At 56.1% G+C, this 69,975-nt stretch overlaps 1 protein-coding gene and 1 long non-coding RNA gene across 3 annotated transcripts; one reads left to right on the top strand and one right to left on the bottom strand.

Moving 5' to 3' along the window:
• The first annotated feature begins 8,660 nt into the window (after positions 1 to 8,660).
• Positions 8,661 to 32,165, top strand: LOC116590236. The gene is made up of 4 exons (XM_032341829.1): positions 8,661 to 8,887; positions 10,035 to 10,141; positions 14,323 to 14,578; positions 31,681 to 32,165. Exons 1-4 carry the CDS (start codon positions 8,661 to 8,663, stop codon positions 31,865 to 31,867), a joined length of 777 nt encoding a protein of 258 aa, XP_032197720.1. The 3' UTR covers positions 31,868 to 32,165.
• Positions 16,762 to 21,151, bottom strand: LOC116591910. 2 transcript variants are annotated; one of them, XR_004286241.1, is made up of 3 exons: positions 20,703 to 21,151; positions 19,514 to 19,793; positions 16,762 to 19,307 (listed from the first exon to the last, which is right to left on the bottom strand). It is a non-coding gene; the product is annotated as an uncharacterized LOC116591910 (long non-coding RNA). The 2 variants fall into 2 exon arrangements; XR_004286240.1 differs by having other exon boundaries at positions 16,762 to 19,793.
• Positions 32,166 to 69,975: the final 37,810 nt, after the last annotated feature.

A 69,975-nucleotide genomic window follows, 5' to 3' on the forward strand; every position in this document is an offset into this window, starting at 1 on the left:
CTCAGGTCTCTGTCTCCACGGCCTTGTACCCTCGATCACCGCCCCCCGCTCAGACGTGCTCATCTCTGCTCAAGATGCTTCCTTGAGCCCCGAGCTCGTGCCCAGTCCCGCGCCGGGCTCACCCCCTCCTGTCTCAGGGTGCCCACCCTACCTGCATTTCCTCTCCTCTGCTCCTTGGCACCAGGCACTGTGCCCGACCAGGTTCACGCAATTCGACTGTCCTACTAGGGATGAATGCTTCGTGGGCAGGAACCTGGCTGTTCAGCTTGGGAACCCCCAGGGCCTGCTACAGGGTGTGAGGCAGGGCAGGCCCTTAAAACGGGATGGACTGAGAGGTGCTTGATCTATACACCAAAGCAACGCCCTTGGGTCTGTCACAGGTAGTGCTCGCTGGCTTTCCAGAGAAGTCTGCTTAAAGGAAATGCTGTGCTTTTCCAAGCTATTCACGGACAGGAGGAATGTGCAGGTCTCCCATCCAGAACTACAGGCTGCCTGGGGCTCATCTGACCACTTCGCCACACTCCCCAGATTCCTCCCGTCTGGCCGCACCGTTGTCTTCTCGGCGGTTCCTCACCTCGTGCAGATTTGCTGCGGGTGGCAGAGAAGGTGCCTCTGGGGTCCCCGGCACCCGGTGGCGGCCACCTGCCCGCCCGCCGCGTGGCGGCTGCCCCGAACCCTCGGGGTCGATGCTGGGGGAGCCGATCCTGAGGCCTCCTCCCGTGTGCCGCTCCGAGGGACGCAGCCATGTGTTCTCAGCCCAGACATTCTGATGTGGGTTTCTGTGTGGGAGAGAAAAAGATGCACACACTCCCCGAGTCTAGGATTTGTGGCTTGTGTTATCTCACAACTTCACATTTGGAAGAGGTATTTTAATTTCTTATGAGTTGTGAAAATAATTATGTAATTCTGCCACCTTCTTAAAACTAAGATATTTCAAACTGACTCCATGTAGTCTGGGGCTGACACCCTTAAGAGGACTTGGCTTTTTTTTTTTTTTTTCCCTTGGAGTTTTCAGCCAATTTGTGCCAAACAAACTCTTGAGTTGTTAAAACAGTTCGTGATGGAGAACCATCTTGCATACAGAAGTAAAGGAAAATCCTTCTTCCCTCCCAAAATTAACTGTCAACAATGAGTTCTGAAATACAAATGCCGTTTGCGGTCTCGGCAAAGCCCACTTTCCGGTCTGTTTTCGGGCTCTGGCGGTCTCCAGTGCTGCCGGATTCCTCCATCATCCTGTCTGGCTCTTCTTTGTCCCTCCCTGGGTCTCCCTGATTTGTCCTCGGTTATTTAGGAACCTAGGGAAAGGTTCGAGAAGATTGCACCAGCAAACGCAACTATGAAGTTCTCAACGATGTATCTTAAATGACTGCCCAAAAGTCATTTCTCTATCCAAGTCTTCCAACTCTAGCATTACTCCTGCCGACCATGAAGCCATTCGGTCATGGATATTTCTGAGCATCTGCACCTGCCCAGACCTCGTCTGGGGCTCTAGGGACCCTGAGCAAACAGGCAGATGAAATCACAGACCCACGCGTGACCGGACGAAGTGCATACTCCCACATCACCCCGGCCGGCCACGTGACACTCACACTGCAAGGTGATCCTTTTGTTAAGTACAGACCAGAGACTGTCAGTAGTTAGAACGTGTTTATCATTTCTTCCAGGGCATAAGTTTTTTTTTTTTCTCATATGTATTTCATATTCCTAGCTGGAGGAATATCAAAAAAATCTGAATATCACCATCTGGAAGTTATGCCATGGGCTCCAGTGGGCAGGATTAGAGCTGGGTTTCTCTTCTTCCTCTGAAAGTGTGTTTCTTCTGCTTTGAAATGAGCACAGACGCGTTGGATCCCCTGATGAGACCGACCCAGGCTCTACACAGCCCCGAGTCTCCACCCTCCGTCCTCGCGGGCTCCTGGGCTTCTCCGGTGCCGAGGAAGGGGGGTGGGGTCCCTTCAAGGACATCTGATCGTCCGTGACTCACTCACCCCATAAATCGAATGTGCTGACAGACGTGAATGCCAGCGACGCGGCGCCCCGCCGCTCACCGAGCCGGCTGCTGCTCTACCTGGGTCCCGGGTTGTGCAACGGAGCCCTCGGGAGCCATTCCAGTTTCGAAAGCGTGCGGTCACCACTGACTGTGCCACCCGGCGTCACTTCCCTCCACCAGCACCCCCTCGCTGGTGTGTAATGGTTACTCTGAAACGACTGGTATGCTTCAGGAACAGAGGCTGTTTTTTGAAAACACTCACTTTTTATGCCTCTAGTCTATCACTGTTACGTTTTTAAGTCTCGTCGTGTCGTCCCAGAATGCTCTTGTCCTCTCCTCCTGTGGTTCTCTCCTTTGCCAGACCAGCCCAGCAGCTTCTGAAAGAAGCCTCCCCACCTGGCCCATGAGACACGTGTGAGACCCAGACTTATTTTTTTAAATTAAAATTGTGGGGCGCCAGGGTGGCTCAGTTGGTTGGACGCGTGCCTTCGGCTCAGGTCATGATCCTGGAGTCTGGGGATCGAGTCCCGCATCGGGCTCCCGGTTCCCCAGGGCGTCTGCTTCTCCATCTGACCTTCTCCCCTATTATGCTCACTCTCTCTCTCTCTCTCTCTCTCTCTTAAATAAATAATCTTTTTAAAAAATTAAATTAAATTAAAATTGAATTTAAAAAATTTTTTTATTCTTATAGACATAGCTAGAAAAATGTGGCTATGGCCCCTGTCAGAGAGATTACTGCCTGTCCTCTCTTCTGTGAACTTCATGGTTTCCGGTCTCTCACTGGATGACTGGTCTTCCCTCCATTTTGAGTTTGCTTTGGTGCGTGGTGTAAGAAAACAGCCCAGTCGCATTCCTCTGCTTACAGCTGTCCAGTTCTCCCAGCACCATTTCTCTATTTTTTTAAAGATTTTATCCATTTATACGACAGAGGTCACAAGTAGGCAGAGAGGCATTTCTTAAAGAGACGCATCCTTTCCCCTCTGTAGATTGCTGCCTTCTTTGTCATAGATTACAGCCACTGTGGGAAAAAGGATGGAGCTTCCTCAAGAAATCAAAATCAGAAATACGGGACGATCCAGTAATTGCACTACTGGGTATTTATCCAGAGAAAATGAAAACCCTATTTGAAAAGATATACGCAACCCTGTGTTTACTGTAGCATTATTTATGGCAGTCGAGCTATGGAAGCAGCCCAAGTGTCCATCCGCAGGCAAATCCGCTACGCGTGCGGAGAGCACAGCATGACGCACACGACCTGGTCCAGTCGCTATGCTGGACACCGGAAACTAAGGGAATGTTGCGTGTCAACTAGGCTCAAATTCAGACGTTTAAAAATCCTAAATAAAATCCAATTGCCTTTTTAGCTCTCCCCTGTTAACTATTAGTTAACAGTTTGCATTGTGTGTAGAGTCCATATTCATAACATTAGCTCTTTCTTAGATTTTCACAGGACAGATTTGGTTCGGAGACATGCTCTGACGAGCGTGCATGGCGGGTGTCTGACCGGAGGACCCTCCCTAAATCCGGGGCCACCGCCTCTGTAGACGTCTCTTTCAAGTCTATTTCGAGTTAGAAAGCCTGCCCTGGTGAATTCCGTCCAGTCGCTCTACCCTACGCCCAACTGGTGTTTATCACTAGGTGGTCCGGAGCACAAAGGAAGGTCTCCCAGATTCCTCTCATGTGGAGAAACAGAGTTGCACGCCCCTAGGCCTGATCTGGGGTGAGGCATCCCGCCTCCCCAAGCAGCGGTTCCCTCCCCCAGGTGACAGATGTGCTAAGAGCACCCAGCCCGCCGGCGGGACAGTGGGAATAAATGAGTCTTCGGGAGAAGCCCACAGAGCAGCGGGCACAGGCAGCCATTGACTAAGATGTTTGCTCCTTAATCCCTTTGGCCTAAGGACAATGTAACTGAAGACGTTTACAGGACCGCAGAGGGCTGGAGCCTGAGGTTCCCTTCGGGAGGAAGAAATCTATAAACCATTGCAGTGAAGCATTTTATAATAATGCATTATACGACCGGTACTCAGAACTTTGACCCAGAACGCTATCTTTCCATAAACAAGACTCACATGGAGACTTGGTCTATACACAACAAACCAGCTTTATGCTCAGAGGAGATCAAATAACAGATCGCTAACAATGTTGTTTTTCTGTTTGTTTTATTTTAAAGATTTTACTTATTTGACAGAGAAAGAGAGAGCACGAGCGGAGTGGGCAGCAGACAGTGGGAGAGGGAGAAGCAGGCTCCCTGCTGAGCAGGGAGTCCAACGCGGGGCTCAACCCCAGGACCCCAGTAGGCAGCTGAGCCATCCAGGCGCCCCACTAGCAATGTTTTGTACAAACTGGTTTACGTTCCTGGACCTAATCCTGAATATTTTTTACAAGCTACCTTAACTATGTCATCAGGAAGGTTTTTGGTGGACAGCTTTGAACCTAACTTTGCACTCTGAGGGTAATTAATAGTATAGGAGTGTTGCATATTGTATACACACTTTGTAACTATTAGGTATAAGATACTCTAATACTGGGCCTATTCTGGGCTCAGGAAACAAAGCCCCTTGACATTTATGACACAATCTAGCTTGGTTATTCAGACTGAACTGGGTAGGGAGTCATCTGGATTTCATTTTCCCACACTCTTACCGTAGGTTGGAAGGGTCTCTACGCGGGACAATTCACACTCTAAGTTGGCCTCCTCTTCCCTCTGACCCAAGGAGAACAGCGAGGTGGGAAAAGCTCTCCATGGAAAAGAGCGTGCCCAGGAAAACAGATCCGTGCACGGCAGGACTGGATGAACCACACAGGCTCCCGTGACCACTGACTCCTGTCAGACGTTCTACTGTGGTTCCTGCCTTCAACGTTTATAAAAGCAAACTGCCCCAGAAAGCAACTGGCTCTTTCTCAGCTGGGGATGTGCTCTTACCACACCGAGTGACACTGATCACACACCCAGCCAGGACTGGGGAGAGCAGGCTCCCGCAGTGAATCTGGGTGACATTAGCTAGTCTTCACACAACAGAAAGAAGATGAGGCTCTGGAAGCTTCTGAGGCTTGCCCAAGGCCCTGGGCCGAGCCAGATAGGTACAAGGTCATCTATGGGCCCTTCCCTCAGACCTTGCTCATGCCTCCCTCTGCAAGGGACCAGCCTTCCCTGTATGCCTAGGGAACTGGCCAGGTCTGGGGCCCTGGCTGTTCCTTTCCAGGTCCCCAGTGGTGCCAAGGAGCCTCTGAGGCCCCCATTTCCTGAGCTCTCCCTCAGCAGCAGCCACGATCTGCAACCCAGTAGAGAGCCACACACTCAGGCTCGTGTTCTCATTTCGGGGGCCGTGTTCACAGTCATTTCCTAGCTCGAGTTAGCTCTAGGGAGGTGAGGCCTGTAACAGCCCTGCTGCTGTGCCCCAGCAGCCTACAGGATGTGCAAAGTGCACACACAGACGTACACACACACACTAATCACCTAGTGACATCTGGGAGCAACGAGTGCTTCCGTCCCTTCACGACTCGGACACTGAGAACCTACCTAATCGCATTCACAGGAAACAGGCTAATACCGTTAACATGGCACCAGAGAAAAGTACAAATCACTTGCAAGACCAGGATCCAGCGACCTTAGTTTTTCTGATCTTGTTTTTGGAAAAGCCTGTCTTCTCCTTTACAGACCGATTACATCACCACACACTGTGCTGAGCGTCAGGCACCGTGCGCGGAGGCCTTCCCGCGTTATCAGGTGAGTCCTTACAGGAGATAGCCGACGACAACACAGACGCCCACATCTGCAGCAGATGAGGGGACGCAGAAGTACGTGACAAGGGACCCGCACATCACAGCGCGGAGCCGAAGCCCGCGGCCAGACCAAGGCAGTGGCCTCCGCTGCTTTGTTCCTCTCCCGCTCTCACTGAGCAGAGGGTCCGAGAGCTCCGCGGTCTGTTATGTGACTCACCTTCTCCGCAGGGCCCAAGGGTAGAAGCGAGTGCGAACTTTCCCTGAAGAAGGAGCTTTCTTCCCAGTCCGTCCTGATCATAGGGACCTGCACAAAAAATATAGATAGTGATTGATGGACATAATACAGTTTCCTTAAAAAGGATTCCAGACAATAGAGAAACGACTGCCCATCCTTTATAGATTCAGTACTGGTTGAGCTGAGGCTACTATCGGTCCAGGGGAGTGCGGGGCCCTGGGAGGAAGAAGAAAGAGTATGGGGGGTGGGGCCCTCCCTTGACCCCAGAGATCAGAGTCGAGTTCTGATCTTATCTTTTATCTGCTCAAAGTCAGAGTTCCAGAAAGCTCTGCTTTTCCCGACATGAGCTCGGTTCCGCACCAGAAGCTCACTTCTCAAACACGGCGGAAGGAGGGGTAATAGGAACACTGTGTGTTAACAACCCTGGAACCAAAATTTTTTAAAATAAACAAAGTCTTAAAACTCCATGTTAAAAAGAAAGATGGAGGGAGGGAGTATTTCGGGAGAGGGAGAGGACCCTTGGGCTGTTGCCTCCCGGCCAGCGAGGAGCCGGTGGTGACACGTGCCATGTGGCCGTCCGGTTTGCTCCCGGGAACGAGCAGGAGCCGACTGAGCCGGGAGCAGATGCGGCGGCTTCACGTGGAGCTGGTAATATTGCTTCAGCTTTACTATTTTTAAGATGCCATAAGACTGCTTTGTCTTTTTTCTTAAAAAAAAAAAAAAAATTACAGATTAACTTAAAACCGGTGGGGTAGACAGCTCTCCTTTTCTTTCAGGAGGAGAATTGTGGAATCGCTTAAAAATCACAGCCTGGTTCCTCACACATCATGGCTGCTGACTTCGGTATTTGTCTCGGATCGTGATGAGCTTTGTGCTGAATACTGATTTGAGGTGTGGTTCACCACGCTGCTGACTTAAATTGTCCTTCCCACAACTTAATCTGAGAAGCCTGACGGTGGTGACAATCACAAGGACTGCTTTCCTTGGGTAAAACTCTGCTATCTGCAATTTACTCTGACAGGCTCCACAATTTTAAGTGCAATTAAATCCTAAGAATTTGCCCAGAAGAAAAAATTCTATCACATTAAAAAAAAAAAAAAATTTAAGAGAAGGTTAAAAAAAAGAGAGAGAGAAAAGAGAAAAAACAGTTGAATTGAACAACTAATTTCTAACTGGTTGCTCTTTTATTTTAAAAAGAATAGAAAAATGTATTTGGCTGAGCCCAGAAATCGGGTTTGGTGCGGGGCAGCTCTCTCGGCCTGAGGACGAGGCCCGCAGGGGCTCACAGCTTGCTGCCCCGCTGTTTGGCCACTCTCCTACCCACAGCCCCAGAGTGAAAGTCGGGGAAAGTGGAAAACTTGCAGAAAACCACCTTCAGAAGCTGCTGTCCCCTGACCACCCCTCAGCAGCAGCGGCCAGCTCCGAAGCAGGTGGGACCTGCCGGCCTCCCTCCGGGCTGTTCATGTCCTCGCCCCTCCCCCGTCACCACAGAGACGGGACCCAAAGGAACAGCAGCAGCCAACCAGGCCCCCCTGCCCTCTGACCCGTCCTGGGGCCGGCAGGCGGGGAAGTCTTCCTTCGCCACCGTCTAGGGGATAGGCTCAGAGGCAGAACTCTCTGACTGCTTGCCTTTGGGGAAATTCCAGCTGCACTTCTAATCTGCAGCCAGGGTCACTGGTGTCCTGGAAAAGGACCTGTGTCCCAACCCGTTCTTGGCATTCCACACTCGAAATCTTGATTCAACAGGAAGCTAATCTGACACCGAAACAGCTACCCAGGTTACGTTTGGGAAATCAGATTGTTCTTTAAGAGATGTCAAATTATACCTAATGTTGGGGAACATTTCATATAAAATATGCATTGAATTCAGTAGAACATCTTTGAGGGGACGCCTTCGAGCTTCCTGACTCTTGTCATCGAGGAGCACGGAACTCAACGGCCCCAGCCACCTGGCCCACCGCCCCCTCCACCACCACCCCACCCTCTCCCCAACCCCAACTAAGGGTTACTGGACCCCAGAGAGACCGGCTGTTTGGCTGCCTTCCCTCCTCCTGGCATGCCCCACCATAGCCCGGACCACCCCCGCAGGGCACCCCCCCACCCCACCCCTCAGAGACGTCTACCACTGACAACACCTCAGAGACGTCTACCCCTGACAACACTCCAACGACCTTGCCACTCCATCTTTCCCTACCAGGCCCTGAACTCCGTGAAAATGGAGACAACCTCATGCATTCCCCAGCACCTCCCAGTATGCCTGGCACATGGCAGGGTTCCCAGCGATGTCCGCTGGAGGCTCCTTTCCTTTGGAGCTGCTGAAACAGCAGGCGCTCAGAAGCCTCCTTGGGATCACGCTGCCCTTGCTGACCGTCTTCCCCAGCTGGTGGTAAACCCGGCGAGAGCAGAGGCCATGTACCCCGGTGTCTGGCCAGTGCTTTGCACCTGTGAGATGCTCAGTAACTGTTCACTGAATATATGAATTAAAGATAATACTAATACAGAGACCCCGAAAGTACGATTGGAAACCTTCAAGCATCCCGGCGTAAGAGAATATTACGAAATTGTCCATCACAGGTGCCTATTAAAGTTTACGGAACTTGACGTTGAACTTGCTGCAACACAGCATGGTGTTGGACCGATCATGCCGTTGGGCAAGAGATCACCCCACTGATGCGTCATGGAGAAACAGGGATGAAGAGCTGATGTCTCACAATGGAGAGGGCACCCCGGAGTCCCTGCCACGCCCCTGCTTGGGCTGTTTGTGGCGACCCTCTCCTGGGCGACCCTCTCCTGGGCGACCCTCTCCTGGACGACCCTCTCCTGGGCGACCCTCTCCTGGACGACCCTCTCCTGGACGACCCTCTCCTGGGCGACCCTCTCCTGGGCGACCCTCTCCTGGGCGACCCTCTCCTGGGCGACCCTCTCCTGCTCATCACTCAGTGCTGTCCTCTACCCTCTGTCAAGGCCAACTTACCCCGTACGACTCAGCTCAGCCTCTGCCTCCCAAGGACGTCTTGCTGGGCCCCTCCTCGCCCCCTAAACACACCTGCACTGATGCACCTGACACAACACCGCTCCCCGACCCCTGTCACCACCACCCCAAGGCCCTTCCTGGGCCTTGGGCCAGGAGGGGCCGAGTCGATTTCTTCTTCATCTTCAGGGCAGTGTCTGAGCAGGCGTACTCTGGGCAGAGTCAGATTTACTGCCCCGTCCCTGCAAGCTGCCTGGGACCCCGGCTCCCTTTTCCCCAGCCTGTACTTTCACCTGCTTCCCTTCATTTTAATCCCACGAAATGAAGCCGATCCTCCCCACATAAGTCGTGCAAACACCCTGAGGTCTCCGGGGTAGGGGAGGAAGAACCGCCATGAGAAATGCTAAGTGGAACCTCCGAGAGAAGGCTCCCCTTGGGGCAGGCGTGGCCTCGGTCTCCCCAGCAGCTGAGGTTCACCTCCCTGTGGTCAGGCCTCTCCCTTCGGTGCGTCAGGTGTGGGGACAGGGACAGGCAGAGAACCCCACCACCTCAGCCACCGTGCTGAGGGACACCTGCTACTTTTGGCAGCTCCAGAATAAACACCACAGTGAGCCCTTGCAGGACTGTCTCCTAAGAGCTGCCAGACACTCCTTCCATGCCCTCCCAGTCTTGTTAGGCACAGGGGACCCTGGCCCTCAATGCCCCTTCCCCCTTTATTAGCATTAATATGGAACCCCAAAGGCGTGCATTACTAAAACCCAGCCACTCTGCTTTGAGCACTAGATGGACCCCTGAAGAGTCTGTGCAAAAAAGAACACCGGTGTGGTGGGCCTCGGTCCCGCGACCGACACGACCTCCAGAAGTGCATTCCTATAGGTCACAGGCTTGTATCCAACGCAGCCTACGATGAACAAAGCATTCTTATCCTTCCTGAGCGCACACGGCCCCTGTGCACTGACTGCATTTGCTTGTAGGGTCCCTAGAAAAAACTCAGCCTCACTAACAGCTCACAACCCTTCCTAGGAAATGAGCAAGTGCTAATTGAAACAGATACCACATTCCCACTTAAATGGGAATGCTCACGATTTCTGCGTGGAAACGGTCCTGTCCCTTAGAGTGGTGGATGTTCATTATCAGCCCGAAAGCGGGCCCCACGAACTCACCAGGTCAGCGCTGGACGGGACGGTGCTGGTTACCAAACCCAACCCTCCAGCCCTGCCGGGTAAGGGGTGAAACGCAGCCATCAGGGGTCAACTGCTGTCCCTGCCACCATGTCCAGCCCTCACGTAGGGCAGGACATGGAAGTAGCCTTGGGTGTCAGCACCAGGAGCTCTTAACACACTAAAGCAAGGTCCTTAGTCCATTTTTTTCTGAAATGTCTGAAAATAGGTAGGCGTTCCTGAAACAATGCTGAAGAGCCACCTACGATTAAAAGTGACCGATGGGAGGGGGTTGTGAAGGTTCTTCGAACTGGTGCCTCTTTTTTTTGCTTAAAGGAAGAGGGGAGGGAAGCAGTCCTATATTCCAGATCCATACTCCCTTACACATACATCGTCCAAAACTCCAAAGAACCCTGAAAACCAAAGTTCTTTCATATGCTTAGCATACTACCCTGACACGGGGCCACTTGGGTCCCCATTCTGTCTCACTTGGGGTGAATACTTGTATGATCGCTGTGGAAACACCCATGTCTTTGACAAGGGAGTGCTTCCTGGCTGCAGAACTCCATCCTACCCAGTAAATACGGTACCCTAGATTCCCTTTCTAACATGAGGGGGGGAAAAAAATTCAAGTTCTGGAAAACACCCAGAGCCAAATATTTCGCGGACCAGTGTTGTCAAAGTCTGACATGAGGGGGGAAAGCAGCACCTAAACTGGAGAAAATAAGGAGGTCAGGGGTCTCAAGGAGCTTGGGGTTACAAGCGGAAGCCTTGACCCAAAGCTGTCCCTCACAAACGCCCAAACACATAGCACCTATATCCGGGTCACTGGCTCAAACCTCAACGCTAATTCAACATTAATTGAATTTTTCCCCCCTCATGTTAGAAAGGGAATCTAGGGTATCGTATTTACTGGGTAGGATGGAGTTCTGCAGCCAGGAAGCACTCCCTTGTCAAAGACATGGGTGTTTCCACAGCGCTCATACAAGTATTCGCCCCAAGTGAGACAGAATGGGGACCCAAGTGGCCTCGTGTCAGGGTAGTATGCTAACCATAAGTTAGCATACTTAACCATACAGAACCATAAGTCTGAAGTAGGTATTTCTGGTTTCTCTTTTTTTTTCCCCAGAAGGACATCAAAACCAGAACATCAAAATACCGTCCCAAACTAACACGAGCAGGATCAGTGTTCAACACAGCAAGAAGGTCGGAGGACTTCAGGGCTGGGAGGTGCTTCACCCAACCACCCACTTGGTAATGCTCTTCCGCAGGAGGGAAGCTCTTCGGGTCTTCAAAACAGTTGGAAAATCACGTCCTGTGCATGTCTTGACCTGGCAGCCCTCCAGACTCAACCGTCTGTTGTGCATACACACCCGTTTCTTGTTCGGATGATTCTGCCGGTGCTCACAAGGACAAGCTGAGAATCAGACCCTCCACAACAGAGTCCGGGTTCTCCACTGAAGATCAGGACTCTGGGGGTGGCCCCTGCCGAAGCAGGACGCTTGTCCAAACGCGCGTCCACCTGCTTTGGGGAACTTGATCTTTCTCATGGATGACACCTTTCTTGTGGATGGGTTGTTAACACATTTTCACAGGAACTGGAATGCTAACTCTTCCTCCTTCAAATTCCCGAGGGCACTGCTTCTCACCTCTTTCTCCACCACCCCACACTGCTGATCTTTGTTCCCTGAAGAGTCTCCCAAGTGCACTTGTTCCCGTTGTTTCTGTCTTGTTACTTTCAGTGAGCGCTATGACCAGAGTGGGACTTTTTCCTCCTCTGCAGAGCCAGCCCACCACCAGGGTGCCAGTGGGAGGCAGCGGAGGTGGCCCTCCAGAAGGTGCTAGAGGGTCCTGTCCACCCCCCCCCCCACAACACCTCAGGGCCACGGACCTTTGCCAAGACGTGACAGCACTTTGAGACTTTCTGAGCCTGTTTCTCAGGAATCTGCTCCTTTTCTTGGGCAAATCAAGGATATCCAAAGCAGACTGAACTGTTTGGATTTCTGCATTTGCTTTTGGTTTTTCCCCCCGCACTTTCTCCTGCAGTCCAACTGAGTCATCCACATTTTTTAAACAATTTAAGACTCCATTTAATTGAAATAGTTTTATGTTGGTTTGAAAAAGTCGAGTGACAGGTCCTGTGAATTCGATGGAAAAGCATGTCAGCTTCTCCTGGAACCTTCGGTGGACAGGAGCATTTGTCACTGTTTTTTTTCTCTTCTCTGCTTGCTGAAATGTGATTCTGATTTATAAATCGACACCCGATTGACAGATGGATGGCCTACTTTCTGGGCGCTGGCTGCTGACAGAGCCCCAAGACATGTGTAAAGTGATACCTGCTCTCAAGGGGTCTTCATTGTTTTCTTCTCAACTAGAAACATTCCCAAAGCCAAGCTACAATATGAGAAAAATGAAAGACAGATGGTGTCATCAGGCCCTCTGTGAGAACCCGGTGGTGGAGATGGTTCCCCGGGAGCCCGATGAGGGCCAGGCCCACATGGGTCCAAGAGACGATGAGGAGGGAATGGGGTCTGACAGGTGCAGTTGGACAGGTGGAGGAAGGTGCAAGGTGTTTTACGGAAGCAGAAGGTGGGAAGGAAATCTAGAGGCAAGAGAGAAAGAGTCAGTGAAGAAACCAATGTGGCTAAGGCAGAAGACTGTAAAGCTAAGGCTGGAAGTGTCTGAGGCTGGGATCTGCAGGTCCTGAAGCCCACTGTCTGTCCTTTCCTGCTAGACGGTATGGACTGGCTGGAGGTATGGTATGTGCACAGAACAAGAGGTCAGAGGCCCAGTCACTGGCAACCACAGGGCCAGGAAGGGCAAAGAAATGAGAGAAAAGCAGGGCAGATTTGAGAAAATTTTCCAAATCATTGATGACTAATACAAACTACTCAAAAAATATGCATTCAATTTTCACATGCATTTTTAATTACTCCCTTATGGATTTTGTACACAGCCCACTTCCCCTATAACCCATGCTCATTTCATTACCATTAGTTATGAGCCTATCACCTATTTTCCTTTCCTAAAACCATTCCAGAAACCACCAGGTAGGAACAAACTTCTATTTAATAAAATGAACATCTGTGATGACACACCAGGAGCAAAATCCTAATTGTTCTAAAACTGGCACTTTGCTTTGACAACCAACTACCTATTTTTTTTTACCAAAAAAAAAAAAAAAAAAGAAAGAAAGAAAGAAAGAAAATGCTTTATTCCTTTAAAACACCTGCTTTCTTTCCTTTTTGACTTCTAAAGGAAGAGATTAATTTTTATTGGCAAGAAGAGAAGTCACTCTCCAACAAAGGAAAAGCTGTGCTCTACAGAAGAGTTGCCCTCTACATTAAATAACACACAAGAATATCAACCCCAAACCACAAATCAAAGTGGGGCCAACCCCGTTTTCCCACATTAAAGCCCGCAGTCTGATAACCTCACTCCTTTGGAATTAGGCTGCAATTCTCCTCCTCGAGGAGGGTGGCCCGCACCGCGGCGTTTCTGGATGGCCAGATTTCCATTAGAATCGCCTTCCCCCATTCACTCCCTTCTCCACGCCCTCCACCCCAGCGCAGTTACCCAGGGGGTTATAATTTGGCACTAAAATTCAATTAAGCTGAAACTTTGGTCATATGTGGCCTTTTTCTCAGCAACGCGCGATTCCTCCCACCCGTCTTCCGAACGTTAGCCGATCGATTTTTAAAGCGGAGGGAGGTAAAAAGTTGACCGAGACCGAGCTCTCCTTCCTAACCACCGGCCGGGACTCCCCAGACGCCAGGACCCGTAGCGCGGGGTCAGTGCACCAAAGCGCTAGTTCGTGGGCCCCGCGGCCAGCGCCTCGCGCTCCGCAGCCGGGACACCCGCGCGCCCCTGTGGGAGTGCGGCTTGCAGGGGCTCCCGGTGCGAGCCGGCCAAAGTCTGTCGGAGCATTGAGACCCCATTGAGGACTGTGGGAGTTTGGGCGGCTTAATGGGATTGTGTTCGGCGCTTCAGGCGCTCCTTTAAGACTCCATGGCACCAACGAAACTCCAATAAAAGGGCCTCTCTAATTGCTCTCTGACTTTCTATGAAACTTTCTAAGCTGCGCTGACATCCTCGAATACAACTATGGAATTCAACAGGGGAGACCAAGGGGGTGTGCGCAGAGCAAGCGGTTCTCAGCCAGGCGTGTGTGGGGTGGGGGGTGACTTGGGGGAGGGGAGATGGGGCGAGTGTGAAGTCTGCTCCGGGGAAAGAAAAATATGAGTGTTCTCCTTTGTGTGCGGACAAACAGCCGAGCGCGGGAGGTCGGGGCCGGGGTCACGCGGCTCCGGGCTGCAGCTGCTGCCGTGGGGCGGGGGTCCCGGGCGGGCCCCCCGGGCGTCGCGGCCGGCGGCGGCATCAGCATTCCGGAGGCGCGGGCGGCCGCTGTCCTCGCACGACCCCGGCCCGTCCAGAGCGCGCCCCGCTCCGACCCTCGGGGCGCCCGCGCGCGGGGAGCGCGGGCCGGGCGCCGGAGCAAGGTAAGCACAGCGCCCCGGCGCCCCTCGCCCCTCGACAGAGCGCACAGGAGGCCCAGGCCGGCCCCGCTGCCCCAGCCCCGCGGTCCCCTCGCTCCTGGGGCCCGACGCCCAGCCGGGGACCCCCGGCAGCCCCGCCACCGCGGCGCCGGGCCTGGCCTGGGCCTGGGCTTGGCCTGCAGGGCCCTCTGCGCCTCAATCCGGGCCGGAGAGGACGGAGCCGCCACGGGGCTGACTCGCCCCTCTCGGGAGGGGGCCCCACGAGAGCACAGGTGACCTGCCCACGCCGCCCGCGGCGTGGGCCACCCTCCCTCCGAACCGCTCCGTGGGCGGCGGCCTTACCAGGGTCCCGGCCCCGGGCGCTGGTGTCCCGGGGGCCCTGCGCGAGCCCCCGCCGCCCCCTCGGGCTCTCCCGTGCGCAGGCGCGGGCCGCGGGGGCCAGGCTTCGGCCAGCGTGGGCGCGCGGGCGTGGGCCCGGCCTCGGATGCTGCCCTGCGTGCCCACGCGGTCACCCGAGGGCGAAGGCACGTTGGGGGCTGGGGGCAGCGATGGCGGCGTCGGCGAGGCCCAGGCGCCGGCAATCAAAGGCTGGGGATGGCGCCCGCCGCGTTGCCCACGGCCAGGCCTGGGGCATGAAAGGATCTTTATCCTCGAGTGACACGGCGGCGGTTTCCTCCTGCCTCCCCCTCCTGCGGCCCTAATTGGGGCCGGCTGCTAATGTGATTAAAGGCCAGTTAAATGTTTCTCGGGGCAGATGGTGGGAAGAGGCCGAGACCCCTGCCCCCTCCCCGGGGTCACGCCAGGCCCGTGGTCAGGGGGCCGGTGGTGGTGCCAGTCCCAGGGCAGCCTGGCCGGGCGCCCGCCGATTGTTCACCCCAAGGCAGGGAGGCCGCGGGCGGGCTCCTGGGGCTTTATGTAAGCTGGTGGGCTTGGGGCCCGGCCGGATTTGGGGATTCTTTTCGCACAGTTTCCATTTTCTGGCCTTTGGAACAGCGCCCTAGGCCCTTGGGGCCCTCCCCCTCCGGTGCCCGGCGCCTGCTGGGCCCAGCCTCTGTATTAGGCCTGGGGGCGCAGGGCGCTGGGGGTCCGGCAAGCTCCGAGCGGTTCGGCTTAGGGTCTCCCCACTGAGGACAGTGACTCAGGATGGTGGTGCTGCGGGGGCCAGGCAGAGCCCTCCACCCGCCGCGCCCCAGGCCTCGGCGACAATCGGGTTCCCACGTTGGCGGCGGCGTGGGTGGTCTCGCCCTCCCGGGAGGGCTGGGCGTCGTGGCTGCCCGGGGCGCAGGGCCTGGGAGCCAGTGTGTGCGCTGCGCTGCGCTGCCCGCCGCGCCCGCTTCCGAGGGCGCCCAGAGGCCCTGGGGACCCCTCCCCAAGCCTGCCTGACCGGGCGGACGGAGGCTGTGCTCGGGGGCGGGGGTGGGGGTGCGACAGACAGCTCCGGTGCGCCCCGCGCGGAGGCCAGGCTAGTGCCGGGGCGGCGGAGTCAGATCTCCGAGCCCCGGCCCCACGGCCCGCGCCCCGCCCGTGGCCCTGTACCCCCGGGGGCCCGGCCATGCGTTCCCGCGGGCTCATTGCTCTGGAGTCCCCCGGCGGCCGAGAGCGCGGCCCGGCTGAGTCCCCGCGCCTCGGAAGTGGCAAATCTGGAACCAGTTAGGGCGGGGGAGGCAGATAAAAGCCGAATGGAAGCCTGCGGAAGAGTGAGCTCAGGACGGTCCGCCAGGTGGTCCTGGCCGTGCGCTCGGGCGGCGTCGGCGCGGGGAGCGGGGGGCCGGGCGGAGCAGGTGGGACGCGGCCCGACCCACGCCGCAGGCCGCGCACCCTCTTCCGGCCCCCCAGGGCTCTCCCCGCAGCCTCGGTGCGCCGCAGAGAGGGAAGATGGGGGCCGAATGCAAGGCCGCGCGGGGCCGGGACGGCGGGAGGGCGCCCAGGGCTGCGCGCGGAGCAAGGGGAAGGCCGCCGCCGCCGCCCCCGCCGCGCTGCCCTCCGACAGCCCCGCGCGACGACGCAGCCTTGAAAACTACCGTTAACCAAGCAGGCGTGCTTCCGTGGAAATTTTACATATCGGTCGTTTACTTTTTTTCCAATATTTCTGGAATAGTCTACAGAACTATCTCACATCCAACAAATGTCAGACTGAACAGATCAGAAAATATGAAAAAAAGAATGACATTTCAGTTGAGGCGGAGTGAAAGCAAACGGTATTTTTTAATAATATTTTTGCCGGAGTGTATTGTGGATCTAAAATTTTGTCACGTTCAAAATATATTATTTTTTTATACTTACAATATACATTTTGTACATTTTTTTAACCCAAAGAAGTAAAGCATTGAAAAAGCCAAAGCCGAGAAACCAAGGAGAGCCCCGCAGAGAAAATGGTGAGGAACCAAAGCCTTTCTCCCGCTCTCCTATTTTTTTTTTCTTTTCCTCCCTAATAGCCTGAAGGAAAATAGAGTCAAAATAAAACAATTTCATATTAAACTAACACATGGATGGGATCCATTCCTTCCCAGATGGTCTGAGGGACCTGGCTGTTTTAGTGGGCTCAGAAAATGCTAGATTCAAGGTGATTTTCTTTCCTTCAGCTGCTCAGAGAATTGTAAACAGCATCAGCTTCATGATTTGCTTTAATCTGCCTATTGAACACAGATAAAATTAGAATCGTCTTCCACTTGACATAAACGTGGCGCAGGAAAAGTCATCAATTTTTTTTTTAACCAAAGGAATATCTGTTTTTGTTTTGTACAAAACGGTACTATTTAACTAGTCTGTAACAGACTGAGTGACCTTGCGTTTGTTTAAAACGGCAAATGTTCTAATGTCAGTAACCCCAATGACTGTAAAAAAAAAAAAAAAAATACAAAAAAAAAACAGTTTTTTAGGCTCATCTTCCATTTGCTCTTCTCCAATGATCTTCTGTCAATGAGCAAGTAGCAGAGAGTAAAACAAACAATTTGTGTGTTTCTGGTAAATAATTTTTTGAGTCTCAAAAAATCAGAAATAACGTCAACTGCCGCTTTTTAGGAATAACCTTTAAACTGAACACGAGTGGGGATCATACGGTTTTGTTGACACTGGGAAACTGGCCGCCCTCTGAGGGGGCAATGCCGCTGGACGGGAACGGCTTGTTGTGAAGCGAGGCTCTAGGTACACGGGGACAGTCTGCAGACACAGCTCAGCCCTTATAGTTCTGACACGGGTGATGTCACAAGCCAGACAGGTCCCCTCTGCACCTGCAGTGGGGGAGGGGCCCCGGACTGTGCAAGCCGGACCCACACCTGTCCCACCGTGTCGTGGTCCCATCTGGAGGACCCTCTCCATTTTACAACCTTTTCTCTCCTTTAAACACTCCGTGCTGACCCGCTCAGTGACATGACCGGGACCCCTTTGTCATTTTCACACGCATAGCCAAAAGGAACCAAAGTCTGGAGCAAAACTTAGGATCAGAGAAGCCCCCAGGCTTCTTTGTCACAGGGGCAGCCCATAGTCTGAAGAGCGGGCCATCTAGGGGACATCTTTGTTTGCATCCCACAAAGGCGACAGAGCGTCCAACCTCAGGCTCGATTACGTAGCTGGATTTAGGGGTGTGTGAGAGTGTTTGGGGTTTTTTGTTTGTTTGCTTCCATCTTTGTTTGGTTCTGTCTCCCTGGGAAAACTACAGTCCCTTTCGTAGCACTTGGGTCCACCCGCACGGCCGACGGGAAATCCAGCCAGGACAGAAAAGGGACGAGGCCTCTGCCTGGATGCCAGTTTGTTTTGTGCCTGTTTATTACGACTGACCGTTTCAAGGTGTCTCGAATTGCCCAAACCAGAGGCCCATTCCCAGGAGGGGAACGAAGGCTTCACTGCCACGAAGAGGCCCCTGCAAAGTTGGTCTGAGAATCACCCCAGCCTTCCCCATGGGAGTGGGTCCCTGACGCTCTCCAAGGGGCAAAACAGCCAACTCACGTGTTTTGAACATCCAGAACACTCTGTGATGTTTAGAAAAGTAGACAGCTGGCCTCTGGCCTTGGAGACCTTAAATCGACATGGCCATGTTGGACGAAAGAAGTCAGTGTGAGTGCCTTGGGGGAAGGGAGGGGAAGAAGGATGCCCGGCACGGTAGGGAGGGTCCTTCTGGAAACCCCAGGCTTTGTGCCCCATATGTGGGGCTCTGTGCTAGGACCATCTGGAGGCAGCCCAGCAGATCCAGGAGGGCCAGCCACACACTCCAGCCAGAGTTAGTTCCCGATTGGAAAACAAATCTGATAACCCCAAAAGCCTTCCTCCAGGGGCCCGTTGCTGGCAGGAGAGAGCTCAGGCGGCTTCCCCTGACAGGCCTCCCAGCCCAGCCGGGCATTTCTTGGCCCCTGCCAGTGTCATTACCCTGACATCCCTCTGCTCCCCGAGACACTCTCCTCGGCCACCAACACTGGCTCAGGGACTGGAAGGGCTCTCACGCTGCCAGCTCCCCATAACCACATGGGGTTCTGTGCCTCTCAGAACAGGCCAGCCTGGGCCTTGCTTTGGGGACCTCCTGAGCACCCTGGCCTACAGGTGAGGAAGCCCGTGGGATCGCAGTCAAATCTCAACACCCCGACCTCTCGGACCCCACACAGCGGTGCCGCCACCTTGCTGAGCCAGCCCCATTGGTGTGCGGGTGGGGGCACAGAGCGGAAACCCTCCAGCACATCCTGGCTCCTGTCCTGTGCCCAGCACTGGTGTTCTTGTTCGGAGAACAAAGGCCCGGAGGCCCCTGCAGAACAGAGAAAGGCTGAAAGCAGTGGCTTTCAAAGCTGGCTGACCGTGGCCAGGGTAAGAAATATATTGTGTGTCTCGACCCAGGGCACACAGAATGGCTACATGTAAAATAAGCAGTGAACTTTTTACACACGTCTAACGAAATATTTTCACCCAAGAACACTTCTCTCTCCGTGCATCGTGAACCCTGATATTTGTTACCCTGTTTCGAGTCTTCTCAGTGATGGCGGTCACCTGCTGAAACGATCCCGTGGCCCTGGAGGGTTGCAGCTCAGTTTCCACAGAGCTGAGGCTGTGTGGGCTACAGGAGCTTGGGACTCACTCCGGGGGCACCCTCCGTCCCCACCTGCCAGCTTTGCGTCCCCTAGACCAGCCCTGGAGTCAGACCATCTTGCAGGGATTCCTAGAGCTGTGCCGCTGGAGAAATCACTTCCCCCGTTGAGTTTCTTTCTCTTAGAATGGGGGTGACAGCGCCCACCTCCTAGGGTCACAGGGAGGTTCAAATGAGATCAGGCGCGAAATGAGGGCTGGACTCCAAGTGCCCAAGCACCTGTCCCTGTCGTTCCTCTGCCTCTCTGGTTCTGCCCAGGATGCCAGAACCCGGCTGCCTGCCTCCCAGCGGGGTTCTCCCCCTACCGGCTCTGCGCCACCTCCTCCTGGGTTCCCACTGCAGGGTTCCGTCCAGCTCAGCCTCCCCTGAGCCCCGATTAAGCGCTGCTGGCCTGATGGAACACCGGTGCCGTGCCGCACACCTGTGGACGGCCAGCTCTCCGCCGGGAGCTGCAGCGCCTTCCCCAACCGACCCGAAGTGCGCCCTGGGACACGGGGGCTGCTCCTTGCCTCGAGTTGCAGATCAAGTACTGGGGGCCCAGAGGGGTCCCCGCAGTTAGTAAGGGCAGAGCTGGGGTTAGGCCAGCTCTCCTGGTCTTGGAATATTGTCCCACCCCGCCCCATGCACAGACCCTGGGTCCACACCCCGCGTCCTCCCGGGGCCAGGCAGAGAGGACTCCTGCTTCACGCTCTCTCCCCAGCCGCCCATGGGAGATGGGCTCCTGCCCTGGGGCTGGGGGAGGGGGTTCTCCCTGGGGAAGGGACAAGGAGCTCCTCCAAGCCACACGGGGAAGATTTCCCTGGCCTACCTTCCCCTTCTCAGCCCGGAGACCGCGGACTTCATTGTCCTTTGAGCGCCCCCCTCGGAGGCGGAACCACCGTCTTCCTGCCCCCCTCACCAGGCTCACGCACTGCTTCAGCGACGAAGTCATGCACATGGGACCAGGATGGCTGCCCTGTGTCCTCTGCACGTGGGTACACATGTACGCAAGTATGCTTGAACTCACAGGCCCACACGTGCGCACAAGTCTGCGCGTGTGCATTTTGGTTGGCGAATCACCTGTAACTGCTCCAGCCCGCCTCTGATCAGTAAAGAAGCATCAGGAAATAGACGGCTAACTCGCTCTCGAAGGAGGCAATAGAATTTGGGGGAAGCATGGAAACTGGGGGAAGGCCGCTTCCCTCAAGTTTTTTCAGGCTTTATGAGTCTCCGATGGTGCTGAAGGGGGACGTCGCAGGGCGCCGAACCTCTGTGTCCCCCGGCCACGGACGGAGGCGTCCTGTGGGCCCGGCCCTGCTGCAGACACCCGGGTCCCTGCCCGAGGAGCCGGCATTCTAGCGGGAGATGGCCGGGCAGGGCAGGGGAGGCACCCTGGATGGACCGTGTCTGGGAGCAGGCAGTGGCCGTGGAGGAAGGCGCCAGCAGCGGTCTGGAGGAATGTTCTGGGACCTGTGCACCCAGAGGCCAGATCCAGGACCAGGTCCAGAACACGCGAGCAGGAAGGAGCTGGTCACGGCAGCAGGAGGCACGTGGCAGAAGAAATGAAAAGGAAGAAGGAATGTTGGGGTCTCTCTGGCCCTCCAGCCCTGGACATCCCACCTTCGCCCCCCTCTCCCCCGCCTCCGAGCCCAGCGGGGCTGCAGGGCCCCTCCCCCAACACCCCAGCCTGCCCCGCCTCTCAGGGCTGCAGCAAGGTCGGGCAGCCCAGACTCAGGACGGCTCTGTGGCTCAGCCAGCCCCCATGTGGCTTCTGCAGTCTGTCCTTCTGGATCCATTTTCCCTTGTAAGGATTTTCCCTTTGACTTGTTTTGTTCCTCTGACAGGTTTTTATCTCTGAAGTTGCTCCTGCATGAGCTCTTCTGGCCTTTTTCCTCCCTCTCGGGCCTTTCCGGGGTTGGGGGAGCGGGGGCTCAGGGCAGTGCACACCCCTGCCACCGCGTCCTAGTGGCCTTCACCACCCGTCTGCCCACACCGGCGGAGCCCCAGAGTGCCGGAGGGACAACCACAGCACTGGCAGGGCTCCCGCTCCAGGCTTCTTTGAACCACAATGTGGGGAGGCTCCTGCACCCCCACTCCCCACGCATAGACACACATGTGCACACACACACACACACGTGCACACACACACATGTGCGCACACACACCCCTGTGGTCCCATGAGGAAAACCGTCCCCATCCAGGAGTGAGCTGCCCAACACCGATGCCTTCTGAGGCTTGTCCTGACCCTGGGGCCGGGGCCCGGGTGTTTTCCCGGAATCCGTGCACCTGGAAAGCAGGTGCCAGAGACGCGGCCTCTGCTGTCCTCACCCACCCCCTCCCGCCAGCGACCGGCTCAGCGGTGGGGCTCACCTCCAGCATCCATCTGCGCTGCCATCTGCCCACCGCTTCCGCTGGACAGCTCTTCATGGTGTGCACAAGCATTCTAGAAAATGCTCTAAGCTGCACAGGCCCCCGGGGCCCCGGGCCATTAGAGATGACAGAGCCGGCCTTGCAAGGCCTGGGCAGGCAATGAGGGGAGCAGTTTCCTCTGAGGCGTGAGGACCTCGCCCTCCCAGCCTCCCGCTGGCCTGCTTGGCTCTCACAGGGGCCCTGCCCACCTCGTGCTTCCCTCTTGCTTCCCGTCCCCCGCCGGCTGGACTTTGGATGTATTTTCTTTCCCTTGCTGCCAGCCTGTCACGTTGGTCGCTGCCCTTCCCCCAGTACCTCCAGCAATGTACTTTCCTCTGAGCTTTCCCGCCGGCATAAACCTCCAAAGTATTTGCTTTGGTGTGTAGTAATATTCATACTCTTAGGGGGACAAAAACCCCAAAACAAAAGGATGCCTGATGGCGGCAGGTGCCCAGGTGAAGTGGGGATCCTGTGAGCCCGGCTGCCTTGCCTGGAGCTTGCTAAACTACAACTCCAAGCAAGATACTGAGAAGCGGCCCCCAAACTTTACTTCAGAGCACACCTGACTCGGAGTCTGATAAAGTCATGGAACTGTAAAAGGAGGAAATTCTTCGAAGGGCATCTAGCCAGGCCTCTTATGACCATAGCAGCTCAGAGAGGGAAAGGACTGGCCCAAGGTCACACAGCCAGTTGATAAGTGTGGTAAGACGGGGCTGGGAGGGCTCTCGGCTCCTGCTCTGACCGTTAACATGGTGAGCAGCGGCCCAGCTGTCATGAAGGTGTGATTCACACACCAGTCTGGGCACCAAGCTCGGCACACCAGTCTGGGCCAAGCATTCACTGCGTGTGGGCACCACCATGCTTCTGCCTCACCACACTCACCTGAAGAACCCACCCCTCCCCCATCCCAGGGGCACAGTCTGCACCAAGCAAGGAAGCCTTCCAGGCCACGCTCTCTGGTCAGAGCTCCGTGCTCCAGCCCAGCCCCCGCCATCAGAGTCTTTTAAGAATTTCAACTAAGGACAGTTGCTGAATCAGCCTGAGCTGGGCCTGAGGACATGAGATCCCACCGATGCAGAGTGTGACATCTCCGTGTAGTAAATCATAGGTTTTCAGGAGCATCCCCAGCACCCCCTCTAGGCCCCTGCCCCTCCCCAGGGGCCTTGTTGGCCCTCCCTCAGCCCACAATGAAGCGAGGCCCCGGTGCTCCAGGGGCAGGATGAGACCAGGGCTGGGGAACAGAGGGGGACATGATGAAGGCCGCCTGGGCTCCAGAGGGTGGGATAAGGGGTCCCACATCCTTGAGAAGGGGAGCGGACATCTCAGCAGCACCGGGGAGAGACGGATGCTGAATGCTGAGGTGTCCCAGGCTGAAGGCCCCATCCCCAGCACCACCCCTGCAGCCCAGACAACACGGCCTGTGGCCCCACCCAGCTCCAGATCCTTCTGGACACCTGTGTTCATCTCCAAGCGCTCCCAGAATGGATGACGGGGAGTTGGGCGACTTTAACACAATAGACAGTCTGCCGTGTTTCTGGAGGCCATGAGTCTGGGACAAGGGCATCTGTGGGGCTGTACTTCCTCTGAAGTCTTCGGGGATCTGTCCCCGAAGGCAAGGATCTGTCCTTGCCTCTTTCTCACGAGGTGACCACCATGCCATTGATGGTTTAGAGCCCATTGACGGGTTTAGGGCCTGTATGATCTCAACTGATCACATCTGCAAAGACCCGATGTCCAAATTAGGTTATGCTCTGAGGTTTCGGAAGAACGTGAATTTCCTGGGGGAGGAGATGACGTGATTCAACCCGACACACCCCCATGCTCTCTAAAGAAGGAAGGCCCCATGTACCTTGAGGGGTCATTGGGTGTGAAGACAGCCTGGGGATTCCATGACAGGCCCGGCCTGTCTCTGTCGCATCAAACCAGGGCAGTGATGGTGCCAGGAGAGCCAGGGTTCGAGGGGAAACTGAAGGCCTGTGGGAAAAGGGCAAGAGCGTGGAGCAGAGGGGAGCCCCAGAAAGAGAAGCCGCCAGCCCATCTTCCTGTCCCCGCTGTGTGTGGCCTCCCTTTCCTGGTGCTGGCTTGCACAGCGCAGTAGACATCTGTGGTTCTGTTGGCCCCAAAACCCAGGCTTTTCCTTCCCCACTGTGGTCCTTAGAGTTCGGGCGGGGCTGGGCCAGCGGGGCTCCTAGCGGGGCTCCTAGTGGGGTACATGAGCCGCGCCTGGCCCAACGGCCCACGCCGTCCCTCTGCACCCCATGGTTGTCCACTCGGGACACCAGGGCAGGGGTGGACCAAATCAGGGCTCTGAAGGGGCGCTGAGATTGCCAAACGGCAGAATGACCCTTGGAGTCACCTTGCCACCTCCCACCGCACAGGGATGGGAGGCTGGATAGACACCGAGTGCAAAAGAACAGACACAGGCCCTGACATCATGCGAGCCATTGAACGCTGGACTCCCTGATCGCAAGAACCAGGCATTTCCCCTGAAGCCAGCCGGAGGGGAGTTTCTATGCTAGTGGCCACACCTGTGCCCGCTGCCAGCTCTGGCCACCTGCAGGGACCAAGTTTCACAGAAGGCATGTCTGACTCAGTACCAGGAGTGCACACAAGACCCTGCTCACACTCAGTCCCCAGGAGGGTCACGGATGTGCGCCAGGGCCGAGGTCAGAGACCAGGTCTCAAGCACAGATGGCCAAGACCACGTCCACGCTCTAGACCCTGAGCCACCAGACCTGTCCCACCATGGCAGTGGAAGGAAGCGCCCGGCGATGCGCAGCGTCCAGGGCCGTCTAAGCTCCTCGATCCCTGAACTCTAAGGCCCCCAGGCCCTGTACGTGCAGCCTCCCTTGTAAGACGACGGCCAGGAGAGTTCTGGAAAGTAAGGGTGGAGTTTGGGGCCCATGTGAGAGAGAAGACTACCTCTGCAAGTGCACAGATTTCAGGAAGGGAGGAAGCCTGTGGTGGGCAGGAGGCAGAATTGCTGGTCCAAGTCCAGCCTCTGGGGGTGAGGGGTGTGCCTTGTGATGGAGGGATATGGGGTGCAAACCAGGTCTTAGGGGGCTGCTGGCCAGACCCTGCCGCCTTCACAGCCCCTCAGGATCTAGTTCCTTTCTGTGAAATGAGGCCCTTGGTCTTTATGAGTACCGTCCATTACCAAGTTTCAAGGTCACCAACAAGTAGGAGGCCTGGGGCTGGAGCCCGCCGTTTCCCAGGTGACCACAAGGAGACCGGCTGGAGATCGGGTTTGTGGGTCTCCACGGAGATAGGACCAGGATCCCAAGACCCATTGGTCTGTCCTTCCTCTGACCTGAAGCAGGAGAAGGCCAGGAAGAAGATCATCTTCAAGGCCTGGGGTCCTCTAGGCCACCCCCGCTGTTCTACAGAAGGAGAAACTGAGGCCTGGGGGTCCTCGGGCAAGGGCGGAGCTGGATGCCTGCCCCACCACCATCACCCATGGAAACCTGGCCCTCATGAGCACCGAAGTGGCCTTCCTGCAGCGGGCCACAGAGAGACCTGTGTCAACGTCGCCCTCTCAGCAGCCCCGAGAGTGGCATGACAGCGACTGCCAGGTCGAGTGTGTGCGGGATGGGGGAACAGGGTCACAGCAGGGGGGCAGACTTTGGGGCCCCGGGCCGACAGGAGACAGTTTGGTCCCAGGTGGTCTTTGGATTCCTTCTGGGGCTAAGTAGAGGTCCTTGGCCACTTCGGCTGGGCTACGGAGCAGCGATGATGGAGAAAGAAGTGGTGTCGTCCCTTCCAGCTTTGGAAGGGCACCAGGACAGGCCCTGCGGGGTGCCAGGGGACACTAAGAGCAAGGCAGCCCCTCTCCTGGCCTCACTTGACCTCCCGTGAAATGAGGACTTGGACCAGAAATTGTCCAGGGTCTTCTGCCTCCCATGTTTCGGGAACCACAGGAACTAGAACTAACCTGGAAGCAAGCACCGGAGGGCCGCCCCCCCAAGCCCTGAGGGTTCACTTTCTGGAATCCTAGTGTTTTCTTCGGTTTTCTTCCTAGGGTCCCAGTATTCTCTTGGAGGGGTGAGTTTTTAAAATGGCATGACCTTGTTTCTCTCTTTAATACAGAAAAACACAGTCGAGGAATGAAAGGCTGTTATGCCCTCTCCCCCCAGAGACCCCTGTTGAGGTTTTCTAAAATAAAGGCATACTTGCAGCCAGAGAGGAGCCCCAGAGGGCACGGAAAAGGTGAACAGTGGAAACCCACAGCTCCCGGCCCAAGGCCTCACCTCCAGCATCCCGGCAGATGGGGGCTCGTGGCCTGCACCCCCACACCTCCAGGCAGGGTCCTCCCCTCCCTAGACCTTGGTGTCCTCATCAGCAGAGGTGGTCGAATGGTAATACCCGTCTCCTGGGTCCTCTAAGGACCTGGCGAGTTAGAGGCCCTCAAGCACCTGGAGGAGAGCTCACGACGGGGACGGGGCTCCCGGAATTCACCCCTAGCAATGCCCCCACCTGTCTTTTTCCCCTTTCTTAACTTAAAAAGGATCGGACTTTGTTTAGCATCTTGCTTTCCTTGACGTGTTTATTCGAGAGATCTGTCCATCCCAACACACGTGGACGGAGGCACCTCCCTCTCACTCAGGAGCCTTTAGGTCGACGGGCCCACCTTCTGTCCCCGTTTCTGGCCCCGGGGCCACCAGGACGCCCAGTTCCCAGAAGTGTCGACTCCGGCCCATGCTGCGTGTGCATTTTCAGCGTGGCTGGATTCACACTTTCAGCGCCCAGCGTCCCACCTGCCAGCCCAGGGATCACTGCGGTCTGGGTGGGTTCCCATCTGCCCCAGGCACCCCCACAGGGACAGCCTTGCAAGGCCATGCGGGGACCACACTGGCCGCAGTGATGCGGCAGAGACACCGGGCCCGGGCGTGGGCTCCAGCACGGAGGGACATCTCAGGAACCCCGGGGGGACGGACGGGAGCCACAGCCAGCAGCCAGGTGCTCACCCCCTCAGGCGAGCCCAGCTTTGGGCTCCTGGGATATTCTGTAGAGCGAGTCCCTAGGCTGGGAAGTCAGCTGGGATGCTATCCGACCGCTTTCCCTGAGCCTCTCCCGAGGCAGCCCTCTGCAGCCCGGGGCTGGCCGGGACGCCGGCCTTGGGGCCCTTCGGGCAGCCTGTGGAGACAGCCCACTGTGTGGCCTCCTTAGCAGGTTCAGCTGCGACCTCAGAGAGCCGGCGACGTGGAAACAGCCAGACGCTGTTCTGAGCCAAGCCCAGCAGGGCTGCTGCTGGAGCCAACCCAGGTCACCCATTCGAGTGACCACAAAACAATGAAGCCCATCTGCTCCTGCACCATGACTGGCCTAGAGAAGGTTCCAGAAGAGAGGCTGCAAACCTGTTTGCAGTGAAGGTGGCCCAGCTGGGTAAGGAGGCAGCCTCCAGGGTGACAAGGGGACCTGTTGGGAAAGGCTGAAATTTAGCTCACTGGTTGAGAGAGTCACATGCTGGCTCTAATCACCTGCCTTGACCGCAGCTTGGGCCACAGCCTCCAAGCTTGGCCGCGTCTGTGGCTTTGCAGACACGGTTCCCTGTGCTCTGCCTGCCATCACCTGGCCCCTTAGGGCCCTTTGCCCCCTCCTGTGGCCACTGAGTCATGGCTTGTCCTCCAGACATGATGAGTCTCCAGAGGTCACAGCTCGTGTCTCTTCATGTCTGCGTCTCTGTAGCCCAAAGCAGTCATGCCCGCTGACAGGGATTTCACCGGAGAAGAGCGACATTCAGAACAGCCCCTGGACGAGGGCCGGAGGGTGGGAGAGGCCAGGGGAAGCTGAGAGTCCCCCACACTCTGTTCCCCACGTGCAGTGAAGGGACAGCCCCATCCATAGCCCCCAGGACAGTTCTCAGACCCCACGTCGCCCCCGGGGAAGGCAGCAGAGGTGCACAGGAGGGCACGAGAGGACACACTTTCGCTGACTGTCCAGCCCAGCAAAGCTAGAAACCGTCAAAAAGTAAAAATTCCATTTGTAAACAAGATCGAATTATTCAATTGTGAAACCAGGGTCCGTGGAATTTAAAATAATTTAATATGAAACAATATCATTTGAAATGCTGGCCAGCCAAGGACCTGGGGGTGGCGGACAGGGGAAGGGGAGGGACCTAGTCTCCTGTGGCCAGACACGTGGAGCCCGGCCTCAGGGAATACCAAGTCACGGGTCGACAGGCGAGACGGACAGCCGACTGCGCGGCTGGCCAGGACGGGGCCCCTGTCCTCCAGGGGTCACCGTCGTGAGAGGCAAGCGAGACGCCAGCCGTTCAGAAAGCAGCGCTGGGGAGCAGGGGGTTCTGGTTAGGTGGCATATACTCCAGGCCAAAAGGGAGACCCAGGTGGAGCCCAGGGGCGCGCACACCCTGGGCCTCGCAGGCGCTGTCCGGGACCCTCCAAGCAGTCCCTGATGGTGCTGAAGAGCTGGGGACAGCACCTCAGAGGAGGCACAGGGAAGACAAGCACTCAGAATAGAAACAGCGACCGCTTCTGACCCCGGCTGTGTCTGCACTGCCGGCGTGACCCGGGCAAGCAAGCCACAGCCAGCCCCTATTTCATCGTCTGCGCAATGGGGATAATCCCAGTCCACATTCCCTGGGGGCAGCGAGGGTCGGAAAGCCTTCACGTGCCCACCCCGGAGAGCCGAAGTCCCCGACAGACAGGAGCGTTCCAGGTAGGAGGTGTGACGCACTTGGCACCATCAACAGATGCCCATGGCCGGGAGGCACGGCGCAGGTGCTCCAGCTGCCTGTGCAGGCGGCTGGCTCAGGATCCCGGCCGCGGCGCCTGCGGGGGCCCAGCAGAAGGATGGTGCAGGCAGGGCCCAGCAGATCCTGGTACAGCAGCCCCCCGCCTCCACGTGTCCTGCCTCAACACAAACACAATCGGGAATATTTCGGGACTGGAAGCGCTGGAAAAACAAACCCAGGGAGCCCAGACAAAGAGCGCAAATGCTAACTTTCATGTCACAGCCAGAAACCACGTGTTCATCAAGCCACCTGCAGGCTCGTGGCTCAGCAGGGAGGCTCAAGCTTGTTGTGTTTAGAAACCAAGCTAGCCGTGCAGCTGGGGTGCCGCCTCCCTCCGGCCTCTCAGATCCCGCGCCCACCATGGAGCAGCCCTTGGGGCTGCCTGGGATTTCAGCTTGGGGACAGGCACCGGTGCCTCTGGGTTTCCCATCACCTGGGAATCAGAGGGGCAGAGTGGGACCTTTCCACCACGGCAGTACCACCTGGGCACCTCTCCCAACACAGAAGGGTCTGGAAAACACCCAAGGTTACCTGGCCAGTGAGTAGCAGAACGCCCACGAGGCCCCCGACTCCCCAGACACACCCTCTTCCCCCGCCACCGCCCTGGTCTCCCCAGCCACCATCTTGCTCATGCAAACCTGCTACCTATGGGCTCAGGGCAGGCTCCAGATCCCTCCTACCCTTTGAGACAACGATGCTGAGAAGTGTTATTTATATTCGTCCCCGAGCCTTGCCAGATTACATTGTCAAGGCCAGCACTTTGGAGATATTCCCTTGGTTTCGCAATTCACGCGGTGACTAACACATGTTACATTTTGAAAACCTCTCTTGGTAAAAATTTAAGCTGAATTGTAAATACATAAAAGTCTCGATGTTAATGGGGTGCATGATTTCTCGGTGGCTGTTTTGTAATCCCGAGATTCAGAAAGGATGTGGAATTCTATAAAAATGGATAACGAGCTCCTGCCCAGAGCTGCCCTTTGAAACCATCACTACGGGCAGCAAAGCAGCCCGTACGGCCGTCCATCGTTACGTAAGTTACAAAATCACTTCGAGTTTCCTGCCTCTGACCGGCCCAGGACACTTTGTGGGGTGATCAGAGCAGGGCACAGCAGAGGACAGAGTCCCTCCAAGGGACATGAGCCCACGTTCATGGGTGGGGTGGAGACACGGAGACATGAAGTTGTGGTCAGGGGTAGAGCAGGACTCCATCCCAGGCCCCAGGCCTCTCTGCACTGTGGGAGACCCCCGGCCCCTGCTCCTGAGCACCTGTGTCCCGGGTCACTCACTCTGCATCCACATCAGCTGATTACACCGGAGTGGCCCCACCTGGGACAGTCAGTGCGTCAGTGGACAGGCGGGGTCTCTGCTGGAGCATCCAGACTAGGACATGAGAGAGGACGGGGCCGTTGGCCACAGGACAGATGTTCCCATGCACGATGGCATTGCCATGAGAAGGCGACAGGGAGTCAAAACAGGGAGGACACAAGTCGGGTGTGGCAAGGAGCGGCCATCAGCTGTGAGAGAGGCTGGTAAGGGAGTGGGCCCAGGGCTCCCCCGGTCCCTGCGGGCTCAGGTGGGTGGCAGGCGTCCAGAGGGCGGGCAGCCCCTCCAGGCCCCGCCAGCACCTCCCTCACACCCCTGATTTATTGCCCTGGTGGATAACGCTTATCAGTCTGTAGTCATCCTGTTTCTTCTTTCGTTTACCGTTCAGTGCCAGTCCCCTCGCTGGACTGTAGACTCTGGGCACTCAGTGTCCTGTCTGGCCGGCTCCCCGTCATATCACAGAGCCCGGCCCCGTGTCCGGGCATAGTGGGCGCTCAGTAATCGCTTGTTGAACCCGTGCATCTCTGACAGAACCAGGGAGCCTCCCCGTTAGGGCCGCCCCACCGCTATGGGTAACCATAAAAAGTGCAACCAGAGGCAAGGGCTGCTCCACAGACAGGCAATAGTGAGGTGAGGCGGGACCTCCCCCACCAGCAGAAGGCTGGCCATGCACCTCGAGACAAGTGTACCATCCAACCATCTCCAGGGTGAGCACTGATTTTCTTCCAAGTTCATGGCCAATCTGTCCGGGATCCTCCGGGGATCCCGCCCGCCTCCAACCCCCATGGCTGAGCTGCCTGCCAAGCCCGGGGACTCGGGCCATCAAAGCATGGTCTCCTCGATGCTGTGGGACCCCCAGCCAAGGCCTCTGTCACCTTATTGTTGTTGCAATAAAGCTAACAACAACAACAAAAAAAAGGTCCAGCCAAAGATAAAACGTGGAAAAGGTGCTTTCTGAAGAAACGTTCACGGCTATGAAAGAACTCAATTTGGGAGGGTCGCACGTGCTTCTTTTCTGAGATACCTAAGTGCGCAAGGAGCAGCCCAAGCTCTGGAGACGCCCATGTGAGCAATAGAGCGGTGGGAGACAGACCCAGGGATGGTCACAGTACGGTGCAATGGTGACCTAGGCACAGAAGAACAGCCCAGGGGGAGGGCCAGCTCTAAAGGGGTGTCATCCAGGGGTCCCCAAAGGAAGGAAATTTCCGCTGTCTCTTGCCATTTTAATTCGGCCGCTCTAGGATACCTGTCTTATTAGAGCCAGCGGAATTACTCAGCTTTCGGTAATAAAGGAGTTTTTCTAGGTCATGCGGGGAAGCGCTTTAAAGTTATCCTTTTTCTTTTATTACAGCAACGACTCACAATGCTTGAAAGGACATTTCCCTTAATTCAATTACCAAGTGAGCTAAACGCATTTGCTGAAGATAATTAAGAACCTTTATAAATATGAAACAATTATCCCATCAAAATGCAGTGCTTGATGTTATTATTCAAGCTAGCTTTTCAATCAAGCCCCCCTCCTTCCAAAGCAGTTCCAGAGCATTCCAGGCCCGCCTTCCCTGGTTTTTCCAGGCACAGCTGCCTGTGTCCAGGATCACCCGGTCAGGCCATGTCGTCCCGTGAGCTTCTCACCATGACGCAAGCTTTTGCCCACATCCACCTCGCCCCCTGCTCCACGAGCTGCCCACAGCCGAAGCTCTCCCCGCTCACCTCTAGGGCCCTCGCCTTGGCCCAGAGCAGGTATCAAAAGACAACGTGACATGGCCCAGAGGAGCCTGGGGAGACAAGAGGACCACGGTCAGTGCGTTCTCCAGCTCGGATGCTTCCGGTGGGAGTCTTCGGTGGGAAGACTGTGGACACATCGACTTCAAGTCTGGAGTCGAGTTGATAATGGATCAATGTCAGCTTCTTGGTACTGGCACACGTCCCACGGTGACCTGGGGGAAACTGGCTGAGGGGCGTATGGGAACTCTGAAATTACTCTAAAACTAAACATTATTGGGGCGTCTAGGTGACTTAGCCGGTTGAGCTCCCAACTCTTGTTTTCGGCTCAGATCCCGATCTCAGGGTCCTGGGATCGAGCCCCATGTTGGGCTCTGTGTTCAGTGAGCAGTCATCTCAAGGATTCTCTCTCTCTCTCTCTCTCTGCCCCTCCCCCCACTCCTGCTCACGAACACTCTCTCTCTCAAATAAATCTTAAAAAAAAAAAACTTTCAAGATTAAATGTTTATTAAAAAAACACAAAGGCCACAAAGTGACTGAATTGTGAATTGTGACAAGCGGAAAGGCAGATTCGTTACTGCCCAGTAGTCCCCATCTTTAGAAGCCTGCGTGGGACCCCCCCCCCAGCCGCCCCCAATTCCAGGGCAGGAACAGCAACAGCAATGTTCTATCGTGTGCAGGGGCTGGGAAGGAGGCACCCTTCTGCTGGAGCTGTGTTTGATATCAGGTGCACCAGAGCCGTCCACAGCCCTACAGTAACAAGCATCAATGCACACCTCCCGAGAACCTGACCTCCAGAGGGGCCAGGCCAAGTTACAAACCCTCAGAGCTGCATTGGGAAGATCACAATCAAACCATAATAATATCTACAATTAAAATTTGGGGGGGGAGCGCCTGGGTGGTTCAGTGAGCTAAGCCTCTGCCTTCGGCTCAGGTCATGATCTCAGGGTCCTGGGATAGAGCCTCACATGGGGCTCTCTGCTCAACGGGGAGCCTGCTTCCCCCTCTCTTTCTGCCTGCCTCTCTGCCTACTTGTGATCTCTTTCTCTGTCAAATGAATAAATAAAATCTTTAAAATAAAGTAAAATTAAATTAAAATTTTTTTATAAACTCACAAATATTTCAACATTTTTCTGTGGTCGGCAAAATCGAACAGATGTTCATGAGCCCCTGAGAATGGTGCTAAGACGCACCCTTGTGCAGTCTCTGACAGACCTAATGGAGAAGTGGGGTCCCCAGGCCGCGCTTTGCAGCTAAGTGACCCAGAGCGACTTTCTTAACCACCGCACCTTCGATCCGTCCCGTGAGAACCAGGGATAATGATGCCTGCTTTGCAGGCTTTTATGAGGACTGCCTGAGTTAATGGGTGTGAAAGCCCTCACTCGATCTTGGCCCCCAGGAGGAGATCGATAGGGACCCGCTGCCTTTCTGAAACATCCCAGCCATCCGAGCGGACCGCAGCATTTCCAGCTTCTAAGCGTTCCTGAGACAGCCTCAACTACAGCCTGCCCACAACAAAATCAAGACCTCTTGATTTGGTTCCGCAAGCTGTCTCGTTACCCGAAATTAGAAGTACCGGAGAGCCGTCTTGCCCTGAGTGCTGTGTGGCACCCCACTCACCAGCCGAGGCCGACGCGTAGGTTTCCCAGGGTGGCTGCCTCCGGGGGTGGGGCGGGGGCCTTTCTTTATCTCATCCTTCCTCTAGGCCCGGGACTCAAGCTCCCTCCCCACACGAAACCAGGGGAGGGTGTTTATGAAGAGCGCTGACCAAAGTCGAGGCTCAACCCAGAATTTCCCTGTTTGCTTTTGCTCCTCCCGGGTGAGCTGGCGGGACAGCCTGAGAACTCGTGCTGCCCCTATGACGGTCTCCGCATGGGTGCCAGGGCTGGCCTCCCAGCTAGGTCCTCTATGCTGCGGCTGCTAAGAGCTCAGACAGGCTCATCCTTTTAGCTTAACTGCCACGGCTGAGCCCACAAGGGAGACTCGCTCCTTGGCATTCCCACAAGTGCTTCCCGGTTTGTTTAGCTTGGGAAATTAGGCAAGACAGGTAGAAAACTGTGGGTCAAACACAAGCCATTGCAAGAAACTGACTCACACTTTACCAACAGCAATTATTCATTCTCTTTCCTCTAGCTGGCTCTTTACGTATTCATTCATTCAGCAAATATTTATGGAGCGGCCAACATGGGTCTCTGGGTCCTCTCACACCCTGACCTCACATCCTTGCAGACCAGGTCAAAGGTTGCCTCCCCCTGGGAACCATGTGCCAGGTCTCCTTGCCAGACACCATCCCTCTCAGTCCAGAGGATGGCCAGGGGAGGAGCTAGCTGTGGGATCAGACAGGCCTGGCTGAGAAGGAAGGCTCCAGGACCGCCGATGTGTGTCCCTGGGCAGGTTCCTGAGACTTTCTGCCTGTTTCCCCACCTATAAACTGTGGATAATAATAACGCTTACCTCCTGAAATGAAATGCCTAAGAATGCGCCATAAAATGCAATGAACAGGGGCGCCTGGGTGGCTCAGTGGGTTAAGCCGCTGCCTTTGGCTCAGGTCATGATCTCAGGGTCCTGGGATCGAGCCCTGAATCGGGCTCTCTGCTCGTCAGGGAGCCTGCTTCCTCCTCTCTCTCTCTGCCTGCCTCTCTGCCTACGTGTGATCTCTGTCTGTTAAATCAATAAATAAACTTTAAAAAAAATGCAATGAACATCCTTTGCAATATGCAACTGAGCTTGCAGAGGTAGAGGAGGCCCAAACCCAGAGGTCTAAACCGAGAGGATAGGAAAGGGAGAGGGACAAGCTGATCCCGACACCGAGGCAACCTCAGGGCATCGGGCAGTCCCAGCATCCTCACAGGGAAGGTGCTGGGGTACAGGAGAGGGCCTTGGGCATGAGCAAGTTGGGGTGTTGGGACCAGCATATATGCTCGAAGCCAGGCTGGCTCAGAGGGTTCCCGCTGCACGGAATGGGCATGTAGGTGAATTGCACCTGCCGGAGCACTGATGACTTCTAGCGCCCCCCGGGTTCAACGCTCCTCTTCCTCCAGGCACAGATGAACGGGTTTCTGGCCCCTTCCGATTAGCCTATTCTTGGGACTGGTTCTGGCCAAAGGGTACTGAGAAGAGATGTGAGACTCTTCTAGACTAAAGCCATCAACAGCCAGTGCCAGACTTTCCAGAGCTATCTCCCACCCCAGTCCCCAGGTGCCTGTGGAAGCCACACACACAGATGACAGAGCTGTGTTGCGACTGATGAAACCTGGATCACTGACTGGCTCCGTCCATGGTGGACAGTTGCCTGGAGAGATGCTCAGATTCCCTGCGAACTTTCCAAGAGCTTCAAGAAATAAGCCTTTGTTGGGTTATACCAGTGAGAGGGCCTGGTTTTTACTGAAGCAGAATGTAGGCTACCCTGACTAACACAGCTGGCAAAAAGAGATAGCAATCAAGGGAGAAGGAAACATAACAAGGCAACTTGTTCACCTCTACCTGTTCATCTCTATCTAGAAAACCAATCTCCTCCGACAATTCATATCCACAGTCCTTACTTCCCGAGAGTTTGGGGATTGGATTTACACCATCTTTGTGACCCAGAAAACCCCAAGCTATAAAATATATTTAAAGGTATTTCTGGTAAGATCCAGCCTCTGGAAGGAAACTGAAATCCCCCTCATTCTGGCCTCATAGGATTTCCACAAATATAGAGCCATCAAACAGGCAATCCCAATCCCAAAATAGAACCCCCAAGTTCATCAAATAAATGCAATCACTGAATAGGAAACTTAAATAAACTTTTTTTTCTTAGTGTTGTAAGAAAGGAAATCAAGAAATCAAACTATGGGCAATTAGCAAAATACTATCAAGAAAGACCAAATAAACTTGAAAAAGAACCAAAACAAACTGGCTATCAAAATCTTATTAATAGTATTAAAAAGTCAATTTTTGGTAAAAGAGCAAATTAGATGTAGCTAAAAACAGAATTCATGAAATGGAAGGCATACTTAGTGAAACAGAGGGTTGGGGGGTGCACTCCAGGCAGAGGGAACAGCTGATGGATTGATCATTTGCACATTCTCTTCTGTGGAGTAGCTGTCCAAAGCTTTTGTCCAGTGTTGCACTGTTTGCCTTACCATGGTGTTGCAAAAATGTTCTTGTGTTTTCTGATAGAGTCCTTTACCACATGGGTGTCGTGTATTACAAACATGTTCTCCCAGGCTGTGGTTTGTCCATTCATTTTTTTTTTAAAGATTGTATTTATTTATTTGAGAGAGAGAGAGAGCATGAGAGTAGAGAGGTCAGCAGGAGAAGCAGACTCCCTGCCAAGCAAGGAGCCCAATGTGGGACTCCATCCTGGGACTCCAGGATCATGACCCGAGCTGAAGGCAGTTGCTTAACCATCTGAGCCACCCAGGCGCCCCTTGTCCATTCATTTTAACAGGTCCTTTGAAATGCGGATTTTATTCATTTTGATGACCTCTTGTTGAAAAATTTTACTTTTATGTTTTTGGTCATTTGGGTCTTATTAGGAAACCTCCACCTACCCCAAGGTCACAAATATTTTTTCTATATTTTCTAGAAGTTTTATAGTGTTGGCCTTTATGTTTAGTTCTGTGTTCTCTTTCAAGTTAATTTTTGTGTATGATGTGAGGTAGGGGTTGAGGTTTACATTTTTACATACAGATATCCAGTTGTTGCAATAATATTTATTTTTTTAAAAATTTATTTAAAAAAAAATCAATTGTTCAGGGCACATGGGTGTCTCAGTGGGTTAAGTCTCTGCCTTCAGCTCAGGTCATGATCTCAGAGTCCGGATCGAGCCCTGCACCAGGTTCTCTGCTCAACAGGGAGCTTGCTTCCCCCCCACTCTCTCTGCCTGCCTACTTTTGATCTCTCGCTATCAAATAAATAAAATCTTTTAAAAAAAAGAAGAAGAAGAAGAAAAATTAATTGTTCCTCTATACATGGATCCATTTCTGGGTTCTTTATTCTGTTCCGTTGAACTGGATGTCTGTCCTTAATCAATCCCATACTATTGCTTTATAATTGGTCTTAAAATTCAATAGTGTGAGTCCTCCCACGTTGTTCGTTTTTGAAAGTTGCTTTGGCTATTCTAGGTCCTTTGCATTTCCATTTAAATTTTAGTATCACCTTGTTAATTTCTACAAAAAGACAGGTTGTAATTATAATTGGGATTATGTTGAATCTATAGATCACTGAGGACAGGACTGACATCTAATAGTATTAAGTCTTTGGATCCATGAACATGGTATATCTCTTTATTTCTTTATGCCATCTTTAATTTCTTTCAGCATTGCTTTGTTGATTTTAGGATGTAGGTCCTGTATATATTTCAGGAAATAAATCCCTAGGCATTTCATATATTTTATACTATTGTAAATGGTATTTTTTTATCTTTTTATTTTGAGATCATTTTAAAATATCAGAAGAGTTGCTAAAAGAGTACAAGGAGTTATCATATAACCTTCACTCAGCTTCCCTTAATGTTAATACCTAAATCATGGTGCAATTATGGTAAACCAGGAAATTAACATGGGTATAATACTATTAACTAAAGTATAGACTTTATTTGGAGTTTGCCAGTTTTTCCACTAGGATTCTTTTTGACTCCAAGATCCCACATCATCCTTAGTTGGAACATCTCCTTAGTCTCCTACAGTCTGTGACAGTTGTTCAGTATTTCCGTCTTTCATGACTTGACACTTTTGAAGAGTAATGGTCAGGTGTTTTGTAAACTATTCCTCAATCTGGCTTTGTCTAACATTTTCACATAATTATTTGAGTTTAGGCATTACTGAGAAAAATACCACTGGGGCAATGTGCATTATATCAGGGAATTCATAATCATTTGGGGAAGATGGTGTCTGCCAGATTCCTGCATGGTATTATACGATTTTTCTTTTCATTAGTAACTTTGGGATGGGAGACACTTTGAGACTAAGCAAATGCTCTGCTTCTTCTTAAACTTTTGCCTGATAATTTTAACATCCATCGGAGTATCTTGCCTTCATTATTTCTGTGGAATTCTATGATGATTTTTCTGTCTCCCTCAATCCTTTGACATTTATTAATTGGAATTCTATAAGGGAGTGTTTTTCCCTTTTTTCCCATTTATTACCATCGTTTATTCTCTTACTCAAATTGTTCTAGCTTTGGCCATTGGAAGCTCTTTCAGATGGGCTCCAATGGCTTTTCGGTATGCTCCCATCCTTTTTTTTGCCTCTTGATTATATGATTCATTTGTAGTGAAGTATGTTTTTATTTTGATTACCAACTGTTCTTTGCTAATATATATGTGCATATATATTCATATGTATGAATTCATTCATATATATTCATTCATATATATTCATACTCGTTCATATATATATGCACATATATATTCATATATATATTCATACGTATACTATATATACACACAATTGGCTTTTGTGTATTTAAAATAGGTTTCTTAAAGGCAACAGAGAGTTGGGCCTTGCTTTTTTATCCAATGTCACACCCTCTGCCTTTTTTTGGAGTATTTAGAACCTTTATATTTAATACAATTATAGTACCACTGGCATTAATTCTAACATCGTTCTGTTTTTCTATTTGTCCCACCTGTTCTTTGTTCCTTGTTCCCTTTCTTCTTCCTTCTTTGGGATTAATTGTGGTTCTTTTATTCCATTTTCCCCACTAATATCCAATAAACTATATCTCTTTATTCTAATTTTTAGGAGTTGCTCTGGGATTTAAAATATGCATATGTAACTTCTCACAGTCTGGTTTCAAATGTTATACCACGTCAGACATGACACAAGTATCTTACAGCAGCATTCTTCCATCTCAACTCTCCCGTTCATTGTGCTGTGGTTGTCATAGATCATACCTTTCAATATGAAATAAGAGCCACAGTACCTTGCTGATATTTTGTTTTAAGCAGTCAATTGTCTCTTAAGGAAATTAAAATTTAAGAAAAAATATTTTAATAACTGTTTTAAATGCATATGGTGGAATAATGTGAAACATTTCATGTACAATACCAATTTATACTCCATATATTTTCATATGTTTATGTTTAATATACAAAATATGTAGAATAATATACATTATTTCCTTTGGGGAACAGATTAGAAAGGTTTAATATTATTATTAAGTTTCTATTTGGTTTTTTATTTTTGTTTTTAAGATTTTATTTATTTATTTGACAGCGAGAGAGACAGCGAGAGATGGAACACAAGTAGGGGGAGTGGGAGAGAGAAAAGCAGGCTCCCCGCTAAGCAGGGCACGAAGCACGGAGCTCGATCCCAAGACCCTGGGATCATGACCTGAGCTGAAGGCAGAGGCTTAATGACTGAACCACCCAGGCACCCCAAGTTTCTATTTGTATTTGGATGAAATTAATATATATGACACCTATAATTTAAGTACATTTAATCAAATTTTAATTTTTAAATAACAATTTATGAACCACCAGAGTGCCACAAATATTATTGCAAATAATCACTCTTAAAGTGGGCTTTGTTTAAAAAAAATTTTTTTACATTTATTTACATTTTTTCCATTTCCAGTACTTCACCGTTTTTTGTAAATCCAACCTTCCACCTGAAGTCATTTTCTTTCTACTTGAAGAACTTTCTGGGGCACCTGGGTGACTCAGTTGATTAAGCATCTACCTTTGGCTCAGGTCATGATCTCAGGATCCTGGGATTGAGCCCCACATTGGGATCTCTGCTCAGTGGGGAGCCTGATCCCCCTCTCCCACTGCCCCTTCCCCGCGCATGTTCATGCTCTCTCTCTCTCTCTCTATACATATATATATTTATATATCAAATAAATAAATGAGATCTTTTAAAAAAAAGAACTTCTTTTAACATTTCTTGCACTGTCAGTCTGCTTGTGTCTTTAAAACTGTTCATTTTGCCTTCATTTTTAAAGATATTTTTGCAAGGTGGAGAATTATAGATTCAATTTCTTTCATTCTTTTAAAGATGTCACCTCATTGACTACTGGCTTGCCTTATTTCCAAAAAGAAAACATTTTTATATGGTTCTCTCTGTGTGTCTCATTCTTCTCTGGTTGCTTTTGGGATTTTTCTCTCTAACTCTGGTTTCAGAAAATTCAGTGTGATGTGTCTTGGTGTGGTTCTCTTTGTATTTATCCTCCTTGGGATTTGTCACACTTGTTGGATTTGTAGACTACAGTGCTGCTCAAATTGGGATGTGGTGTTTCGGCTGGGCCTCCTGGAAAGTGTTTTTCTGTCTTTGAGTGGAAGGGCCAACCGATGTGTTATTAGCAACCTGGGTAACCACACTCCTTAGAATGCTGTCCGGGAGCCTGAACAAATGGTTAGAGCTGAGTGTTAATGGTCCTGTGGTATGCGGTGGAGTCTGGTGAGAATCTGAGTTACTTAGAGAATTAGGACAGCATTGCCACCGCCTTTGGGCACAGCTGTGGTGATGGATACACCACACGCTGCCCTGGATGCAGGAAGAAACGTGAGTCCTTTGGAAGAGAGGTGCAGTTAGCTTGGGGAGGAGGCCTCTCAAGCAGACCCATCTTCCCTGGCTGCTGGGGACACCATGGCCACACAGGCACGGAAAAGCCCAGCGGGTAAAAAGATATGTCTGCGTTGCCTTTGGAATCTCCCTCCCTAGAAGAGCTAGATCTGTTGGCACACATCCAAGTGCCTCCCTGAGAAGCTAGCATTGCTGAGCACTTGACTTCTCCTGGTCACCTCTTTGTCCCCATTCTCTGCCCCACATTTGCAGCTGTTCCTTTACCTCTTCTGGGTGTTGGCCCAAATATGGAACTCAGCTCTTTGTCCTTCCTTGCCATAAGAAACCACCTGTGGAAGGCCCATATCTGAGCACAGGCTCTACTGAAGGTTAGAAGGGAGGAGCTGCTACGTCACAGCCATGAGGACACCAGACGTCAGATCTTCCTCGGTTCTCACCCCTCTTTCCTGCCAGGCCCCCACACTCCCTTCCTTGCCGGCCGTCCCCCACGTTGAGGGTCACCCTCCCCTCCAAGGGGCTTATCTAGGAATTTTCCTCCCTGAAAGACACAGGACTAGACCTGAGGTGAGCAAAGGAGGTCCTCACTTCTGGGGCAAAAGTGAAGGAGGCACAAAAAACTCCATGATGAAGACAAGCCACATTTAGTGCAATATTTTTAAAGTCAAAAGTAACGTAAATACAACACAACGGCAAGAAGGTAAGCAGCCCAATTCAAAAATGGGCAAACGACTTGAACAGGCATTGCTCCAAAGAAGTTACAGAAATGGCCACCAGCACATGAAAAGGTGCCCTAAGTTATTAGTCAGCAGGGAAATGCAAAGCAACGTCACACTACGATACCACTCCACACCCACAGGAATAGAAAGAATAAAAACGTCATATAAAAATGGAAAATAACAAATGTTGGCAACGATGCAGAGAAACTGGAACCCTCACGCACTGCAGGTGGAAATGCAATATGGCACAGCTCTTGAGGAAGACTGTGGTGGTTCCTCAAAACATTAGCCACAGAATTACATTGTAACCCATGAGTTCCGCTTCTATGTACATACTCAAAATCATTGAGGGAGGGGGAAAAAACGACCTTGCACACCGATGTACATAGCAGCACTATTCACAGTAGCCCAAAGTGGAAACAAGCCCAAACTTCAACCATCAGATGAACAGATACGTGAGATGGGGCATCTGCGTGCAGGAAGTATTATCCATTCATTGAAAGCAAGGAAATTCTGACAGCCGGTATGACACGGATGACCCTGGAGGACACTGTGCTAAGCGAAATCGGCAGTCACAAAAGAACAAAGATCCTTTGACTCCTCTTACCAGATTTCCCTGCAGGACAGAAATCCATGGAGGCCAAAAGTAGAAATGGGGGCACCAGGGGCTGGGAAGGTGGCCATGAGGAAGTTAGGGTCTGGTAGGGACAGAGTTTCTCTTTTACCAAATATGAAAGTTCCGGGGATGGATGGATGGTGTTGGTTATCCAACAGTGTACACTGAATTATACACCTAAAAGTGGTTAAAATGGTCAAGTTTGTGTAATGTATATCCTACCACAACTTAAAACAACACTAAGGCAAAAACTCCATGATAAAAAATAAAATAAAATTTTGACTAGAGCTGAGATCCGTGCTATGACAAGCCACAGTGGAGCCCAAAACAAAGAGAACAGCCCCTCAAGACTGATCTTGCCTTTATTTAAAATTTGGGCATTTTGCTCATCATAGATTTTTTGTGTTACTTTTCTTTTCAATAATACCACAGTAAAATGTGGTTTCTCTGGAGCACTGAGACCAACAACACCCCTTACCTTCAGCACCCAGTGCCAGTACCCCACTTTCACGGCCCCAGTTCTAGCCAGAGGAGCACTGAGTCCGTCCCTGAAATCATAAGTCTCTTTCAGTCCTCTGGCAGGGCCCACCCGAGGAACCCTGTCCCGCTTCGAGCAGGGGGCCTGGCCACTCCCTTCTGGGTCAGGGTCAAAACTTTTCCTCCCTTTGAATTCCCCACTGCCATCAGTCCACAGAATAAAACCAAAGTCCTCTTGGATTATTCTTTAGCCTTAAAAACGAAGGGAATTCTGACATCTACAGTGGCTGGACATTGAGGACACAATGCTAAGTGAGATAGGCCAGTCAGACAAACACGGTCACTGTAGGGTCGCGCGTACACACGCTAGCTAGAGAAGCTGAATTCACACAGAGAATAGAAGGCGGACTCCAGGGCTGGGGAGGGCGGTGGGGGTCCATGTCTCCTGAGGGCCGAGTTCCTGTCTGGGGAGAAGAAAACGTTCTGGGGACAGAAGGTGGCAAGAGCTGCATGCATATGGAAATGTACTCGGGGCCCCCGAGCCGTACCCTTAAATATTATTTAGAAAGTCATTATAGATATATTTTCCCACGATACAAAATAAAAGCACCAAGCAAACACACACGCAGCCTCTGCTCCAGGTCCCCGTGTCTCCACGGCCGCTGGGCACGAGGAGCCTGCAGGCCGGGCTCCACCACCTTTGCCCTCTTAGCCCTGTGGACCAACATCCCCCTTCCGTCTGCCCTACACCACCGCTCATAAACAACGATAAAGATTTTCTAACTTGACTTGGTAGAATAGAAAGAGAAAAGATCCAGTTTGATTTCGGGAGTAACTAGGTTTTGTTCCCCAAACGCTTTTTCTGACCTTTAAGTTGTCAACCCTCCTTAATTCGGGAAGCCCACGGGCGGCTCCTCAGGCCTTGCCGTGGGTCAGGGGATTCACACAGGAGTTCTGGCGCCACCGGGGACTGCAAACCGTCCTCACACCGGATGTGGCCCAGGGGCTGAGGCCCATCGCTGCTGCGGTGCCACCCTAACAACGCAGCCAGTGGGTGTCATCTACACAGCTGAGGAGCGACCCGCCAGCCCAGGGGTCCCAGTGACTGGCCCAAGGTCACACAGCTGGCCGAAGCTTTGGCTTTGGGCTCCGGCCCCTCCCCTGTCCCAACACCCCTCCCACCCGCTCCCCCCACCCCCCCCCCCACCAGACATGCCCTCTCGCATCTTAACCAGAGCCCCTGACCTGGTTCAAGTCCACCTCCCTGCGAGGCTCCCCAGCCCCCACGACAATTAATGCAGGCAAATGGGAGGCCAGGGCCTCAGCTTGCTGCAGCCAAGACCCAGGCTTGAGGGGGGGGGGGTGAGGCGGGGGGGGGGGGCTGCTGCTGTTTCCTCATGCAAATGAGGCTGGGGGCCTTCAGGGCCAGGGCCGAGGCCCCTGAGAACGAGGCTCGATGGGCCCGCGGTGCCGGTGCCCAGGCTGGGACGGTGCAGCGGCCAGCGCACATTCCCAGGCCCGGCCTCCTCCGCGGGGTCGGCTGTCCTTTCCCACAAGGCCCCACATCTCTGCTTGGTATGCGCCAGGGGTCCCCGCCAGGGTCCAGCTGCCTTCCCAGGCCATTCAAGTCAACTCCAGCAAAGGCTTTCTGTTGTTATTACCACCCTCCACCATTAGCAGGGGCGGCTTTTGTCTTCCCAAATGGGAAAGTATCTTTTACTTTTCTCTTTTGACACTGACTATTTGGCCCAAAGCAGGGACCAATTAAACTAATTAATCCCTAGGCATTTTGCCGATGGAGAGACCAGGCTCTTACCCTTCCAGTCGCTCCAGAGGGAGCAAGCGGACTCACATCCTGCACGGCCCTGACCTCTGGGCCGGTGGGCGACCCTGAAGCCCCGGGCTTGGGCACGGGGCCCTCACCAGGCCTCCAAGGGTTCACCAAGTCGGGTCCTGAGGCTTCCTGCCACCCCCCATCCCACCTGCCCCACAGGGAACCTCAGCCCCCCCAACACACCCGCCGCTTGGATCCAGGCCAGCCTGCAGCTCCGAGGGGGACCGCTTCCCCGTCCATGTGCAATCAGCACTTTCTCTTAGAAGGGGGAATACGGGACCCCAAATTCAGAAAGAGCACGGCGCGCTGAAAGGAGCTGCTCAAGGTGGAGCTTGGAGGCTCTTGGGGCCTCGGAGAGGGCTGGGGGGGGCGGGGACGGCGGGGGTGGGGGGCTGTCCTTCGGGGGCCCCTCCACGCCTGCAGAATGGGTCCCGCGTCAAATGCGTTTTCTTCATGGACAACAGCAGACTTTCCGGGGCTGCGGGAGGGAGGAGCAGCTGTCCACGCGGTTCTTCAGCTACCATTCTGGCGGTACTCAGAAGCTGTTTTTCTCTCTTCCCTGCCGGCTCTGAGACCATCCACGGGGCAGTTGGACGCACATGTCTGCACATGGCTTCCCAGAGCGGCGTCTTAGAAGAGCGCGAACGTCCTCTTCCAAGAGCCCTTTGCCGCGCTCCTCCGGGCCCCCCTCCCGCCGCCTCCCGCCCCCGCGAACGGGCATGTTTCTGCGAACGCTCAAGACAGAAAACACGGGATTTGGGAAGTGTCTCTTTCATGGTCTCTTTCACATGTTTTCCGTTGTGCATCTTGGCTGAGCCGGGATTTTAAATTCCCAGCAGCTGTTCCCAGGTTGGTTTTCAAATTGTTTTGCACCTTGGACCCACCCACTGCCCCCCCCCCCCACCCCAAAAGGAAGAAAACCAGAGGGCACGGCCAGGGACTTGGAGCCTGTCTCGGAAAGCATTCTTCAGTCCTAGTTGCATGGTTTTGCCCCTGGTCTCCCCTTGCTGCGTGGAGCCCTGGGCTCGCAGACCCAAGATTCGTTCCGAGCCTTGCACCCATGGCACAACTTGACAAGCATCAGCTTCCAGAACTTTCCACAACACTGTGACCACAAGCACTCTGGATATGTGAGGCCGTGTCTCCCCCTTGTCTTCTGACACCCAGTCATTTCCCGGCCCGGAGGCCCCACCAGGGCCCTGCCTGCTGCCCCACCCCCGTTGGGTGTCTCTTGCTCCAAAAGAAGCGTAGACCCGGGACAGGGTGGTCAGGGCCCCAGCTCAGGGCCCCAGCCCTCCCAGCCAGCCTCACCCTGCAGCCCCTCCCTGGCCCCACAGACTGGTCCGAGAGGCAGCTTCCCATCCAGCAAACAGCCTACACTCCACTTCTGGGCCTTTCCACGTGAGTTTGCTTCCAGCCGGAGGCCCGGCTGCAGGCCCCCCACCGCGCTGGCGGGGGAGTCTCCTGGTGCTCTGATACCAGGAGACCACAGCACCGTAAACTTCAGGGCTCAGAACAACACCAATTTATGATCATTTGATGCCGAAGTCGGGTGTCTAAGTGGCCTCATTGGGCTAAAATCCAAGTGTCAGGGCTGGTTCCTTCTGGGGGCCCTGGGGGGCATCCATCTCCCAGCCGTGTCCAACTTCCAGAGGCAGCCGCGTTCCTCGCTCACACACCTGTCTCTGTCTTCAAAGTGCGTCGTTACCTCAGCTTCCCCCATTATGTCACCTCTCCTCCGACTCTGACCCTTTTGTAAGGACCCTCGAGATTCCGCTGGGTCCGCCGGCGTCATCCATCCCCGTCTCCCAACCTTAACCTCTTCACAGGAGCACAGTCCCTCAGGGCCTCTACCCAGCCAAGCATGGGCACAGTGCCTGCCGCGGCCCCACTCACAGCGACCTACTTCCTGACCCTGACTGATGGCCCAAAGCGACGTGAGAAGTAATCAGACAGAAGCGCCAACCCCATGTCGCAGGTGGAAAGCAGAGATACATAGACCAGGTCACATCAGAGCGAGATGGGCAGGAAGGCATTGCTCAGGGACCGTGCCAGGACTGTGGCCCATGGCTGCTCAGACAGCAGGCATCTGGGCCTCGAGGCAAATGGCCACAAGGGTGCAAGGTGGGTCAGCAATTCATGCCGTGGCTTGGGGGCACAGCTCAGCGTGCAGGTGGGTCATGGCTGGAAACGGAGGATCTCTCTTCCCTCCCCAGACCCACCTCTCGCCCCTGGAGCTGCTTGAGGAAAGAGCCCTGGACAGAGGGGCAGACTGACCCGGGCAATGCAACAGCTCACACGCACACGTGCACACACAAACACACGCACGTGAGCAACTGGGCGTCCCGAGCCTCAGATCCTACCTCACCGTGTGCTGTGAGCAGATCAATGTGTGCACATTCCAAGCCCTGGACCTCAGAGGAAGGGGCAGAGCACATCCTCTGCTTCCTCTTTTCTGCTTGGCCCTGACTGGAATGCAGATGGGATGGAGGGAGCTGCTGTAGCCTTCTGAGACCATGAGGTCAGAGTTTCTTGTTGAGGACAACAGAGCAACAGGTGCCCTAGCATCCAGGCTTCTGACATCCTATTGTCTCCATATGATCCTGAACCACGTGCATTCGGACCATAATGTGAGAAAGAAATGAACTTCCATCATGTTTAAGCCACTCTTGGTGGGGGAGAAGGATCCTTGTTCTAGCAGCAAGCCCTGACAGTGTCCTCACTGATATAGATTAGGGAGCATAGAAGGGCTGGGCGCTGCTCCCAGTGCTAAACCTCCCCAGTCTGGCCTTCATGGTCCAAGACACAGATTTTGTGAGCGAGAAAGCTGTTGACCCTTGGACTGTGGAAATCTTCATCAAATCATTCATAAAAGCACTCCCGTGGATGCTTAGAAGGCAGACCACATCCTGATGGCCCCGGGACTTTAGGACTGGGTTGAAAAACTCAGAATGTAGGTGTGTGGGGGCTACTGCTCCCTGCCTTCGGGACATGATCTAGGAGAGTCAGCACATGGCTTTGAAGACACAGTCTCTGGTGGAGGCAGAGGCCGGTGTCAGGAGTTCTCAGCAGGACACGAGGGCCAGCCCCAGGGCCGTGATCTGAACAAGGTATTACCTCCCTGCCCAAGCCCCTTGGGGTTCAGGAGACAGACAGCAAGGCAGTCGCTCCTGAATGAGCAAGATGAGCTGAGAACATAGGTCTGGAAACAAGAGAGACCAACCTTGTAAGAATAAAAAGCCAGGTCTGCCCAAGATCTTTAGGTGGGGTTCCTTCACCATGGAAATAACCGGTTGTCAACAGACCAGAAATTTGCTAGTGTTAGAAGGAATTGTATTCCCAAATAAACCACAAGCCAGGCTTTCAAAATCATGCTGTGTTTTGAAACTTACCCCCCAAAGAAATCCCTGGTCACCCCAGGAATGTGGACATGAAGATGAGCGCAGGCCTACTTCGGGTGGGGCCTAGGGAGGACGGGGGGCAGGTGCGCTCCCAGAGGACACAGCCAGGTTGGTGGAGAACCGCTGACGAGGTGTCCAGAGGGGCAGAGGCAGGGGTGTTGAGAGGGCTGGCCAAGGCAGGGTGGTGGCCGTGCTGGCCCCGCTGGGTGCGGCCGTGGTCCTGCCCGAGTGACTGCCCCGTGGTCGAAGGCACGATGTAACAGCAGTCTGACTTCTCCTGCACGGCCCGGGCTGCCGAGGGGGTAGCAGACCACCTGCACTTTCCATCTGTAGTTCACAGCTCCCTGCTCGGGAGGGCTCCCATCAGCCTTGCTGAGCGCCACACACGTCCTGGATGCGGCCGGACCCAGTGCCTGGAAGGGACCTCAGGGCTGTGTCCTCCGCAAGGAGCTGAGTGTGCTCAGAGCACAGGAGGGAGGGTTTGCATCACGATCACGTGGTCCAGAAGGCTGGGCTGTGGCGTAGACAGCCGACGGCCCCCAAGGCCATTTGCCCCTCCTTTCCCTCAGAGCACCAGCGTCCTTTAAGTTCAAGCCCGGGGCAAAGTTGCAGCCTGCAGGAAGGCTTCACAGGGACCTGCAACCCTGCGACCAACTTCCCACTAGAGGGGAGTGAGCAAAGGCACACGTGTGGCTTCCCAGGGGGACGGTCGTGCACCCAGCTCTCTTCTCGCGTCTCTCCCTGGCTGCACTGTAGGGCTTGGACACAGGGTCACACACAAGGCTGCTGCGGGTCCCCAGCCCGAGGCAGGGTGAAGGGGAGGATCCGGAAGATGCTACGCTCACCACGTGTCCTCGGGGAACGGGTCATCCGTGTCTGCGTGCAGTCGTCTCTAGAAGTGGAGACAGCAATCCCTGCGGCCTGCCTCGGCTGTCAAGAGTTTGGCGAAGCGATGCCCGTAAAGCCCGGCCCTCGGCCAGCTCCCAGTGATGTCACCTCCTGCCTTGCAACCCTGGCACTCGGAGTCCCGTGACCTTGAGCAGAAGGCAGGTGGGGCACAGCCCATCCAGGAGACCCGAGGGCAGCCCACATAGCTCAGGAGGCACGGGAGGGAGAGACAGGGCGACATGTCTGGAGGGGCCCACGGAGGCCACAGGAGAGGGGCTAAAGCACGTGGCATCCATGGCAGGGACAACACAGGGGGCTTAAGGTCACTAGAGGGGGTCCACTTCCTTTGGTGGGAGGAGGGGAGGTCTCTGGCTCAGCCCGTGAGAGCTGTGACCTTGCAAGAGAAGGATTTTGCAGACAGGTCATGGGGGCAGCACAGAGGCTGGTGATGTCCAGCCCCCTGGGGGCACCAAGATCCTCTCGCCCTGGGCTGCACCCCAGCCGGGTCCCGGCTAGGCTGAGGGGTATGGAGGAGCACGGATGCGTCTGAGGCCTCCGTCCCTTCTCCAGGGTCACTGTCCCTTCAGTGGCCTCCTGACCTACCTCCTTGCTACCACGCATGGGCAGCCCCGTGCCAAGAGCCCTCCGGTGTCTCTGCACCACGTGGAAGGTGCCTAGTGAATGTTTGGTGTGTGAGGGCCTGGCACACAGTAGGTGCCCTTTCAACGTCTGAGGAATGAACTCAGTGGGCACTCAGCAGTGTGGGTGCTTTCACTTTGGCCAAATCGGCCCTCGGTCTCCTGCTCAGAGTGGGTCTGGGGGCTCCCCCGGCCTGACCCTGTGCGCTCACCCTGGGGAGACCTCGGTCGCCTGGCTTCTCCTTGCCCACCTCTGCCAGGATCGGGGTGTCCTCAGGGGACCCTGAGGCGCGGGTGCCACAGAACTGGGAGGCAGTGTTCCTTTCTGTCTTCACATCGGGCTAAGACTCAAAACAAAACTGTCAGATTTCAGAACATTTCACAGCGGCAAAAATAACTGCACTTGGGGAAAAAACACGCAGACACTTCTCAAAGTCATCTAGTCGCTTCAACAATGTGCCAAAAGCTTCTGGAATTGACAGGTTCGGTTTGCCACGCACCAACTGTGCCTACCCTGCCAGCCTCATCTCCTGAGGCCCCCCGAGGCCCCCCGCGAACCAAAACCTCGGCAAACAAGAGGCAGCGGGGGAAACGCACACAGCCACCTTTGTCGGCCCCTACTAAGTGCTGGTTCAAATGCTGTCCCTGAAGTCCCAAACCGTGGATGCCACATCGGAGGGGACAGGGGCAGAGCAGGGAGGAGAGAGGCCTCGCTGGAAAGGTCCCTGACAGCATGCGGCGCACGTGCCGTTGACGATCTCACGGACTCCCACGAGCACCCTGCAGAGAGGTGACCCCATTTTAGACATGGGCACTGACGCACAGGGACGTCCCTCGGGTCGGGGCCAGCCAGCCTCTCCTGGGAAGGAGTTCCAGCTGCCCTCCCCGTCCTCCTCCCCTCTTCCATAGTAACACAAGAGGTAGCCTGGCACACGCAGCCCAGGCAAAAACAATGTTTCCAGCCTCCTTGGCAGGCGGGTGGGAACCACACAAGGAAGCCTGGGTCAATTGGTACAAGCAGGAGGACTGTGTCCAATGTCCTGGCTGTGCTCTCCCCTCCGTCTGGGATGGCAGGAGCTCAGGCAGCCACCTTAGACCCATGAGGACAGCAGAGCCACAAGACGGAAGGAGCCTGGAATGCCAACACCGTGGAGCTGCCGTGGCCACCTAGACCATGTCCATGGGCTTATGAGGCAAAAGAGGAGGAACACCTGCCCTAAGTTAAGCACCTGGAGACAAGTTTGCTGAGCCAGCTCCCCCTGTGGTTCTGCATCAGGAGACCAACCCAGGGTGGGGGAGAGGGGGCTAATAGATGCTGAGAAGCCTGGGTCTTATCCCAGGGGTGGGGGGCCAGCGGAGAGGAGGGTTCTAAGCAGGGCAGTGATCTGATGCCACTCGTGTCTTTCCATCTTTCAAATATCCACACAGATTGCAGCAGGTGATTTGGCCCCGGAAGTCTGGGAGGTGATGGGGCTCAGACCAGGGTGATGGCAGAGAGAGGGAGCAGTGTGGCTAGATCCAGGACACATCCCAGAGGAGGGAAGGCCTACTGGAGAGGAGACGGGGGCACCCACACTTACCCTGAGCAGCTGGGGTGACAGAGGCCTGCTCAGAAAGGGGGGTGGTGCTCCAGGTCCCAGCTCAGGGGGCGAAGTCTGAGCCACCTGAGAGGTGTCCAAGGGGAGAGGTCCGGCAGGCAGGCCAGGATTTTGGAAGGTGGCGCGGAGCCATAAGCAGGGAACTTACCAGCTTGAAGTTAGTAGTAAATGCCAGGGAGGACGTAAGGTCGGGTCAGGAGCTCTCACAAAGAGGGTCTGAGGGGCGCCAGTGCTGGGTGGGGGAGGGGGTCCTCAGAAGAGCCTGGGGAGAAGCAGTCAGGGAGGCGACGGGAAGTCAGGCAGGGCAGGCTCCAGGAGCCCCGAGAGGGAGCGGCCACCCGTGTCAGCGCTGCCCACGAGGCCGGCCACGCACCTCCTTACAGGCTGGCCACTGGGGCCGCTGGGACGGTGGCCGCTGGGGAAGGAGGGAGTGGCAGTCAGACTGCAGCGGATCCGGGAGAGGGGCTCCAGCGGGGTCCTGCTCTGCAGAAGCGTCCCTGAGACGAAGGAATGTGGGCAGCTGAGGGGAGTGGGACCCGGGCTGGGGGCTTAGGGAGGTCCGTGGAGCCCGCAGAGCCTGAGGGGAGTGGGACCCGGGCTGGGGGCTTAGGGAGGTCCGTGGAGCCCGCAGAGCCTGAGGGGAGTGGGACCCGGGCTGGGGGCTTAGGGAGGTCCGTGGAGCCCGCAGAGCCTGAGGGGAGTGGGACCCGGGCTGGGGGCTTAGGGAGGTCCGTGGAGCCCGCAGAGCCTGAGGGGAGTGGGACCCGGGCTGGGGGCTTAGGGAGGTCCGTGGAGCCCGCACAGCCTGAGGGGAGTGGGACCCGGGCTGGGGGCTTAGGGAGGTCCGTGGAGCCCGCAGAGCCTGAGGGGCGTGGGACCCGGGCTGGGGGCTTAGGGAGGTCCGTGGAGCCCGCAGAGCCTGAGGGGAGTGGGACCCGGGCTGGGGGCTTAGGGAGGTCCGTGGAGCCCGCAGAGCCTGAGGGGAGTGGGACCCGGGCTGGGGGCTTAGGGAGGTCCGTGGAGCCCGCAGAGCCTGAGGGGAGTGGGACCCGGGCTGGGGGCTTAGGGAGGTCCGTGGAGCCCGCACAGCCTGAGGTGCAGGACGCGGGGGCCGGCACGGCGCTCGGTGTTTCTCCAGATCCCTGCGTCTGTTCTTGTTGCTGTTGTTTTGCCAAACTCTGATCCAGACCGATTTTTACCAAATGACACTCTTAAATGCAATCCTTAATAGTCTTGCTTTTTAAAACTTGCTTTCTCCCCACCCCCTTGGCAATATTCTCAGTGAAGTCGCAGCTTTGATGGGTTAACTTTTTTGGTAATACCCATGACACCAAATACACATAAGAGGTCCGTCCGGGCATCTCTAAGAAACTAGGGACCCACCCGGCCTACCCCGCTTTTGACACGGAGACCGGAGGAGCACCCCAGGGTTGTCCCTGGTGTCAGGTGACCTGGGGCCAACGGCGCCTCGCCTCTCACCGGCAGGGTGACCTCAGGCAAGTTACGAAAGCCCTCCAGGCTCCACCTCCATAAACCGGTGACAATACTCAGGAGTGGGCGTGAGGAGGGAGCGAGATCGCCCCGAGCCCTAAGCAGAGAGCTGGCGCTCCGGCCGGAGGCCCTGGGCACAGATGCTCCCGGGGACTGTTTGGAAGGTCGAGCAAGATCCCGCAGGACCTGCCGGTGCCTGAGCCCGGCCCGCCTCACCCTAGCCTGGCCCTGCAAGGCCTGTAACATACTCGAGCAAGACTCTGGGACACATTACACCCCAGGAACCAAACAGGAGCAGGGGAGGGGCCCACATGCGCCCATCTGGGCCATCCCCACCCCCAGGGACATTGGCCTGTCCAAGGACCCCCCACCCCCGGGGAAAGCTGCTCACGACCCTGAGAGGGCCCAGCCTGGGAGGGTCTTGTAAACAGCTCAGTGCCCTGGAGGGAAACACACCATCCCACCCATTTTTCACCATTTATCAATGTAGTTCTCTCTGAGCTACCAAGAGCTGCAAACAAACCTCGCTCCTCCTTTCCGGAGATGCCCCCTAAGTCCTGCCCTTGTCCGGGTGGGACACCGAGGCAGCCAGAGTGATGACATTTCAGAACAGGGCCGAGCTCAGAACAGCAACCCGTCCAGGGGCAGCCGGGGGCCTCAGTGGGCAAAGCCTCTGCCTTCGGCTCAGGTCATGATCTCGGGGTCCTGGGATCGAGCCCCGCACCGGGCTCTCTGCTCTGCGGGGAGTCTGCTTCTCCCTCCCACCTCCCCCTGCTCGTGCTCTCTTTCTCTCTCTCAAATAAGTAAATAAATTCTTTAAAAACAAAAAGAACAGCCTGTCTGACCTGCCCCAGCCTATGGAGAGTGAAGCCCGTGGGCCAGGGACTCCGTGCCATCCCCCAGCAGTGAGGGGGTCGGGGGGCGGTCTCCCGCAGCCACAAGCTCGGGGAACCACTCTCTTGGGGACTTTTATCCCCAGGTAATACCCTGTCACCATGTAAAGGGGACACTACAGGCCTCACCTCTCTCTCTCTTCTCCGCCAAGTTGACAACTCGTCCCACGGAAGCCAGGCACTCGGGCTGGGAGGCAGCCGTCTGCACAGAGGGGAGTTCAGCTGAGCTTGGTGGGGGCAGAGCCGGGACCGAGCTGGACCAACATGTCCCTTCCGACAGCGGCCGAGCCCTCGGCAAAGGGTGCCTCATTGGACCCGCCTCCCCCACCCTCCACCCGGAGCGCACAGCTCACCAGGGGCCAGCTCTCTACACAGATAAGGAGTGTCTGCGATTAGCCTGCTGTCATTTGCCCCAGGACACTGGGCTCTCCCGAGCCCGGGATGTCCCTCTGCCCTCTGGGGCCTCTTCTTGGCCTGTGGGGCAAAGGTGGGCCACCACCCAGCCCTGTGTCGTTCCTTCAAATTCTAAACTCACAGGGTCCAAAGAGCAGACCCAAACGTACCTCTATAAAAATGTGTTTGAAAAGAACATTCTCTACTCCTGCTGGCCCTCTGCCGGCTCCCACTTTGGGGTTCTGGGCAGACTTTTGGAAGCAAACCTGTCACCAATTACCGAGAGCAGAACAGCTCCCAGAAGACCTCAGCGGGTGCCAAGCAGAGCAGGAGCCACAAGTCCCTTTTGCAGAGAGTTTCCGCTCAGCCTCTAGAAATCCCAGGAGATGAGCCTCATGTTGGCCTGGCCGTGTCCAGAGCTGACCCGGTCCCCTCAATCCTGGGCTCCCGCCTGCTCCCGGCCCCAGCTGTCTCTTGCTTTCCCCCCTCAGCTCCTGGACAAGAGGGAGCCTCTCCGCTGTCAGCAGCCAGGCCGGAGCACCCTGGGCCACCAGCACGTGGGTCCCGAGTCTCCAGACAGAAAAGGGCATCGTAGCAAGCTCGGGCTCCCGGGACCCACCCTCTAGGAGGCAGTGACCGCCCCCCTCCCCTCACCATCACTGCAGATCCTCGGGTTCTGAGCATCAGAGGCCAGAACTCATTTCTAGGCCACACAGAGATGCTGAGCCTTCTGGGGCGAGGTCTTGTACCATGGTGGCCTGACGCTGCCAAGGAGCAGGGGCTCTGGGAGGCCCATTTCAGCTCCTCCTCTCCCGCCCCCTGTCGCGGATCACTAAAGGGAAAAGCAGGAGGAAGGGCCTTCGGATGGGCTCTGCTCATAGCCAGGGCCGGGGAAGTGGGCCTCGCCGTGTCCCGGAATGATCCCAGTATGCTCCGAGCTGGGCCTTTCAGGAGCAGATTGGAAAATCCCCCGGAGCGGGTGGGGCCTTACCAGCTGCTTGGGAAAATGTCTTCAGAGCCTTGCTTCTCTCTCATTCAGGCTGCAGACTGCACAGCCCGGGGCTGCAGGCCGGGGACCCCAGCCCCCGGTCTTGCCAGAGGAGCCTCCACCCAGAGCAGGGGACAGTCCTGATGGGCGACAGCAGCAATCACGCGGGATAACTAGGGGCCGTGCAAAGGGTGCAAGACTGAAGGGGGGAAGGGGTCAGGGAAGGCTTCCTGGAGGAGGAAGCTCCTGAGGACCAAGTGGGAGTTAACCAGAAAACAAGCTGGGGAAGGGCATCCCCAGGGGCCAAAGCAGAGGTGCAAAGACCCTGGGTGGAAGCAGAAGCAGGCCGTGAGCAAAGCTACGACAGAGCCCATGCAATGGTGAGCACAAGAGCAGATGGGCGCCCAGTGGAGAGGTGCACTGGGGGAACAGTCAGGGGCCAGTCCAGAGGGGGCCTCTGCACCACACAAAGGAGTATGGGCTTCATCTGGAGAGCAGTGGGGAGCCATGGAGGGCTCTAAGCTGGCGATGACCCAGCCTGGGTTTCCACTCTGTGGCTGCCTGGCACAGGGCAGCATGAAGGGAGGCAAGCCAAGGAGATGGGGTGGGGGGGACAGGGACTGTCCTTTCTGGATCCACAGCACTATATTCCCAGCCCTCTCCCTTCCCCCGAACCCCTTCTCCAGCCTCACAGTCCTTCAAACATGCCATGATCCCCCTACCTCTGAGCCTTTGTGTATGCTGTTCCCTCTACCTGCAGAACACACACTCAGGAGCTCCCCAAATGCCCATCCTGGTGTGTCTCCCTGCCCCCTCCCCCTTCTGGGAAGAATCTGCTGCTCCTTTAGATGGTTCCCACAGAGACCTGGCCATGTCCCAGCTGTGATCCTCCTCTGGTCAAAAGGCGACCTCCCCACCAGACTAGAAGCCCACTGAAGGCAAGGATGGGCCTTAGGTCCCTCTGGATCCTAAGCCCTCAAGCAGGGCAGGGGCGGGCTCTTGGGAAGGGCCTGGAGGGCTGGCAGGGTGTCCTGGGAGACCCGGTTCTGAGGTCACCTTGAGGCCTGTGACCTCAGCTCTCGCTCACCCCGGAGCAGTTCATCCTCACGCTGGTGAGCTCAAGTTTGCGAGCCCTGCGTTTCTCGGAGCGGGGTGGCAGGGACCAGCTGGGTTGTCGTCAAGTCATTTCCCTTCCCCTGGCAACCCAAAGCCAAGCACTGTGCTGAGTTCTGGCCAATGCGACGCGAGAACCCACCCCTTCCAGCCCGGCCCCCAGCAGTCGCCCGGTCTGTCTTGTTCTTGCTGTCCCTCGCTTGCTGGCTGGGTGGAGACGTTTCAGTGGAGGCCACGGGGCCCTGGGAGCGGTAAGAATCAGTGCCATGAAGGGCCCCCGCCTTTCCCAGCCTCTGGACGTGCCCCAGTGCCAGTTCCGACCGCCAGCCCTCTGGAAAGTGGCTCAGTTCAGTAAGATCCCTCACCAGGACCATGCCCCCGCGCCTGGGTGGCCCATATCCAGCAACCCGTCACCATGGGGGCTATACGGGGTCAAGCTGTGCACCCCAACCTGAGACAGCTCTGACGGCCATTCCAGCCTCAGACCTCCTGGAGCTCCTTGGAGGCCCCCCCAGAGAGAGCAGCTCCCTCTGCCCGGTGAGCTTCCTGTGCTTCCTGTCCCCAGCTACTGACCCAGAGCACCCCTGTCCCCAGTTACTGACCCAGAGCACCCCCATGCACCCTCCTCCACCTCGACGTCTGCACCCTGGGAAACAGCCTCGGTTCTCACATGAAAATGGGACCTGGGAGTGGGCTCACGCACTGGCTAGCTGCCTTCAAGGACCCAGGGCTGTTGCCAGGAGGTCAAGTCAGGAGAACTGCCATGTCCAGACATTCACGGGAGTAGACGCGTGTGGCGGGGGTGGTGCCTCGGGCTCCCGAAGAAATGGGGGAGACAGTGGCTGTAGGGGGAGTGGAACCACACGCGACGTTCAGCCAGTGCTCGGGGGAAATGTAACACTATAGTGAGGGATATAATATATGATACATATGGGGAATATAACACTGCATGTGGGGAAACGGAAACCGTGAGGCCCCCTCGACAGGGTCTAACACCCGGGACTTAGTGATAGGAACACACAGGCTCCAGTAAAGGCAGGTCTACTCTGACAAGGTCAAGGCTATAACTGGAAAATACTAATAAGATCTTGACAAATGGTATAGCAACTTCTGAGTGGGTGTACCCAAAGCCTTGAGCCCTGGAGTCGCCTAAGCTTTTCAAGCTGGCAAAACTGGTCCATTTGTTCCTACAAAGGGCAAGTGATCCCACTTCCTTGCAGATGTCAGAAACCTCACTACAGGACAGCAGGCACCCCCCCCCCCCAAATTCACCCCATCTCCCTTCCAGGCCAGTGACTCAGACTAGGTCACAACATAACTCATCCAGGGTCATGAGAGAAAGAGGAAGGGACAGAGGAGCCGGCCAGCACAGGACTGGGGTCTGAAAGTCCCGGACCGATGGGTAGGACACCAGGTTGGATCAGGGAGAGCTTGCCTCTCCAGGAGTGCATTTACAGGATGCAGCCTGTCATGGCCTGGCAAGGAGCATGGGGGACGGAGCCAACCCAGCGACCCGGCAGCTGGGGGGGCGGGGGGAGCGTGGATGGCCTCCGCTAAGGGAGGTGGAGATGCCAGAGTTGCTGTGCAGATGGCGGGAGGACCGAGCGAAGGTTCGGAGGTGTAGACACAATACGATGGATATAACACGGACGGCCAGAACACTCACCCGATGATGACCACACCCCATGGGAGGGCCTGGACGATTAGGCATTTACCAAAGCAGTAAGGGGCTTACCAGCGCCGTGGAGAAGCTCCGTGGTGGCTGTCGTCCGTAAGCCGGAGCTGATGGTAGGAGGCGACGCTTCAGAACCAGGTTCGCTGATGCCAATGAGGGTCACAGGGCCCTAAAACCACAGAGACGCGGCGGCAGTGAGTAACCATCGGAAGCCAGATGGACACAGTTACTGTATTGAGCATCGGAATCCGAGTGGCAGCCAGTGGACTTTGGAAATGGCCGGTCTCGCTGCTGGGACGCAGGGGCCAGAGCCGGAGAGCCTCTAAGGGTAAAGTTCCACCTGTACAACCAAACAAAACCCAGAATGAGAGATCGGGGCGCTGAAGGCACTGCCCCAATGAAAAGCTGTGATTCCTTGCTTGGTTTCCAACCTGAAACCAGTGTTCAGACCGGGAATCCATTGACAGAAGGGGAGCCAGCCTCCAGGAAGAAGGACCTTGGGCCACCATAAGAGTAGATGTCACGACACCCGTTTGTCCCCAGAGGAGTGCAAGGGTATCGATGGAGCGTCCTTGTGTGTTAAAAGGGGACTCGCCTGTCGTGCGGGAGGCTGGACACAGGATCCGAGTGGACACGCTCAGGACTGAATGGGGGAACGAGGCTGGCGGGGGCCAGGCTGTAAGTGGCGTCCAGACCCAAGTAGGGCTCCCGGGCCTGTGGGCCTCCCCTATGGCCCCCATGGTTATTTCCCTGGTTCTTCAATGAATAATTCAAATAGACTGATTTGGTACTCGGTAAAAGCCCTACGGGGCCAAAAAAAGTAAACCAAAACCAGTATCGCACACGGGACAATGGCACACATGAACCATCTTTAAAGGCCTAAAGGATGTGGGAGTGGCGGTCCCTGATATAGCGCCATGCGGTTCCCCTGTCTGCCCCCAGGAGAGTCTGGTGATGGCTCCTGGACAGTGGCAGTGGGTCAGTACTAGCCCAGCAAGGTCGTTGGCCCGGTCGTGAGCTCTGTGCCAAATACGGTCTTTGTTGAGCGCGGCCTCGGGGACTTGGTACAGAGCCATTTCTCTCCTCATCCACGCAAGAGAAGAAGATCCAGAACAGTCTGCAGTGACCTGCAGTGGCCAAAGACACATAGCTGGTCCTGAACCTGGGCTCCACCCTCTCTCTCTTCCCTGTCCCCTTCTGGCCGCCAGTCTCTATCACATTCCTGGTGGGACATCCCCTAGAACAAGACACTGATCCACAAAACAGCAAGCAAATCAAACCGCACAAATACACCAGGGCCCTTCCGTCCAGAAGGGGGGAAACAAGCCCTTTGAACACTCCCGGGCCTGCTGCATCAGTGGAATGGCGGGCGTGGGCACGTCAGAGCTGGGACGGCAGACATGAAGGTGGCCCAGCAGGTGGGTCCCCACCTTCCATGGCTGGTCCGGCCAACGCCATTGCTGAATGCCCCAACTGCCCACCAGAAGGATCCATGGGGAGTCCCCAGGATGGAAGCATTCCTACAGGAAACCATCAGCCTCCTGGAAGCAAGTCAACTACACAGGACATTTTCCATCCTGGAAGAGGCGATGATGAATTTTGACGGGAATAGACGAATACCTTTTCTTGCCATGGGGCTCCATGAGCACCAGCATTGGAGAGCTCACTGAGTAGTCAGTCCACTGACGGGATCCCACGTGATGTGATGTCAGAGCAAGGCACCACTTTACAGAAAGGACGGTGCTGGGGTGCGCCCAGGACGGTAGGCTGGGCCGTTCATGCTGCTGATCGCGGCGCTCGGAGGCCGCCAGCCCGACCAAGGGATGGGACGGCCTGTCCAGGGCAGACTTGAAGCACACACTCGGGCAGCGCCTGGCAGGGACGGGGCACGGTGCTCGCCATGCAGCGCACACTCAGTCAAGGACCTTCATACCGTTCTTTGTCCCCAGTGGGGAGAACACGTGGGTCCCAGAACGAGGGGAGGGAGTGGGAGTGGCCACACTGACTGTTGCTCCCAGCAACAGATCTGGGGACTCTATGCTTCCTGGTCCTGCAGTTCAGGGCTCTGTGAGAGCTGTCCCCAGGGGACGAAGTAAGAGTTTCCCAGAACTCCAAGCTTCTGCCGATGCCACACTTGGGCTCCTTGCGCCAAAGGACCAGCCAGTGAGAAGAAGCATCACTACCTCCCAGCTCCGCGTCCAACCTTCCCTTCCACGGGCGAGCCCAAGCCCACTCCCTGCCCATCAGTGTCTGAGTGACCCCCACGGAGCACAGCACCGGGCCCCAGAGCAGGGCCCAGCCAACCCCTCTGCTCCTGTAGGGGTCTCCAGGCTGCGGCGGACACCCTGCTGGGGAGTCCTCAGCCCCCCAGCCCTGGAGCCCGTGCTGGCTGGAGCAGATGCTCGGGAAATGAAGGGTGAGTGGACTCCAGCCTCCGTCTGTGCCTTTTCCCACCTGAGCTGGCCCTGCCTTCCTCCCCCATGCCTGCTGCATGAGAGCCTCTCCTCTGGGTATCCAGCACACACACACCCACTAGTGGGGGGCCGACACGGGCCGCCCATCCCCTGGACAACCGTTCAGAGACACTGTGAGTCTGGGGTCTGTCTCTCGCTCCAAGAGCAGGAGCCCTAAGGGCCTGAGCTGTGGCAGATGTACCTCTGGGTCCTCAACACCCAGGCAAGGCACTCAGGGAGTATGAGGAATCCAGAATGCCTCGGTTTCCCCATCTGTGCGCACAAGCCCTCAAGCAGCAGACCTCTCTGGGTACACACCCAGGGTCTAGGATCTGCAAGCGGCTGGTCCCGTCCAGGATGTCCTGCTCTAGGGCCCTGAGGAAATGCCTGTAGATTTGGGGGAGGCATGCATATGAGCTGCTGGGGGGCCCTAGTCAGGCCCCCTGGGAGCCAAGGTCACATGCCCTCTGCCCGTCCTCCAGCTGAAACCCTGGTCACTCCCCTGACCCAGAATGCCAGCCTAGCCTATACAAGACGACACCAGCCACAAAGGTGGGTCTCCCAGTACCCCCGGACCCCGGTCCAGCCCCCTTGCCCCCAGTAGCTGGATTTCCTTCCCCCGAGTCATCGAGGTATAAAGTCACTGCCCGGGGTTGGTGAGCTGGGCAGCTCCTGGCCAGTTTCATTCCTGCCACTCTTGAGACCCTCCAAAGAGGTTGTTCCCAGGGGACCCCGGCCTCCTGCTCCTCCCGTGTGGTGTGGGAACAGGGGCATCCTGGAGACATCCTTGTCAGGGAAAGGCTGAAGTCATGGTGGCCAGGCCCCTACCCGGCAAGCCCACACCGAGCACCCACGGTCTGCCAGGCCTCAGGCTGGGGGCAGGGGTGGCAGGCCGGGAAACACAGGCTTGGAGGGGGCCGCCTGTGCCGAGTCACAGAGCTGGGGGACCGCGGCAGTGAAGCTCAGACTCAGGCCTGGCTGGTGTCCACGTTCCCTCCCTGCAGGAGACCCTGCCGGCCGTGACCTTGGAATGAAGCAAAGGACCGATGCCCCATCTCTGTCTGCAGCTTTGGTCCTTCTGGGGATAAAGCCCTAAACCCTGAGTTTCCTTCATCTGCCTCAGGATCCCGGCTTGGCAGAGGGTATGGGGGCCCCGGCCATGTCACACACAGCTTCAGGGGTCCCAGGCAAGGGCCTTTAGGTCTCTGAGCCTACGCCCTCCTTGGGGGGTCATCCAGGCCCCAGCCCACTGAAGCATCAGTAAGCACCGCATGTGGACAGAATCGTCCCCTGAAGGGAGCCCTGTTCGCCGAGTGCATTGGGAGGGCCTGGACAGGAGGCAAGGGGGCAAGTCTGGGGTGGCAGCAGCTGGGACTCAGCCCATGGAGGGAGGTGCCGCTCCATCAGAGCGCACCCTCTGAAAAATGTAAGTTCTCCAGCTCTAAGCTGGGAGCACCGGGCGAGGAGACGGGGCGGGCACCCAGCCCCCGGGAGAACACCACTAAGCCCCGGGCCCAGGCAGGGAACGTCTGCTCCGGCTGCCAGAGCCGACACTCCGGACAGGGCCGAGCGCACCGCACTCAACGGCCGGGGTCTACTGACAGAGACACCCTTTCCTGGCCTCCAACCCCTTCTGTGTCCAAATACCGCTTCCCGTGTGGGAGGACAGTAACACTAGACAGTAGCTGCTGTTCTGTTTTTGTTTTCAGTGTTCTTACTTGGCCGATCTCAAGTTGGCACCCTATGACAGGAACTAAAGTTGATTTTTTGAAATTTTAATTGTTTGCGAAATCCACAGGCCCAGGACTTTGAAGGAATCTCTTGTTTAATTCTCCCAGCACCACCCCCCGCCCCAGGACAGGACTCACTGCACCCATTTTACAGATGAGGGATGGGTGGTAGAGGCCTTGCCCAAAATCTCAGCCTGTGGGCTGGTCGGGGGGGGGTGGTGCGGGGGGAGCTTGAACCCTGCTGACTGGCCCACGCCCCCCTCCCTGACCCAGGCCCCCCACTCCATGGCTGGAGGCCTCCCTGCTCCCGCTCCACCAGCTGCGGAAGAAAGGGTCCGTCTCCAGTCCTGGCATTATCCGTCCCCGGGGCTCCTTCTACCCTGGGCCCCTTAGCCTGGGGCCGCCCCAGGAAGCCCACTCCCACCTTCTCCCAGCCAACTAAACAAACAGGGCTCACGGGAACAGCCTCACCGTCCAGATTCACCCCTCCTGGCCCCGCCCCCGCCGGCCCATGAGCCTCCCCCCAGCCCCAGAACCAGGGTCAGGCCCACAGCCATGGGGGCTTGGCCTGGGCCAGGACAGCGGGGGGTCCCAGGCCACCCCGCCTGGGCTGCCGGCAGCCCGCTGTCCTGAAATGGCTCGGACCAAAGACCCAACTGCAGTTTCTCAATGACAATGAGGACACGTTGTTTTCGGTGGCCACAGGCCAAGGGCTCTGACTGTGGTCTTGCCTCGCCTGCCTGGAGAGACATCTGGGAAAGGGGCGTGGCTGCACCGGCCCCTCCTGGGCAGCCGCGTCCTCAGTGCTCACTGCCCTCAGGTCGAGCCGGCCCGGTCGCGCCGTCCTGCCTCCAGGTTCCTCCAAAAAGCACCAAACTCCGCAGGCTGGCATCCGCGGCCCTGGCACGTCTCTCCTACCTGATTTGCCACGTCTCCCGGCCATGCAAGTCAGCCGGGTCCCATCCTTTCCCTTGTCCGTGCTGTTCCCAGAGCCTGTGTGCCTCCCTTCCTGCCCAGCCCATCAGATCTGTGAACTCCGGCCCAGCCCCAGCACCCACTGCGGTGGCACCACCTCCTCCCGGAGGCCCTCCAGCTGCCCCCTGGGACTTCTCTTAGTGCGCTGAGTCCCCGTGGCCCTCTCTCAGAGCCCTGGTGTTTTCACCTGTAAGACAGGCACAGTAACAGTACCTGGCTCAGCAGGTGGGGTGAGGATAAGTAAATGGGACCGTCCGTGTAAATCCCAGGCACTCATGCCACAGCTGCTCCGGAAGTGCGGGACTGATTCCCGTCCTCGTTACTGTCCTTCCCCATCACTGTGGACAACTCCTGAGCCTTTTCCACCTGCCCCACGAGGGCTGGTTATCCCCGGAGCTCTCTCGGCACCTGCCTGCCTCCCCCTGCCCACCCTCCCTGAGCAATACCACCTATTCCCACGGCCTTAGCCACGGGGACCCACAGCCATCCCCAGGGGCCACCCTTCTCGGCTCTGCACAGGCGTGTCCCCCTGGAGGACCCTCCAGGCCTCAGAGCCGGCATTTCCAACACAGCCACATCCCCACCTCCTGCTGTCCCAGTGGACTCTGCCGGTTAGGGGCTGCGAAATCATTTCCAGCTCCACTCTTGGCATGAAATCCTATACTATTTAGGAATGCCTTTGGCTGCAAGTAATAGAAGGCACAGTGAACAGTGAGTTAACTAAAGAGGGGGTTCGTTTTTCTGGCATAATGAGGGGTCTGCCGTGACTGGCTGCCAGCTGTGGTTCGACAGCCCCCAGCCGGCCCCTGATGAGGTCCGTGTCACGTGGACCTCATTGTTGCAAAATGGCTGCCCTTGCTCCAACCCCTCAACAATGTCCAAAGGCAAGAAGCAGGAGGAGGTCCAGGGAGGGCGTTCCTCTTCACATACCTTCTCTTACCAGGGAGGACAAAACCATGCCCAGAGGTTTCCAGTAATCGTCCTCTTGCATCTCTCCAGACAGACCTGTCTCCTTGGCGTGGCCATCCCTGCTGCAAGGGAGCCTGGGAGGGCTGTTTGCTACCACCACCAAGCACCCAGGCACCGGGCAGAAACCCAGGCTCCTTTCTCTGCCGCCCCAGCCCCCCGCCAGCCCTCCTCCCCCACCCAGGCCCCCTGCTCAGCAGTGGGCTCCCTCGTGTGCCCTGTCCCGGCCCCAGTGAACAAGCAGAGTGATAATTTAAAATCCAAAGCTTTCCGTGACTCCTGACTTCTCTAGGAAACACTCTAGCTCCTTCACACGTCCTCCAAGGCCTCCCAACCTGGGCCCTGACTACCTTCCTAAATGTTTCCCCCGCCATTTGCCAGTAACCTGCAGGCTCGCTGAGGATTCCCCAGATGGACCCTGGCCTGGCCGGAACACAAAGGAGCATGCGTGGTTTTGGTGGGCGGGGATCCCAGGACAGCAGGAGGGGTGGGGAGGTCAGGGCAGGGAAGGAGCCCGTGGAGGGTGACCGCTGGGGGAAATACGCCCAGACTCTGGTGTCCCGTCTGGCAAGGGACGGAAATCGGTGCAAGGAATCGGTGCTGAGGTCGGCTTCTGCACTGGACAGGGTGGGCCTCAATTCTCCAGAACGTCTGGGCTGAACTCCTCCCTTGGGCAAAGTGATTCAGGCTCTGGGAGCGGACGTGGAGGCAGGAGGACGAGTGGGCTCAGGTCAGTGGGCTCCGTCCCCACGGCCTGGCATCCTTGCCTCCTTACGGGAACCCCGCGGCTCCTGCCCCAGGCCTCCCCACAAGCCTTTCTGGGGGACCCCCTCCCTCCCACACACCCCCCACCTTAGCGCCAGCCTGGCCCAGCCAGCCTCACTCGGCTCTGGGACTAAGAACACGATACTTTCCCGGGTGGAACCCACGCTACCCCCGGCCTTGCCCCAGTTCTGGCTTGAACGCAGGTCCGTGTGCGCGCCCATCCTCGCTGGGGCTCCAGGCCTCAGGCCCTTCCCCGACGCCTGAAAGCAGAGGCAGGAGGGTGGAAGGAAAACACTGCTTTCTCCCCGCACCCTCGCAGACATCGGAGCCGTGTCACCAGGCTTGTCCCCTCGCAGACCTCGGAGCTGTGTCACCAGGCTTGTCCCCTCGCAGACCTCAGAGCTGTGTCACCAGGCTTGTCCCCTCACAGACATCGGAGCTGTGTCACCAGGCTTGTCCCCTCGCAGACCTCGGAGCTGTGTCACCAGGCTTGTCCCCTTGCTGCTGCTGGGGGTTGGAGATGGGTAGGGGGAGGCTGCGGCCAGGCAGGAAGGAAGGAAGAGAGCCCAGACTGACCACCCAGCCCTCCTTGGCGAGGTGCGACAGCGCAAGCCAGGGAGGAACCAGGTCTCCAGAGCTCCCAGGGCTAAGACCAAATCCTCCATCGCCATAGAATGCAGCTGCAGTGTGGCTAAGCCGCATCACCTCTGGAGCCTCAGTCTTCCCATCAGGAGAATGGGCACCATTGCACTGGTGTCACAGTGGTCCGAGAAAGGCACATGGTATGTGCACACTCAGGAGGCCATGGCAGACCTGGTCCCAGGTCTCAGAGAAGGTTAATAGGGTAGAGGCAGCCCAGCCTCCCCTGGGTTTTTTGTAGCCACCCCGAGCTGCTCGGCCTCCCTTCTCATGCCGGGAGGGCCAGCCCAATCGCCATCTTGACCAAGCGCCCAATACGGACAGCTGCAGAGCCGGGTCTCAGGCCTGCAAAGCTTTGTGTCCTCACCAGTGACCCTCCCCAGACCACCAGCTCCACCAGGCAGGCCCGAGCCTCCCCCAGGCCTGCAGGGGCTCATCCCAGCTGCCCCTGTTCTTCATCCAGGCCCCGGGAGCTCCCCTCTCGGGCCTCACCCTGCAGGCAGCCCCAGCTCATGGTCAACGCATGGGACAGGGTCAGGCGGCATGGCCGGGGGTGTGGTGGGGGTGTGTCTATGATCCCACAGGCTGGAGCTTTGCAATGCGTCCTTTGGGAGCATTCCTCAAATTCCCTCTCATCTCGGTGCTGTGGAGTGGAATCCAATACAGGACATCCCTTAGAGGCCATCTGGAGTCCCAAAGGTGGAAGCCCAGAGAAAGCACGGATGTGACGGAGGCGGCCCAGCAAGCGCATGCCGGAGCCCAACACAGAGCCTGGGCCTTGTCCTCTCAGCCCAGGAGGCCTCCTCGCCCCCGCCACACCTGGAGACCCCCATGAGCAGAAGCTGGGCTGTGGGAAGGAGCCCGGAGCGAGGGGCTGAGCCTCGAAGCCACTTCCCTCACCAAGCCTTGGGGGCTCCTGGGAGACTCACAATCTCCCGCAGGGCCCACAGCGGAGGAGGGTCAGTTGGAGAGGGTATCTGTGGCCTGAGTGCCCTATGATGGGAGAGAAGACCCCCACCTCCCCCACCCGGTCGGCTCCAGGCTGCCTAACTGGCCTCTGAACTCGGGTGATGGGCAGGCAGGTGGGGCCCACCCTAGAAGCAGAGAAAGGGCAGCAGGCATGAGCTGCCAAGACTCTCACCACCCCCTGAGGCCCTCCTCCCCCAGGCCTACCCCCATTCGCTGGGGTCCAAGGGCCGATAGGGGGTCCAGTCCTAGGGCGATGTCCCTGGCCGGGTGGCGCCCGTGTGAGGGTGCGGGGCGGCTGCCAGCTCTCCGGGTGTCTCACTAATTGTACCCTGGGGTGTGGTCCACTGTGGGCACCAGAGCCCACAAAGCAGATGGCGGGGGCAGGGACTTGGGCGGAGGCGAGGCCGGGAAAGCCCCAGGCGGCAGGGCTGGGTCGGTGACAGGCGGCCCAGCGCCCAGGCCGAGGACAGGACACTGTGTTTTGATTATTTCCAGTTTCCTGACCCCCAAGTAGTGATTTAATGTTCCTGTTTACTCCAAGGGTTAGAACAGAAGGCGGGACAGCTAAGCTGGCCTCCATGGCCTCCCCTGGCGTCACCCCTAAACTCCCAGCAAAGCAGCAGTCGGAGGGAGCAAAGGGTTCTGGGGGACAGTGCGAGGACTCTGCGTGCATCCGGGACGTCAGATGGGCTCGGGCCGGACCTTGCACAAAGCAGGTCCTGCCAGGGGCTGAAGGGTATGACCTGCCCCTGGGAAGCATGGCTGGGTGACCCCCAGAGCTGTCCTGAGAGGCTGCCTGGCTGGGGGGCCCAGGGCTCACTCACCCATCTCTACCTGGTTCAGGGCCGGGGCATCCACATTCCTGGACCTCCCTGGCTTGACCCGGGGCTCGGACTTTGGCTGGGACCCCGTCCCCACTCAGAGTCTGAGTACATTTCAGGGACTGCCCGGTAGGCAGAGCCAGGAGCCTGTGGCTGGCTGGGAGGGGCTCCAGGAGGTTGTAAGCCCAGCTCCTTGCTCCGGAAATCTTGGCGCAGAGGGGCCGGCTTGTAAAAGCACTCCTATTGTGGCCTTCCCTAAGCACCCTCCGAGGTCACGGCCGCGCATGGCAATGTGAGGGGTGGTGTTTTTTACAATTACACGTCATCCTGGGTTTTTCTGTTTAAATCAACACCGGCTCACATCATTGTTGGCAAAAAGCTTAAAGGCTGGTATAGTTTCTGCCCAGGGACGTCCTATCGTCGGGCGTCTGTTCCTTTATTCAAGTAGCGTCCACCAGCACTGGGCGAAGCTGGACCCGCAGACAAGTGGCCACAGGAAAGATGCAGGTGGGGGAGGGGCCGCAGCTGGGGCGAGGCTGGGAGAGCCCCTCAAGAGGGGACCTCGGAGGGGAAGGTGGGGCGAACCACGCCCAAGCAACAGGGCCAGCCCCACGGAGACACAGGAGTCTCAGCACGAGCTGCTCCCCAGACAGAGCCTTGGACGTCTCGAGACCCCAGATGCACAGAGCCCGGGAACTCTCCGCAGAGGACCCGCGTGCACCCAAAGTCACCATGACGCTTCCTCCCTGTAAGCTACTGAGGGGACAGCAGAGTCACAGAGAATAGAAGTGGGACTCAAGGATCCTCACAGCCCAGGGTCCCCCACAGGGCAACAGAGACTCCAAATGCCACTGGGAGTCTTCATTGACCTTGAGCAGAGACCGGGATGCCCAGGGCAAGGTCTCGGCAGGGTGCCGTTGCCCTGCCCATCACTAAGATCCTGGGGCACAGAGCCAGGTCCTGTCTCCACCTCTGAAGTCCTATTCAACCATGGACTCGTGGCTGATGGCTTTGCTGAAACCAGAGTTGACCCCAAGGCCCCCATGAGTGCTCCATCAAGCGCCACGCAGTGGGGGATAGGTGATGGAGGCGCTCATCTCTGGAACCGGTCCCTTCGTGTCCAAAAATGCGACTCCTGAACCCCAGTCCACAGGCATGCAATAAAACCAAGGTCCTTTGGTTCACGCAACCGTAGCGTCCAGCCCCTGCCCCGCCACTTAACGGCTGTGTGGCTTCAGGCCAGTTTCCTGACCTCTCTGAGCCTGAGTCCCTGAGAGTCAGTACTGACAGGCTTGAGAAGTCTGAAGGATTTTGAAACCATAAGGAACAGTCCCCTTGGGAGGCAACTTGAGAATTACCAGCAGGACTCCCCTTCAAGTGCTCAGCGACAAGAGGGCAGGTTTGGGGAAACAAACAGACTCCGCTTTGAAGCCCCGTTCTGCCACTTGCCCACTGTCTTCTCCTCAAAGACCTCCTGGTGGGGCCTGTGAGAGGACAGAGGGAGACGGAGCCCATAGGAGGCGCTCGGGAAGTGTCCTTCAGGAGCCCGAACGCAGGCGGTGAGGGGTCTGGACTGACCAGACAACGTGGCCCCAGAGGCGGAGACCCTACCCCAGAGGTGAGCAGTCACTGCCCCCACCGCTGCGCACGACCCCGCTTCAGGGTCCTCCCCACCCTCCCCGCTGCCGTTTGGGGGAAACACTTGGATGGGGCAGCGGGGGTGGGGCCCAGTGGGGAGAGGGCGCTGTTTGGGGAAAGAAGTGGAACAATTGAAGCCAGCTCGTTCACAGTTAGAGTCCCTTTTTCCAGAGCGGTTGTTTAAAAGGAAAAAAACCTCATCCAAATCACAGCCGAGAAAACCTGCAATTGCCAGAGGAACGGGGGTCGGTGGCCAAAAAGGATTGCAAAACAACGGCCCTGGGGAGCCGCATGCTTGTGCCAAGCCCGGCAGAGCCACGGCTCAGGGCACCTTCCCGGGTGCCCATCCGGCCTGGAGGCCGGGAAGCCAGCCCCCTCACCCTGGACGTCCGTGCCTGACTCTGAGACGGAAAGAGGCACAACCCCAAAGGTCACACAGTATTTCACGGTTTGCAAAGTGAGCCTTTGCAGGGAGGGTCCACAAATCGGGAAGTGGGGAGGGACACTTTGTGGGGAGAGGCTGGGGGCGGCTCTCGCCTCAGCATTGGGTCCAAAGGTCCAGGACTGGGACAGTGGCAGGGGTGGGACTCCTATTCCAGCCACAGGGGAAGGAAGGGAGCCAGTCACTGTGTGCCTGAGAAAGGGACCATGTCTCCCTGCCCGCTCCACCCCTGCACCATACCCTGACAGCTCCTCCCACACCCGCCGCAGGATGTCCCTGCCATCCCCTGGGCTGTGCAGGCCACGCTGCCAGGCCAGCCCCGTTCCCTCTTCTCCAACTACAGCTCAGCCCCGGGAGATCTGGCTCCAGCAGTCCCAGCATCACCCCCGACCCTGCTGCCCCACCAGCTACCCAGGCTCTCCAGGGGTTGCGGGATTTCTGCGTGGCCCTCATAACTGTGTGCTGCCCACCTACTGTGTGCTGGGCTGGGAGCACTCAGGCGAGAGCAAGGCGAGTGCCCAGTGAGGACCCACGACCCGTGGGAAAGCTGGTGCCTGTGGGTCCCACTCTGCCACAGCCTCTGTCCCCAGCCCCGTGTGTCAGATGTCCACTGCCCTCCACGGGGAAGATTCAGGAGAGGAAATGAAGGAAGAGGCCCTGTGCTGGTTTGCTGGTCTCCACCAGCTCCCATCAGGACACACCGGTGGGTGTGGCCCAAGTCCGTGGCGGCTGAGCTCACAACTGGGTGTCGGGGACCAAGAATGGAGCCTCAAGCGCCCCACACCACACGCCCAGCCTTCCACAGCCCCTGCAGCGTGGCCTGATCAAGTGAGCTCCATGCTGAGTCTCCACGTGGGGACCCGTGTGTCCTGGATTCAGCTCGCCCTGAGTGGGGCTTCAGGAACCATCCACGTGTGGACAGCAGACACAGTGGCGACGCGGCAGGGGGCCGTGTCTGCTTCGCCCACCAGCACCAGACCTGCTGCGTCAGAGATGCTTAGCAGACCTTTGTAGAAGCAAGGTTCCCTTTCGACCCTAAAACAACTTGATTGACCGCATTTGAGAGATGAGGCCGGTGAGCAGAGGGGCCCCCTTTAGGTCACAAGTCACAAGTGGGCCCCCCCAGAGCCTTTACGTCGCCCTCCACGGCCCCACCACCTCCAGCCCCTGTGGGCCATTCCCCACAGGTCACGTGCTGCCACCCGGCCTGAGATCTCTCTCCTGACTGGGGCAGCGTCCCAGCCAGCAGGAGAGAGACAGCCCAGACCAGGGAAGAGCCTCACCGACGGAGGCTCAAACCCTGTTCCACCCTTGCCTCGTGAAGTCCCTGCTCCCCAAGTCTCGGTCTACATGACGTCCAAGACCCGTTCTGTCTGACAGTCTGTGACCTCTGGTCTGGAGCAGAATCTGCCACACGGCCGCCCCAGCGTGGGCCTTACGGCAGACTTGGCTACCCAATGAGCTCATGTTGAACGTCAGAAACCTTCTCAACACAGGACACAAGGAAACATTTGAA

Source organism: Mustela erminea, chromosome 5 (genome assembly GCF_009829155.1).
Source record: "Mustela erminea isolate mMusErm1 chromosome 5, mMusErm1.Pri, whole genome shotgun sequence".
NCBI classification, from domain to species: domain Eukaryota; kingdom Metazoa; phylum Chordata; class Mammalia; order Carnivora; family Mustelidae; genus Mustela; species Mustela erminea.

Excerpts from the sequence above, each read along its gene's own strand:
- LOC116590236 (XM_032341829.1), top strand. The coding sequence starts at position 8,661 with ATGGAGAGGGCACCCCGGAGTCCCTGCCACGCCCCTGCTTGGGCTGTT. Across the intron at positions 10,142-14,322 it reads CAACCCTCCAGCCCTGCCGG|TGTTCTCCTTTGTGTGCGGA; the intron begins GTAAGGGGTGAA and ends GAAAAATATGAG. Across the intron at positions 14,579-31,680 it reads GGGCCGGGCGCCGGAGCAAG|GCACAGCTGCCTGTGTCCAG; the intron begins GTAAGCACAGCG and ends TGGTTTTTCCAG.